The following is a 70,242-nucleotide window of genomic DNA, read 5'->3' on the forward strand; positions in this document are numbered from 1 at the left end:
AAGCAATGCCCAGCCTGGCATGCAAAGCTCCCACGTTAGCTCCAACCCACTTCCCCAGCCTCTTGTCCCACGAGCCCCCGATCCAAAGATGACACGTTCAGGCACTATTTGAAATGAGCCCATTCCTTGCAGTGGAAGGAAGTTTTCCATGGGATACTTTGCGGTTGTTCGTCTGTTCTGTAGACAACAACGAAAGCTGTATATTTACACACCCACGCAGGTACACATACACAGACATGCACAAAATAGACGTGTTATAGATATTTTAATGCATTCTATAGGTTTCTATCTAATATGTCTGAATGTACAAAGAAGGTGAAATTGCTCAAATGCTGGTCCCCACCCTTGTGACCTTCGGGATGGTGGCAGGGGTGAGGATGCTGTCGGCACCCCCGTCTCGGCTATCAGCACAGCGGCTGTAACCCCTGGTCTGCTCATCTGTCCCCGACTGGATGGAGGTTCTTGGGGCAGGGCCACAGCTTCACCTGCGTGTTGTCAGTGGTCAGTGTGAGGCCGGGCACAGAGCCAGCGCTCAGGAACGCCTGTGGGTGGAGCTTGCGTCTCCTATAAGACACTGTCCTCAGGCGGGACCTGGGGAGAACTCTGTACTGGCGGGGGGGAGGGGACAGTGTGCTCAGTGATGTGGGCGTGGCCTGCAAACCCTGCATTTGCAAAGGTGTCATCTTTAACAGTAACTTGCAGGCAAGTTTCAAAATCCTTCAGGCAGAATGCTTTTTCGGGTGTGTGTGCTTTCCTCAAGCCGCTGTGGACTCCTTGAAGACACGGAGCATCGGGGAGAAGGCCAGGATCCTGATGGGGTTTCAGGCCTGAGGCCCAATTGCCCCCAAACTCCTTCCGCCGCTAAGCCTGTCACAGTGTCCGATTCATCCCCTTGGGCGGCTGGCTCACAGCCACACGTTGGAATCACCTGCGGACATTGGTCCTGACACTGGAACCTTCCACCCAAGAGTCTGGTTAATGGGCTGCGCTGGGCCTGGGCACCCATTTTTTAAAAGTTGCCCCGATGACTCTGATGGGCGGTCGGGACTGAGAACCTCGCTGGGATACCAGGAGCCACAGAGCCTCCCGACCCCTTCCCGGGTCCCCAGGAGCATCTCTGAACCTGTTCCAGAGGGTCATGTCATGAAGGTGCTGACAGAACCTGCTGCTCCTTTCATTTTAAAATCATAAATGAACCAAATAGCTATTCAGAGATTTCCCCTTTACTACTGGACAGCTTGCAGCTCTGAGAACTCAGGAGGGAGGCCCCGTGGTGGGCATGGAGGAGGGATGGGACTTTGTCACCCAGTTCGCTGAGAACAGCTGGCCACGCTGCCTCTCCTGACAGCATTTACGTGATTTCTTATCTTAGTTTTACACTGTGTAATTCATGCCCGCAATGGGCCATTGGTTAAATCAACAAAGCATTTGGAATACGGACATTTAAATCCCAGTTTATGAAGAAAATAACAATCATTCCTCACATAAGCTTCTAAAATTTTACCAGTTACGTTCAATAAATTGAAATTCTTACAGGATGTCAGTTCAGCATCTCCAGACCATTGTCTAAAAGAGAAAAAACAGTAATCATTGCATCCAATTGCTTTTCCATTTATTGAAATTAAAACTTAACAAAAGAAACACCCTCTCCCTTATCTTATCATTTTGAAACAAAATATGAAAATTCTTTAAAAATTAAGTCCATGGTCCAATTTTGATGCCCTCAACGTGGTTAAATTTCAAGCTGCATTGTAATATTTGTTGTTTGCCCAAACCAAACACAATATAAAAATCATTTAAAAATTGGTTTGCCAAAAAACTGTGTTTTTGTATAAAAGTATGTTACATATCACAAGCCACTCATGAAGGGAGAAAAAGTAAAAATGCATCTTACAAATTATGATCATCATTAATATTACATTAGAAATACTTTTTGACATCCTTTGATATCATATTGAACTGAAATAAGATACTAAAATTAAAATGACTTTGAGCGAACATCATGTAAAAAAATTTTTTAATTTTGAAGGAGTTTTCAGATTATATATTACATGAAAGGGGTGCATGGGTCAAAAACTTTGGGGAAATGACATCTCTTCCCCAACTTGATTATTTATCAGAATTACACAAAGAAACTTCTGGGCCCCTGCCCACCCCCAGCTCCATGAATCAGAGTCTCCAAGAGATGCTGGGGCACCTCTATTCTTTGTGGGGGCACTTCTATTTTTAATAAGCACCCAGATGACTCTGGTGATGAGCCTGGTGTAGAAAACGCCCATTTGTCAGAAAGCAGGTCCCGAGGCAAAAAAAAAAAAGCCATAAGAGGAAGTGTCAGCTGGCAAAGCACATAGTTGGCAGAAGGAGGTCTGATGTGAGTGTGGTCTTGCCCTGGAAGGTCTTAGAAAACCGGCCTGAAGACACTGAAGGGATAGACCCAGGACTGGGTGACAGCTGAACCTGCACACATTCCTGCAAACCCACAGACCCGGTGACCCGACTCTGATCCGTCCCTTACCGTGGAACCTAGAGAAAGTCATTTGCCTCCGGCCCCTCATCTGTATAATGAGGATTAAAAAAAAAAAATCAACCTCCAAGGATTGTGCTAAGGGTTAAACGAAATCATTTGGGCAAAGCATTTGGCCCCAAAGCGCTAACCCTAAGTGAGAATGCAAAGAAATGGAAATGACTTGGAAGAGTGATTTTGACTCTGCCTTTGACCTACCTCAGCGAAATTCTGATGGTAGTTTTTGCAACTGCAACCTGTCTGTTGTCCTATTCTTTTAGGGATGGACAGTTTCTTCATCGATCCCAGCTATCTAGGGTCCCACACCGTTTCAGTCGGCTGGCACTTCAATCACTGAACTCTGTCTCCAAGGCTGCAAAATGGTTATTCTCTGGGCTGATCAAATGAAAGCGTCTCAGTGAAGGGGGCTAAACAATGTTGTATTAAGAGCGTAGTTCCTGCAAGGTTCTCTGGTCGAAGATGAATGTTCGAGAGAAAGGGGAGTTTATTCTCCAGCCTCCACTGAGCAAGCAGAGAAGTTGGGCTGGGGGTAGGGGGCCACTCATGCTGAGATCTTTGATTTATTCTCCCCACAAGGCATGCTTTCATTTAACATCTTTCAGAGATGAAAATGTAATCGTTAGCTCAGCTTACAAATTGGAGGTGCGGTTCTAAAGCCTGGAGAATAATTCAGTGGAAGCACACAGGCTGGTAATGAGATTAGAGGTGCAACTTTCAGACATCGCACAGAATAAAATGCATATTCAGGAAGCTGGAGGTGGGGTCCCATGCGGACCAAAACTATGTTATGCAAATACAGTGTGTCTGTATTCGTCAGGGAAGTGATGCAAAATAGAAAGAAAGCAATCTCGAGGTCTTTGTGTTCCTTAAAGAAAAGGTGTGGCTGCTGCAGAGCTGTCCCCCTGAGAGGATGCCTGGCTGTGCAGAACATGGACGGCTGGCTCTGGGGAGGCACCTGGGAAAGACCCCCACCTGGCACTGAAGATGCAAACAAATGGCACATTAGGGTGAAAAGGGGGAAAGAAGGAGACGGTTAGGTTCATCTTTATCCTCGTCGTTCTCACAGTTACTCTCAATCTATTGTGAGATCTGACTGTGTTCTCCTGTCTCTTCCTTTCTTTCAGACACAAGGCTCTTCACTGCTGAAAATTAGTAGTGCATTTCAGCAAAACTCCTACAGCAAAAGTTTACCATGTGATGATCATTCTTTTCATCTGAAGATTGAAATTGGAAGTTTGGGAAATTCCTGTTCATAAAGTGACATATCCATAGCTTCTCTCCTCGATGAGTGTTTCCCCTAGTCAACAAGCTAACTAAATCCAGGACAAGACAGGTGTGTGTGAATTCTATAAAGAGAACAGGAGGTATTTGCTATGACAAATTGAATGTGCTGCTCTAAATTTACTACACAGGTCCCACAGGGGAGCCCCGAGAGATATCAATCTGTGATTGAGCTCATTACCACAGAGAAAGGTCCCTTAGACTGGGGGAGAAAAACTGGTGCAGAAATGAATGGTCTGATGTCTGGGTGTGCAGCAAATACCCCCAGCTACTGCTTCCAGTCTGCCACAGATTTCTCCCACTTCGAAATTAAACCCTGGTGGCATTAAAAAGTGATAGATAAACGCATCAGAGGTACCTGACCAGCTTCTCGAATATCATCTTCCCTCTCTCCCGGTCCTCAAGAGCCAGGAATTCCTGATCTCTTGGGCTAACAAATCTAAATTAAAAAAAACATAAAGGAAGACTCACAGACATAGAGAACAGACTTGTGGTTGCCAAGGGGGTGGGGCTGGGGGAGGGAAGGACTGGGAGTTTGGGTTGAGCAGATGCAAACTAGTATATATATGATGGATAAACAACAAGGTCCTACTGTAGAGCACAGTGATTAACTATATTCAATATCCTGGGATAAACCATAATGGAAAAGAATATGAAAAAGAATGTACATATGTGTGTATAACTGAGTCACTTTGCTGTACAGCAGAAATTAACACAACATTGTAAATCAACTACAGTTCAAGAAAATTTTTAAATAAATAAATAAGTAAAAATAAAAAACATAAAGGAAAACCCAGACCACCTGGTTACTTCTCAAGATCCAGAGGGACTGTTTATCTCTTCTGAAGAAGCACCAAAAGTTCAGACCGATTCCTGCTCATTTTGGTGCTGTTCTCACTAGATTTATGACCCGGCAATAAAAAATCTGTTGAATCAGTGAAGGAGTGAGTGGTGAAAATAGATGGACATGTGACAAGGAGGGACTTTTACAAGGAAAGGGAGACTGTGTTGATGAATATTTTAAAAAATTAAATTAGAGGGGTGAAACAAATGACACGTGAAAAAAATAACTGCTTAATTGGGTAAAGAGTCATAAGTTTTGAACCTGGATTTATCATCAGTGAACTGAAAAGAAAAAAACAAAAAACCAAACAAACAAAAAAAGCCTTCTCTTGAGATCACCAGTAAAGTCACAGAAGCTTTTAGGAGTTTCATTTCCTTAGGAAGTGTGCTCATTCATACCACGTTGTCATAGAAACATTTTTTAAAGTGTTTTCCGGCCATTTTGTTGTTTCACTAAAGAAGCAGGGGACCACCAAGCACTGGATTCAGAGGAGACAGAAAAGTTCCCTCCTGCCCACTCCCCACAACTGAAAGAATTCTGGACCAGTTCTTTGACTTAAGAGTTCCTGGAAGTGCCTTTTGTTTGAAAACACTGACTGTTCCTCCCAGCTGGGAGCCAATTCAGAGGAAAAGTTCAGCTATTAAGGAACAAACCTTGCAGGCAGAAGGAGGTGGACGGTGCAAGCTTCCTGTATGATGGAGCATCAAATGCGTGATCATTTGGAATATGTGTAAATATTTTTACCCACCTTATTAAAATGCTTTTAATTCTAGATTTGTATATAACAGTTAAATGGTGTAAAAAATGGTCTAAATAACACACTTTAGGCCTATTTGTTTTCCTGTGAGCCTATGACTTAAACAGGGTATTCCCAGATTCCATGTCATTTTCCCCGGAGGGTCATCCTTCCTCATTTCTTATGCCTCTTGGGGTGAAATGAACAGCCAGAGCAATGGGAAAATGAGGTGATTTAGGTATGCTTGGTTTCTGCCCCAAATCCTTAGCTGTCAATTTCATTCTTTTATTCGTTGTTTTGGAAGCCACTTTGAACACTTTTTGGAATGAAGTTGTTATAAGTACTTGAACCCTTGGTATGTGTTTGTATTCCAGGAAGAATTGCATTTTTCTAACGTGGGACTTTAAATTGTTGGGATAAATTGGAAAACGGTCTCCTCGATTCCGTTTGCTCTCAGTTTGAAAGATACTGACTACATGTCAAAACCCGTTTCCCTGAAAGCGACCAAAAGCAGCAAAATTAATCACCAAGAGCTATTATCATGGAAGACTAGACAGTGCCTAATATCCAGGAGGTCACGGTTACAGGGGTGAAGTACGTGGAGATCACGCAGACCTTGGCCGCTTGCCTGGAACAGGTCCACACTGCCACCCAGGTAGACCAGTTCTCCCAGGGAGATGGCCTTTAATAAAACCATCCTGCAAGGGACAGTGCGGGCTCCACCGTGGCAGCTGCTTTGGGCGGAGTCTGTCTTTCAAACGCGGTACACTAGCAAACCCAGAAAGCAATCTCACTTACTGTCAGACCGGGATCTGCTGACATTGAACTTGGAGGGTTAGGAGTATAATCAGACTCAAAGGAGGTGCCGGCGTGCTGAACTGTAAAGAGATGATTAACAAAGGGCAAAGCTTGGCAGAGCAGTCTGCAACTGCTCACCTTCTAGACTGCAGCTCAGCCCAGAGTTGTTGGTCATCAGACTAGCACTGGTTTTCTAGAATATATGTATATATATATATGGGGAGGTGATGGTGGAGAGAAAGTCCCTCAAGCATAAACTTTCCACACAGACACTCTCTTCTCGCTTAGAGGGTCAATATAAGCAACCTAAACAATTTTAAGTAAGGAGGAAGCAAGCGTTCCACATATCCTGAGCTCATCTTCAATCACTGGCCCGAATCAGATGTTTTCGGAAAGCGGTGGTTCCTCCATCTCTTTAAAAATGTATTTACTTATCTTTTCGATCTTATGACTTCTGCTCTGGGCCAGCTGAGGCCAGGTCATTCGGAATGTTTGAGTTCAGGAGCACTTGGGAAAAGAAACTTCCATTATTTTCCTGTCTGGGTGAGTGTCAGAACAATTCATCATAACAACTAATACAAATGTACTTAACTTCTATAAAAGTCAACTCCTTGAACCACGACATGGGCATTTGTGCCCTTGCCCTGAGCCTTTTTTCTGGTTTCAGTTCACTGAATGCTTTGTGCCTGTTTAAGCCCCATTGGTGAGGTACTCACAGTCCTGAGATAACTGATAGCAGAAAGTTGACAATTAGCTGAAATACTTGGGATGCGCAAACAACCAAGTGAAGTCACTGGGGCTGCCACGTGGAAGTCAACATCCGGGCTGATCAGAGAGTCAGAGAGAAGACTAAAATCAGAGGCTCTGTGAACATGGCCTTGCCTGCACTGAGCCCATCTGGGAATGAAAATACAAATGTCCACAAAAGCTAAAGAGGAAATCAGGATGTGGGTATCAGCCTTAGAAAGGAGGGTCGGGCTTCCCTCGTGGCGCAGTGGTTGAGAGTCCGCCTGCCGATGCAGGGGACACTGGTTCGTGCCCCGGTCCAGGAGGATCCCACATGCCGCGGAGCGGCTGGCCCGTGAGCCATGGCCGCTGAGCCTGCGCGTCCGGAGCCTGTGCTCCGCAAGGGGAGAGGCTACAACAGTGAGAGGCCTGCGTACCACAAAAAAAAAAACAAAGAAAGGAGGGTCACCTGTGACTCCTGTGTATGATAACTTCAAACATGATCTTGATGGACATTTCCTCTCATTTCCTTAGACTCACACTCAGGAAGAACTAGAATTGTTGTGCCAAGAAGGCAAAGAGAAACAAGGGTCTCCCACCCCAGAAGGATGCTCTTCCAAAAGGAAGGACACAGTGGGGCAGGAGAAAGAGTTTATGCCTTGGAAAGAGGGGAAAGGAAGAGGCTGTCACCTGGGGGCTGTGGCCGGGAGCGTGGCAGTAGGGATGCTCTGGAAGGTGGGTGCGAGGTGAAGTGGGAACCCGGAGGACACACGGCAGCCGTCACGCGCCGCCCTGTGGAAGCCCCGCCACGCGGGGCTGCAGGTGGTGAGGACCGGCTCGTTCTGTCGTCACCGGCTCAGGAGCCTCGTGGACCCCGGCCTGCCCTCTGCTGTGGACGGGACGCCCACCTCTCCAAACACCTGCTGAGCCCCAGAACTGCCCCATATTTCCTTTCTTAAGTGGCCCCAATCATATAATTTCCCCCCAAAGTAGGTCCTTGCTGCTCAGCCATGCCGTTGGGGACAAATCAAGCCCCTCTATGTGGGTGAGACTGAGTGGCCAAATACATCCCCCCTTTACAAAGTTCTGCTCCTTTTAATCAAATTTATAGACACTTACTTAGTCCACATCTTTTCAGAAACATCTACTGCATAAAGTGAGGGGCAGTGGGATTCAGCCTTGGTCTTCTTTCCTAGGAATTCTCTCTCACCTCGTGCTAAGTGGCCGATGGTGTGAGTGGATATGGACGCTGCACAAAATCGACGGGAGGCTGGGGCATATAGACATGAGCGGATGTCAAAGGACGTGAACATCGACCCAAACCTCCCCCCTTGATTTCTTGAATGAGCCGGAAGTACCTCCGTCTCCTTTTCAATCACTCATAGAATGAATTGTGCCCAGGGTACCAGTCTAGACTCTGGGTTGTGAGATGCAACCAGTGCAGATACATCCAGGACAATATCTCTACCCCCAGGAGCATGAATAACTTTACAACCAACATTCACTACAGTTAAGTGATCATTATTTACTGTAACGTAATGTTTTACACTGTGTAAATGTAAAAGAAATTTTACACTGAAAACTGTAAAACTCCAGCAGCCCTTCCCAACAGGATTATTTCGTGCTGTGACTAAGACAGAGAGACTTAAACAGTCTTGGGTTTTCATTGAGTTTTTTCAGTATCACGTTAAAAAATGGTGACTTAAGTTTATGTAAACACCTCAGCTGCAGCGGGGAAGTCTGTTACTCAGGACTTAAGCATCAAATTCCATCCTCAGAAAAGGGGTATCGTGGAATGGTATTCCAGGTGGCAAGAACCCACAGAGGTGAGGTCAGCGGGTATGAGATTAGGGTTCCTTGCAAGTAACAGGGATGAGAAGGAATACATGGATGAAAAGACAAACTCAGAGAGAATTCACGTCCCAGTGAGGCTCAGTGGTCATCTGCAGCCCAACCTTACTTTATAGTCTGGAAACTGAGACACTGAGCACAGTGACTGATTACAGTACAGCCAGCTCAGCGTCTGTGGTGATAAAGCAGAAGTGACCAAGAGAGAATCTGCTTTTAAATTTCCTGTGAATTACTGCAGTAATGCTCGCTTATTGCATTAAATTTGGAAAACATGAAAAGTGCACAAAGGAAAATAAAAAGCCTGCAATCCCACTCCTAAGGGATGATCACCATGAACCCCTTTTAGATGGTTTGATGCATGGGATTTGGGTCTCCAGGAAAATATGGATTTGATGATAAGACTATGAAACCCTCCCAAATGTCTCATTGCTGGGAATCGGGGGACGGTGTCGTTTTGGTGGGAAGAACAGTGGTGGCTCAGCCATTCGTTTCCCTCCCTCAATTTATTCATTCAGCAGATATTTAGTGAGCATTTATCACGCGCCAGGCACTATGTTAGGCACTGGGTGTACCAGTATGAAGGAGACAGTCATTGTCCCTGTCCTCATGGAGATGACATTCCAGCCAGGAAAACATAATTAACACTTAGTCACAATCATGAACCGATGAGGACACCATGAGATGGTACAATGGGTTGCCTGACACCAGGCTTGCTTTGTCTGGTTGAAGCTAGAATCAGCCTTGCTACTCAGAGCGGCCTGCAGAAAATGAGCTCTGGGGCCTCCTGGGAACTTGTCAGAAATGCAGACTCTCAGGCCCCACCCACTGAATCAGGATCTGCTTTTTTACAAGCTCCCAGGGGATTCACAGGCCTATTAGGGCTTGAGAATCACTGGTCTAAAGGATGTGGGACTCCTCAGTCCAGGGGGGCATTGGGGCAGGTAAGGCCTGCCAGGCCTGCGAGCCTGACACCCACCGTCCGCATGGGAGATACTTTGGAGCCAGCAGAGGAAGCCAGTGCGGCTGGGCCACAGCCAGAGGAGGCTGTGGGATCAGCCAGGAGGCCGGGGTCTGGGGCCAGCCCTGGGTCTGGGAGCACTTCAGCCCCTTTTGGAGCCCACTTCAGCCCCTTTTGGAGCCCCAGTTTCCTCATCTGCAGGGGCAGCTCTCCTCCCCACCCCTGAGGGCTGTCATGAGCGTCAGACCAGTCCCGTGCCGAAAACATTCACAGCGCTGAGGCCTCACCACTGCTCTTCATTTGAAGAGGGACGAAGAAGAGCTATGTTGGCAGGACCTTCACTGACCCGCCTCCCTGTGGGCGGAACTCAAAGTGAATTATTCCTCAGCCATAAAAAGGAATGAACTAATGCCTTTTGTAGCGACATGGACGGACCTAGAGATTGTCCTACTGAGTGGAGTAAGTCAGACAGAGAAAGACAGATGTATGATATCGCTTATATGTGGAGTCTTAAAAAATGGTACAAATGAACTTATTTGCAAGAGAAACAGAGTCACAGATGTAGAAGACAAACTTATGGTTACGGTGCGGGGGGAGATAAACTGGGAGATTGGGATTGACATATTCACACTGCTATATATAAAATAGATAACTAATAAGGACCCATTGAAGAGCACAGGGAACTCTACCCAACACTATGTAATGACCTATATGGGAAAAGGATCTAAAAAAGAGTGGATATATGTATATGTATAACTGAGTGACTTTGCTGTAGGGCAGAAAGTAACACAACATTGTAAATCAACTATATTCCAATAAAAATTTTTTAAAAATCACGGTGCCCCTGTAACTAGGTTACCCAACTCATTGCAAGCACAGGCAGTGATGGAAAACACGCTCTAGCTCCAACTTTGCATATGGCGGTGGTAGCATGGGGGTGGTGGTTACGAATTGTGGAACCAGTGGGGTTAGGGCCCCGCTGCGGCCAGGAACACCTCCCCAGCCCCGCCTAATCTCCTGGCTTGAGCCCCCAGCTCCCTACCATGTTTTCCGATGCAGAACGAGGGGGATACGGAGGGTGACCTGGAGTGACCACCAACCCTTGCTCTTTCTTTTCTTAACTGTGAGGGTTAGGGAGCAAGGACAGAGCTTACAAAATAACCTAAGCCCAAACAAAACATCCACAGAAGAAAAGTAAACAGAAAAATGATCATCCCTTCCAAAGTAAAGGCCTTGAATTTCATGAAGTCTTTCTCTTATTCCCATTTGTTACTCTTAAGAATCAGATTAAAGTATCTGGTTTCCCAAGCGCTTGCCTACAACCCGGGCTCCTCCTCGGACACGCCTTTGTAATTCTACCCACCTTGGCAGACAGGCAGGTGACACAGAGAGCTTTGTTCCCCGGTTTCACATTGTATTATGTAGCCTCAGGCACCGAGCTACCCAGTCAGCCCGATTTACAACCTGAAACCACTGGTCTTTTCTGTGTCTGTTCCTGACGTTTATGCAACACAGGTTCTCAGAGGTGTACCAGCACACTGCCTGCCCTCTATCATTTTATTTGTCCTCACAGCATACATGGGCTTCTTATATTTTTGTGTTCAATTCCTGATACATGGAGAGGCAAATCCAGGCAAAGAGAGTTCAGGTGCACCGTGTTAGATGATACATTGGACTTGGTGGCTGGGCTGGACCAGAAGTCAGAAGTTCTAGTACTTACGTCAGAGATTCTTTCATCATCATCATCTAATATTTAAGTAACAGAAAAAGCCTGAGAAGAAAAGCTCACTAGGACCTAATCCCACTTCCCAGAGTCAAGCACTGGGCACACTCTGGCTCTTTATTTCCAAACTCTCACAGCGCCGAGATACCCCTTTAAAACGTTACACAAGTAATACGTGCATCCATTTAATTCAGAAATGTACACAAGAACACTACAGATAAAGCAAAAGTCCCTGTTGACATCTTCCCATCTTGACTTTGTTCACTACCCCATAGGCACCTTGATGGATTTGGCAGGTATCTTTCCATTTATTTGTTTTGTCATAGATATCCATATAACTGTGCTGTACCCAGAGTCATTTTCATTGACAGTTTTTTTCCACTGACATTTTGTTTTTGAGATCTATCCATACTTTTAGGACTGATTCATCTTTTGTGGCTGTATAGTATTCTATCACATGTATGCGCCACTAATTTATTCATTCCACTTTTTTAAAGTATTTTTTAATTGAAGTATAGTTGATTTACAATGTTAATTTCTGCAGTACAGAAAAGTGACTCAGTTATACACACATATGTACATTCTTTTTTATATTCTTTTCCATTATGGTTTATCCCAGGATATTGAATATAGTTCCCGTGCTACACACTAGGACCTTGTTGTTCATCCAGTCTACATTCCATTCCACTTTTGATGACCACTGAAGTCCTTTCCACTTTCTCAGCGTGGCAAACACTGCGCATTTCTCTCAGTGCCCGTGTGGAAATGTTTCTCGGGACTTACTCCTAGAAGAGGAATTGTTGGGTCACAAGGGCTGTGCGCTTTCAGTTTCAACAACAACGGCCAAACTGCCTTCCAAAGAGCCTTTTCCAACCCAGATGCCCCGAATCAGTGCGCGAGGGTACGTGTCTCTCCATAAGCCGGCAAAAATTCCTGTTCTTGTCAGACTTCCCCAAGTATAATTTTCCAAAGTTAAATATGACTCTCAAATCTTTCTACAAATATGGCAGCACATGGGCCAAAAGTTTACACACCTCATTAACTAATGAGGACATTTGTAAGATGAAAAAGCTGATTCAAAGACCATTTGGGGAAATGGGTTTACAGAGTCCTTAACCTATATTAAAATAAGATTGCTAGGCTAGATATAAACATGGTTAATGTCCTACAGGGAAATAATTATAACCTTTGAAGTTACCTTTTCTTTGGAACAAAGATTATTTGCATCCCTACCAGGCACAAATCTACAAGTTGGTACATAACCTTATAGAGACTCAGCTTTTCATTAATAGTAAACAGCAACATCAAACAACAGTACATTCTCTTAGAAAAGTAAGTAATCCTTGGGCTTTTAAACAACGCTTCAATACGAGGTTGAAAGGAGCACTATCCTTTTGGTCTTATTTCCAGATTTTGGATAATTTCTCTTAATAGATTTTTAAAAATCTGTATCAATGCAATGGATTAAAAAGTGGCAGTTCATTGTGTTTTACTCGGAATTTCTATAATGATTAGTGACTTTGGGGCAGTTTTTATTTTTACTCTCTAGTTCCAGGTCTCTTTAACAAACAAATATTGCGGACAGGAAAAAGCTTCCTTCTCTTTAGTGACCAGAGTGCCTGGCACAACTGAAGAGCAGCCTCACAAAGTTAGGTCTCCTAGGCAACAGGGAAAAGAAGACCTGATTGCTCCTAGGACAGATTTATTGGATGCATAAAAACACCTTCACTGTGGTCGGAGAGGTTCTGCTCAGCCCAATGGCAGTGGGAGAGGAGGTGTGTGCCCAGGGAGGATGCGGTGGGGGGAGACCTCAGTGGGGCTTTGTGGGGGACGGCAGAACTCAGCTCTGCCCGCTTCCTCAGCCTCTACCCTCGGGTCCCTCCTGCGGACGAGGTGGTGAGTCCATCAGTTACCAGCATTTACTGACTGTCGCCACGTTGGGGGGTCTCCAGGTTGGGGAAAACACCTTCTCTTCCCAGTTCACAAGGCAAACGGGAGGTAAAGATAAACTTGGATGAACTTTGAAGGTCTGATATGGGCAAGTCACTGGAGCAGTCTGAGTAAAACCTGGAGGTGTGTGTGTGTGTGTGTGTGTGTGTGTGTGTGTGTGTGTGTGTGTGTGTGTGTGTGTGTGTGTGTGTGTGTGTGTGTGTGTGTGTGTGTGTGTGTGTGTGTGTGTGTGTGTGTGTAGCAGTGAGACACACCTCTCGGGCTGGATCGAGTCACGTGACCGACAACCTGCCCTCGGTCCCCATCGTTTCTGCGCCCTAGCTGGGCTTTCGATACTTTCCTAGAGCGCTTACGGGCCTCGGCCTGGCTCTGCCTCCCCAGCCTGGGGCGATGTGAGGTCACCCGAGACTCTCTAGAACCAACTTCCAATACTTGAACTAACCGGATTCTTTACCTATCGCTCGAAATTACCTCCCAATTAGGAGCAGCCTAAGGAGCAGGCGGCCGTGAATCCCGGTTCTCCACGGGGGCAGCTTCCCCGGGTCCACTTCGAAATCTCTCCGGCTCACCAAGCGCCCCAGCTCACGCGGGGACGCTCTTTCCGAGGGGACCCTTTCCCACCGCCGGCCCATCCCACTTCTTAGCAGGAGGTCCACTCTCCTTTTGGGGGGACCCTGTGGCTGGCTGGCCCGGGCCTGCCGCGTCGTCTGTCCCGCCGCGTCCCCATCTGTCCCCAGCCGCGTCCGCGCCGTGGCCGGGCGGTGGCGCGACTGGAATGCGCGGGGGACGCGGGGCGGGCGGCTTCGGCCTCCGGCCCGGCCCAGGGTGGCTGGGCGGGCGGCGCGCGGACGAGAACCTGGCCGACAGCACCGGCGCCGGGTCCCCGGAGCGGGTGCGCCCCGCCCTCGCCCCCCTCCCTCGCCCCCCTCCCGGCACACGTGCAGCTTCCACCCCCGCGGCTCGGGTGGGGCGCGCAGCCCCCCGACCCGACAGTTTCCGAGGATCGAGAAACGGAAAGAGAGAAGTTTCCCCGTGGCCCGCCGAGAGCAGGCCAGCCCGCCCTCCCCGCCCAGTCTCGTCCGGTCCCGGCCTGCGGCTCGGGGCCCCGGAGGGGAGGGAGGGGGCGGGCGGGGCGGGGCGGGGGCACAGAGGCGGGGCCGGCGCCCGGGTTTCCGCCCCTCCAGGCAGCCTGGGGTCCCCGCGGCCCCAGCAGCGCGGGCTCGGGAGACGGCGCGGGGCGCTGAGGCCAGGCCCCCCTCCTCCGCTTGGCGCGTCCTCTCGCCCGGAGGCGGGGAAGGCGGACGCGACTGCGGCCTCGACGTCGGCGACCGCGCCGCCCGCGAAGGGAAGCGCCTTATAAGCCGCCGCTCGGCCGGACCCGCGGCTCGTCGCCGCGCCATCCCGGAGAGCTCGCGGAGGCCGGGCCGACCCGGACAGACCCCCGACCAGCGCCGGCTCCGGACAGATCCTGGATCTGTCCGACTCTGGACAGACCTCGGACGGACCCCGGCCCCGGACAGACACCCCGGCCCCGGACAGACACCCCGGCTCCAGACCGATCCCGGCTCCGGACGGGCTCCCCGCGGACCCAGGCCCGGGCGGGCGCGCCCCCTGCCGGCCGGGGCATGCTCGGCCCGCGGCATGGCCTCGGCGGTGTTTGAGGGCACGTCGCTCGTGAACATGTTCGTGCGCGGCTGCTGGGTGAACGGCATCCGCCGGCTCATCGTCAGCCGGCGCGGCGACGAGGAGGAGTTCTTCGAGATCCGCACCGAGTGGTCGGACCGCAGCGTGCTCTACCTGCACCGCAGCCTGGCCGACCTGGGCCGCCTGTGGCAGCGCCTCCGCGACGCCTTCCCCGAGGACCGGCCCGAGCTGGCGCTCGCGCCGCTGCGCGAAGGTGGGCGCGGGCCCGGCCTGGGGCAGGGGGGCGGGGGGGGCTCCTTTGAAGTGCAGGGAGGGGGCGCAGGGGCGGTTATTAAGCGGGGATCGCGACATCCCGGCCCCCGGCACGGGACAGGGACCCTCAGACCTCCGCCCGCCCCCGGGCGGTGAAGTGCAGTGGCGGGTGCGCAGGAGTCGGCGCACGGGGCCCGAGGCCGGCCAGACGGGCGTTCTGACCGTCCCCAAGGCGAGCCACCGGCCAGCGCCAGTGTTGGGCGGCCCCTGCGACCCCCGCCGCGGCCGCGGCTGGAGAGGCCGGGGGAACGTTTGGGAGGAGTTAAGGACAGCGTCCAGCCGGGGTCGCGTCGTGTCTGGCAGCCCCCTCCGAGGCCTCCCCCAGCAGGGCCGCGCCTCTTGTCCCCGGTGACCGACAGCCCGAGTGCGAGGTGCCACGCGGCCTCCTTCCCTCCTCGGGAGGGGCCACCAGGGTGGGTCCGCATTCGAGTTTGATGAGCCCAGAGGCCTCCTCCCGGGCCTTGTGACTTTCCTGGCTCGCAGGGACTGGGTGGCTTCCCGTTTCCTCTCCTCGGCCCACGGGCTGGCGTTTGGAGGCCGCGGAGAGGAAGCGAGAGGCCGAAAACGAGGCGGGAGGACGGGGGCCCCCCCTGCCCCCTCCCCCACACACGCGTGACCACCTGCCCCCTCCCCCACACACGCGTGACCACCTGCAGCGCTGAGACTCTGGTGACACTTCCCAGCGCCTTCCTCTAAGCAGATCCCTGGGGCACTTTTGGGGGCACTTACTGAAGCTGCCCATCTGCCTGAGGTCTTGGGATAATCCCCACTCCGCCCCATGCCCCTCTCTCCGGGACAGCTCCCACCCCAGTGTGTGAATTATATGGGTAATTAGATCATTCTCATGACACATTCTCGGGCAGACGCGTCACTTGGAAAGGCTCCCAAAGCCAGCACGTTTGCAGGCCCTGCTCCCCTGAGCCTCGCTTTGATGCTGTTCTGGAGGGAGTTTAGTATTATTTCAAGCATGGCCGCAGTTTACCTTGATCTACTGTTATGGTGTGTGTGTTGTTATTTATCAAACGGATGCCCGAATCCGGAAAGTTTACATGAAGGCACGGCTGTTTATTCAGTGACTTACATCCTTTCTGGAACAAGGCAGGCCATAAACAAACAGGAGTCCCTGAGAGCTGGTGGAGGGCCTGCCCTCCGCCCATACCCTCCCCCTGCCCTCCCCTCTGCCCTCCCCCATACCCTCCCCTACCCTCCCCCATACCCTCCCCCTGCCCTCCCCTCTGCCCTCCGCCTGCCCTCCAGGTCTCACTCTGTCAGAGGACCCAGCTCAACTGTGACTCCAGGCTCCCCACTTGGCTCCGCCCCTGTAACATAGGACCTGAGACTCACTTTTCTTGTGCGGATTGGAGTGCATGCTCAGTGTCCAGCAGTAGTAAGCCCTCCACAAATGTGGCTTTTGTTGTCACCCCCAGCGGCTTCTGGTGAGGGTCATAGAAGGTGGGGAGGAGGGCGGAGCTTCGGTCGCCTTGGGATCTGGTGAGGAAACCACCTCGCCCGGAGCAGAAGGGTTAGGGTGCGCTGTGCACATGCACGCCCTGGGCTCTGTCCCTGCGTGCAGGTTGTGCCTGGTTGGTTCTGGGTTTGTGAGGTGTCAGCGCACCGAGTGCCTCCACGGAGCGGGCCATCCGCGAGGAGACAGGAAGAGGGTGACCACCAGGGAGAAAGCAAGGCGCAGAAGGGGTATGATAGCTGCTTTCAAGTGTCTAAAGGGAGAAAAATCAGCAAGAAATGGGTATTAGGTTTGGTGGGGGACATGCGGGAGTCAGACGAGGACCAGGTTGGGTGTGAAGGCCTTTCGAACAGCCCGCGATGGACTGTGGGAACGTCTTCTTGGCTGGAGTCCTGACCAGAGGGCCTCCTGCAAGGCCAGCTCGGCACACCTGGAGGAGAGGAGGTGGAGGCCGGGGCCGGAGGAGAGGCGACATGAACCCTCTGTCTGGTTCCTGGTTCTCTGCCTGGAGGCAAGCTGGCCCCTCCCCCAGCACTACCTGAGTTTGTTGTACACCCAAGGGAAGGACTTTTCCTTCCTTAGAAGGAAGGAGAGTCCAGGGAACTTGTTTGCTAAGTAAAATACTTCGCCGTAATGCAAAAGAAGAGTTCACCTTATTTCCAGGTGGATTTACTATTTGAATAAACAGATCGTCTGGACATACAAACCGTACACACAAAAGGCATCCAGATGTGTGTGCTGTTTTAGAGATGCCAGGTTTTCTCAGTGTAATTCCCCATCAGACCCCCTCAGTTTAAATTTATTGCATATTTCTGGTCTGGGTTACATTGGCCCGCTCATCTCTTTAAAAAGGTTTGCAAGTGTAGGTTTGAGAACTCGTGTTGGCAGCAGGCTGGTAGCTCTTGTAAATGTAGGACTGAACACCTCCAGAGGGTGCGAAAGCCTTGGGTCCGACTTGCATCTTTGATTCTGCGTGCAGTGAAGGGGATGCCAAGCCCTTTGTCTTGGTCCCTGGAGTACTGCAGTGGGAGAGTGCTTCTGTGCAGAGAGTACTTTTCCTTGATTCTGCACACACACTGGTGCTGGCCTTGGCTGGCTGTCCGTGGAACGCGTATCTTTCCTGGTGACACGTGCGCAGAGATATTTAAACCCCTGCGTGGAGTGGCGGCACGGGGCTCACTAGCCCACCTCTCTGGTCTTCTGTTTGGGCGAGGCTGCCCTCAGGACTAGGCTTGCTTCTTCTAGCCTTTTCCTTGGCATCTTGGCCTCTCACCTTATGCTCTTCTGCGTCTGGATCTGATATACCCGTCCTTCCTTTCTTGTCCCCCTGCCTGGGGGAGGGAGGTAGCTGCTTTCTGTGCATATTATCTCTGGGTGACCAAGGTGTCCCCTTCTGCGCTTTCCACACTCTGACACAGGTAGGGCCGAGTCTTTGACTTAAATCCCCTTTACATAATACTTACCATGGTTCAGGGCTCCTGACCAGATATGGCAAGGTCTCTTGCCTGTTACATCTCTCGTCTGGGAAGGTTCACACTTTAAAAGACAAGCGTGCAGAATTTCCCCAGTGACTGTTTGGGGCTCTTGGATTATTTTGATCCTTTTTAAAAAATAACACCTGTTTCAGGCCTTATGAAGTTATCACTGTAGAAACAGATTCTATTTCCAAAGTAGTCAGGTGACCTTTGATTCCTGATTACTGTCAAATCCACACTTTGGTTTTATATTCACTCAGCAAGTCTCTACCAGATGCCTCCCCTGCACCAGCATCTTCTAGGTGCTGGGGATGCAGCAGTGAACGAAACAGACAAACCCTGCCCTCATGATTCTATAGTCGGGTGGGGGAAGCCCAATAATAGACCAGAGAAGTTAAAACAAATGTTAGACGGTTCTGCACCCTCAGAAGCAAAGAAAAGGGAGGAAGGAGAGGAGATATGACTTGCAGGGGCGGGGAGGGGGTCACTTTCAGATGGGCTGGTCCGGGAGGGCTCAGAGGAAGTGATCTGTGAGGAGAGACCGGGAGGAAGTGGGGAGGAAGCGATGTGGGTGCCTGGGGAAGAGCTTCCAGCCAGTGGCCAGAGCAAGTGCAAAGGCCTTGGGGCCGGCATGTGCCCTGTGGCCCTGAGTCCTGGGGGGGCCGCTGTGGTTGGAGGGGAGAGAAGGGGGTGGAAGCAATGGGAGATCGGGGTAGGCAGTGGGCAGATGATGCTCAGCGTGGGGCCCTCGTGGGAGATGGAGAGCTCGGCACGGGAGTGACCTGACGTGAAGGGCGCTCTGGCTGCTGAGCCGAGCATGGCTGGAGAAGGGCCAGGGCGAGCCGGGGAGACAGGGGAGGCGTGAGAGGTGGTCAGACACGGACCGTCTGGGAGGCAGTGCAGGGCCTGTGGAGAGACCAGATGTGGGTGTGGGGAGCCTTGGGCGATGCAGGAAGCCCGCAGGGGGAGCTGACGGAGGGCCCAGCTTTCAACACGGTATTTAGCGTTTTCTCCGTATAAGGCCCCTCCTTGGGATCCTGTGCATGGTGCCGGGGTAACGTCTGGTCACCCCTGTCACCGGGGACGTGGATCTGCCTGCGTCTTCATAGACCTTCTGTTAGGTGTGACATGGAGGGGCAGAAGCGAAGGCGTCCGGCACCGACCAGAGAGGCCTGAGCGCAGGTCCGCCAGCCGGGACACGCCGCCTCCCCACGGCTCTAGGGGACAGCGCTGTGCTCCCAGGCCCTGCTCTCACGTGGATGGGGGGAAGCTCTGCGCTTCCCGGAAACAAGCGGGGGTAGATCGCCGTCTGGTCCGGGGGTGAACTGCAGAGCCCCGAGTTTCCTTTCTTAGTGAAAGTGGCTAAAAAAGAGCAGAGGCCGCCCACAGGTCGGGGCAGCAGATCAGGGGGACCGAGGCCGCCTCTGTCCGGCCTGACGGGCCCTGCACTGGGCTGGGGTCCTGTCCTCCCCCCTCACAGCCCAGCCCCCATGCATGGCTTCCCTGGAGGGGGGGTCCTGCCCCTTCTAAGGGGGAGAGGGGCAGTTTTCACTTCTCTGGGGCATTTTGGGTGATCTTTCTGATGCACAGACCTATTTTTGAATCTCTTCCATATATAGGGCTGCCGGGCTCTGCCGTCCCCCCGGGTCTGGTGCTGGCACCATCCTCCTCCTGGGAGCCGGCTGTCTCCTCTCTTCCTAAGGTTTTACGTTTCTTTCCCAGACCCGCACCCTGCTGTCGCTCAGGCTTTGTTCCGAATTCGGACTCTCCTTCCTCCGTAAGTGACGGTGTGCTCCGTGGTCCCATGGTCTCGTCCGTCAGAGCTCAGGCCGTGCCATGGGCCCAGGTGACTCGGGCTAACTCCCAGTCAGAGAAGGAGCGGCCAGAAACTCACAGAGGTTGTTCATTCTGGAGCTTCTAGGCCTCGCTTACTTCCCACCAGATTTCCAAGGGGAAACTTGGTTCTGCATCTCAGCACTGGACCGGCTGGTAGCATCTGGCTACCCTCAGGCTGGCCCCCAGGGACGCCGACCTTTTCTCTTTTTAAAACAAGTCTGGGCCTGGTGTGCCTCCACTGTGTGGCGGTACGCGGGCCTCTCACTGCTGTGGCCTCTCCCGTTGCGGAGCACAGGCTCCGGACGCGCAGGCTCAGCGGCCATGGCTCACGGGCCCAGCCGCTCCGCAGCATGTGGGATCTTCCCGGACCGGGGCACGAACCCATGTCCCCTGCATCGGCAGGCAGACTCTCAACCACTGAGCCACCAGGGAAGCCCCACTGTGTGTTTTTATAAACACTCTTCCAAACGGCAGGAGGTGTTTCTGGTTGGGAGCTGTCAAAACTAGGGAAGACGGGCGTGCAGTGCTGCGAAAGGTGGCAGCAAAGCCTCCGAGGTACGAAGCAGGGTCGGGCCGGGGTGCCCGCTTCGTGAGGCTCGGTGCGGAGCTGCGGGGCGGGGCTGCGGAGAGGCTGGCCAGGAGTGATGGGCCCCACAGGCGACCATGGGCGCCCCAGGCCCCGGCCCCTTGGTGCAGGGCGTCCTGCAGGGGCAGCGGCCGTCAGCAGAGTAGATAGGGGACAGTGAGTGAGAACGTGGCGTTACCAGGGGTTGACGTTGTCCCACTGAAATCGTTTTTATTGGTGTTTTTGTTCACTTTCACTTCCTTGGGTGACAGTAGGCATCCACCAGCCCTTTCGGTCGTCAACACTGAAAAGATGGTCCCCATGTCCCTGAACTGGCCTGAGAAGCTTCCCCCACCCCCCCGCCAGGCCCTGGATCCAAATCCTCCCCGTGACGGGGGCAGGGAGGGGGCTGAGGCGAAGGGCTGGGCGCCTTTCTTTTCTGGTCGGGCCTGGGCTCCCTGGAACCGTGGCAGCACAGACAAGACGTGTCCTGTGTCACATAGAAGCACAGACCGTGTGCCGCGACGCTGTCCTCCAGGCAGGCCCCGCAGGGCCCCGCTCCTCCCGCCCCGACGTGGGTCCTGCTGCTGAGCACAACCGCCTTGCTCCGTTGCCGACTTACACTGCAAGTCGTGCTGCACGTTTAAGAACAGGCACCTCAGTCGTCCTCTGCTGGTGTGTGACTTACAGTCAGTAGGAAACACATCAGCATTTGGACGAGGGTGGGGGGAGGGAAGGAGCGGACGTGGGATTAAGGCTCTTACCACGGTGCCTGCGCACCACCAGGACCCCCCTGCTTCCCATGGGGGAAAATCCAGGCCCTACGAGACTGGCTGACCCGCCTGGGGACATGAGGTCACGGCGGGAGGGTCAGGGAGGGTCCGGATGTCCCGCCTGGGGACATGAGGTCACGGCTGGAGGGTCAGGGTCAGGATGTCCCGCCTGGGGACACGAGGTCACAGCGGGAGGGTCAGGGTCCGGATGTCCCGCCTGGGGACACGAGGTCACGGCTGGAGGGTCAGGGTCAGGATGTCCCGCCTGGGGACACGAGGTCACAGTGGGAGGGTCAGGGTCCAGATGTCCCGCCTGGGGACATGAGGTCACGGCGGGAGGGTCAGGGTCCGGATGTCCCTCCTGGGGACACGAGGTCAGGGTGGGAGGAGGCTGGGCTAAGCGGCCGGAAGCACCAAGCAGCAGCTCTGGGACCAGGCAGGTGAGGATGCAGTTTCGGGCTCTGTTTCCTGCATCCTCCCACGTGACTTGAGGCAGGTGGTTCAGCTCAAGCCACCGCTGCAGGCTTGATAATATGGCAGGGGTGGCATCCGCATGGCTGGCCGCTGTGAGCGCTGAAGCCGCGACAGAGCCATGCTGGACGGGTGAGCACCACGTGAGGTGGAGCTTCTGCCCTTTGCTCTGGGTAGGCAGCGTCCCCTCACCCAGAGCCCTCCCGGTGGAATGGTGCCAGCCCCCAGGTGTGGCCTCCAGCCTCCCATCCTAGGGAGGTGGGGACAGCGATGGTGCCTGAGAGCCCGGGAGGTGGGTCACCCCCGATACCTCAGTGGGGCCCCTACCAACCAGGCCTGGGGCTTTGCTGGTCCAGAAGTTGGGATTTGGTGCTTGGTGTGGGTCAGGCTTGGGGCAGTTTTCCGGGGCAGATGCTTTCTGTGTATTTTCTATGAGAAATAGAGCTGCCACGGGGGCAGAGCCTGGGTGGAGAGCCGGCCCCCCTTGGCCCCCAGGGGTGTGGAAGGCTTGCCTCAGCCCTCCCACCCCACCCCGCTCTCACCCCTGCGCTACTCCCTCCTTGGGCCTCCGGCCTGGAGAGGTTTTTCCTGGTGACACCTCCCTGCGGTCAATTTTGGCCTCGTGTCCATCATCCTGGCCAGCATGTAGGGGCAGGTCTTGTCACCCTGGTGCCCCCTTCGGGATCAAGTGCTTCCTGTTTTGAGAGCCTGGGACGGCTGGTGTTTATTCCCTAAATTCCTTCCAAGTTTTAAGACAGACTAAGGCGGAGTGAGTGACTCCTTAGCCGGGTTGAGTCTGAAGCTTAGTAAGGAATTCTGCCTGTGGTGGGAGAAGAACGAGGCGGCCGGAGGAGGAGGGACTGGGGGGGGCGGATGTGGTGAGAGGCGGGCATCTCACAGGCCTGGGAAGAAGCGGAGGACAGAAGTCTTCCCGCAGCCCCTTCCCGGGGCCTCCGGACCGCTTATCTTTTTTTTTTTTTTTTTTTTTTTTTTTCCGGTACGCGGGCCTCTCAATGTTGCGGCCTCTCCCGTTGCGGAGCACAGGCTCCGGACACGCAGGCTCAGCGGCCATGGCTCACGGGCCCAGCCGCTCCGCGGCACGTGGGATCTTCCCGGACCGGGGCACGAACCCGTGTCCCCTGCATCGGCAGGCGGACTCTCAACCACTGCGCCACCAGGGAAGCCCGGACCTCTTACCTTGTCTCTGCTCGTCTCTCTCCTCCGCCTCCTTTCCCGGCCCTGCTTCTCGTCCTTGCAAAGACAGAGAGGAGATGTTCCTGTCCATCAGTGTTGCCTTGGGCATCACTGGGCCAGGGGAGGGCGATGGGGGGAGGGGGACCGAGCCTTGTGTGCAGCAGGGTGGGCATGGGGGCAGAGGGTGGAACCCCCATGGATGGAGCCTGTGAGGTCAGAGTCGCCACGGGTTCCCGGGGAGCGAGGGCCGCATCGGGATGCTTGAGTTCAGCAGAGAATAACCACCTTGGTTGCGCTCAAGCTCATCGCTGAGTGAGCCCCTGCTGGCTTTATGTTGACTCCCTATTTAGAGGACAAGTATTTACGAAGTAATCATTGAGAATTTTCCTGGAAATTTTAAAATATTTTATTTCCAGAATTTGTATGATGCTCAGCCTTTAAAGAATATACATCTCGTGACAGTGCCGTCCTCACCTCGCCCGAGCCGCCTGCTTCTCTGGGCTCTGCGTGGATGGACTTTAGAACGATGCCTCCTTTAGCTCAGTTGGAAAGTCCACATCACAGAAGATTTCCCTGGGGTCTGCCATGGGAGTCTCCTCTTAAGGGACGGGCATCCTCTGGGTAACGGACACTCCTTCCCAGTTGACCCGAGAAGCATCTGTCTTCACTCCCAGAATCACAGCGGCAGAAGGCGCTCAGCCAGATTCAGGCCTGAGTCTGTCCCTGGAGGCTGGGACAGTCCCCAGAGATGTTCAGTCGGAAGCCTCCACCCATGGAAGTAGGACGTGGGACCAGGTGTCTGAGGTTAGGACACTGGTCTGTGTCTGCTCTCTCAGCCAGATCTTTGTGCTGATACAGTTTGGGTTCCGAGAATGAGTCAGGTGTTTGTGTTTGTAGAAAGACCTAACCCTGGAACTGACTAGAAGCTCGCTTGGAGTTCTCTATTTTCAAGGGTAAACTGGTTTAGACAGAAGGGGAACCCTGGCTGCTCAAGGCTGAATTTCAGCCCCCAGAGGGATGTGCAACTGACATACTGAAATGTACATAGTCGTGTTATCAATCTTACAGTTTCAGATGTTTTGACAGTTTGGGGCTATATCTGGATAAATTTCTCACAGGACAAATTGTGTAAGTGAAATTTTTAAAAATTGAGATTATATTAGTGATGATGCTTTATCAGAAATGAGAAAATTTCCTGGGGCTGTGAAGTCTTCTGAGTCAGTTTCCTTAGAACTTGGGTGTGGCGGGTGGACGCATCCCTTCCCGCCGGCCTCGCTGGACTGCGTCCCTCACCTTCCACGGACTGCTGGCGCCTCCTGCTGGCCGGCCCTGGAACGGCAGCCGCGTAACCAAGGGCGGGGGTTGAGTTTTTCTGTCCAACTGTGCAAATTGACAACCATTTTATCCGCTTGCATTTTTTAGAATCACGATCTCAGATAGTAAAACTGAGTCAAACAAGATCCCCACAGTTTTCGTTCAATCAGCAATATTTGGAATACAAAAGCTAAAAGTTCTAGATAATCCTAAATTATTGTACGTAAGCACATTTTTGAAAATGAAGTTTAAAATAGTTACTGTAAACAAGTGACATTTGGAAAAGCTCTGCCGGTCATCAAAAGCCAAAGCTCTTGGGTCACAAAGGAAGAATACAGAAGGTAGAACAGAAAGCCCCCCGACTGCCTGTACGTAGTTGGGGGTCTCCATACGCCATCTGTCCTGGGCAGTGACACAGGCCCCAGATGTGGGCTCTGCTCACAACCCGCGCCTGGTGCTGTGTCATTTTGAGAATCGATCTAGATCTTGGGTGTTGCCAGCAGGTGTTTCGTCTTCAACAGTTGTGAACTTGAGAAACCTGATGGGGGCGGACCTCAGTGGGTTTTGAGACATGAAATTTTTTTTTTTTTTTTGGCGGTACGCGGGCCTCTCACTGTTGTGGCCTCTCCCGTTGCGGAGCACAGGCTCCGGACACGCAGGCTCAGCGGCCATGGCTCACAGGCCCAGCCGCTCCGCGGCATGTGGGATCTTCCCGGATCGGGGCACGAACCTGCGTCCCCTGCATCGGCAAGCGGACTCTCAACCACTGCGCCACCAGGGAAGCCCGAGACATGAAATTTTAAAGGAAGATTTATTTCATTTCTGCACTATGGCCCCAAAGCACAACTTTGGGTTTGTTTGTTTGTTTGTTTGAATGTTTTCCTTCCGCATTTAGTACACCTCCCTGTTTAATGGGAAACACCTTTAAAACAACTGAAGGAGGGTGATTTCCAGGCTCAGGAGAGGAGGGAAATGTGGGTGCTGGCATTTGAAGAGGGACCAGGCCATTGGAAGCCCCGTAGCCAGTGGTGACCCCTTCCTGCCCTGATGTGGGGTGAGGGTGAGGGGCTCTGTGGGGGCCAGGTAGCCTTGGGGGCCGCCCGTAGATGGATGCCAGTTGGCCCAGCTGAATCCATAGCTTCACGAATCTCCACCTTTGATTCCCTCCCCAGGGAAGAGGTGAGCGTCCTTGTCATTCACGTGGACGGGTTTCCTTGGGGAAAAAGGAGGACGTACCGTGGGAACGCTGATCCCGATCGCCTTGGTTGTCACCCAGAAGCCGCTATGCCACGGGGAAATAAATTATGAAGAAGGGCCCCCAACCAAAAGCCAGAGCTTAAAGAACTATCCCTTGTCGCTCTGTTCTTGCAGGAGGGATTCCAGCATGTTCTTTCGCCATTGAAATGTTTTCAGCCCCTCTTGTTTTGAAGCATGTTTTCATTTCCGGAGAGCACCATTTGGCTTCTCCTCAGAAGCATAAAGGCAGGTGAAAGGCAGCGATAAGGTTGCAGCTTCCACAGATAGAACCAAACCAGAGTGGGTGGCAACTCAGTGGGTTTGTTGCCACCTTGGTCTTGGGCAGCTCTCCTCTGAGGCCTGTGACCTTGAGCCTGCTGGCCGGGATCCGGCTGGGGTCAGTGACGCCGAGAAGCAAGAGATGCCGTTGGCACCTGTAAGCTGGTGGACACACACACATGATGACTTGTCCTTGACTCTGTTCTCTTGTGCAACTTTATTCCATCAACAAACAGCCAACGACCAGTGAATCCCCTGCGGGTGTCAGTGTCAGTGTCAGGCCCTGTGCTGACGGCTGACGACAGGAAGGGACCCTGGGTACCTCCTACACTCAGTTTCACAGGTGGGCTTGGGGAGGCCACTGGGCAGGGAGCAGGTCTGCTGCAGAGCGGTGAGTGCTGCAGAGGTGGGGTGGATGGAGCTCTCCCAGAGCTCAGAGCAGACCGAGTCCCGCCTGGTGGGTGGGGGGCTTCACAGAGCAGAAGGCGTGTCCCACGTGGCCTTTAAGGGATGGTGGGATTTTCCCACTCGAGCCTGGAGGTGGGGGAAGGCCAGTGGGAGTGAGCTCCCCAGAGGCAGTGCTGTGTGGGCATGGGGGCCGTGTTCTGGTGGTTTGGACCCATTCCTCGGGGTTGGGATGAGGCTGTGGTAGCTGGTGAGGTTGGCGAGGCTCGGATCCTCAGGGTCTGTGAGCTGAGCCTAAACGCTTATGTGTTCCCAGAGGCCTGACCACGTACTTCTCGCCTTTCTCTGCTTCATTCTGGAAAGCAGGTCGCCAAGAAGATAGGGTTGCCAGGTAAAGTACAGGACACCAAGTAAGTTTGAGTTTCAGATAAACACTGAATAATTTTTTAGTGTGTCTATCCATACTATTGCATTATTCATTGTTTATCTGAAACACACCTTGAACTAGGTGTCCTGCTTTTTGCTCGCTAATTCTAGCAACCCTCAAAGAAGATCAGCATAGAGCAGAATGTGTTTATTTGATTGAATGGTACCCTTGGTGGTTATAAACCCAACCATGGGCTAAACATGCTTTACATCCTAGGAGATGGGTATAAATATGCCGTATGCATTGACCAGACAAGAGGCTGATCCTATACATCGTCCTTACGGAATACACAAACACAACTACTGTGTCATACACTCGAGTGACTTAACACCAGTGTGCTAGATGTAATCAACGTTGGAACATGACGGTAGTTTTGCTTGTCTTGGAATAAAGCAGCTTTTTGTGGGGATGATTTACATAATGGTCCTGTCTCTAAAAACAACTTTTCAGAGGATTTTTCAGTGTCCCTCTTTTCCTCTGTAGACTTGTCCATAGCAAGCAAGAGGTCACAGAGGGGTGTGTGTGCGTGTCTGCGTGTGTGCTTGTGCGTGTGTGTAATTCTAAACAAGAAACTCAGGGCTGAGACTCTGGCATCCTGGTGTTTTCTTTCTCCCTTCTCGCTGCCCCCAGCCTGCAGGGTGGTGGGTAGGTCAGGCAGCCTAGGTGAGAGGGGAGGAGGTGGCCCGGGCCCCTCTCTCCGGCGATGGCTGGGGAGTCGTGCTGAGGTTGCCAGGCCGGGCTGTGTGGACTGAGGCTTGGGGTCTTTGGCTGGCTGCCTGGGCCCGTGTGGCTTGAGGTGGGGTGGGCAGGACCAGACAGCCCACCGAGAAGCAGCCCCCCGGGTGGCCAGGTGAAGGTGCACCCAGCCTGTGCTCCAGGAAGTCCAGGGACTGATTCCTGGCCTTGACTGGACGTTCCTGACCCCAGCTAATGCGAGGGACCCCCTGCTCAGCCCAGGCCTTCAGAAGTGCCCTCGCCGTATGTCTGGGGCACCCCTGGTTTCCATGGACCACGTGTTCTGGGGCCTCCTAATTTCAATCACGTAATTTAGGAGGTTAATTTTAACACTATGTGGACTTGGTGAGCTGCCTGCAAAATGAACAAGCCTTTTGCCTGTAAAACAAAACCAGAACTTCTGAAAACTGGGATTCAGTGACTGCAAATAGTTCTGGGATTTCAGCCTCTGTGGTTTGGTCGTAGCTCACTGGGACCAACATCCTGGGGCACGTGAAATGTCCTTGGGAATCTGACTTGCTCCATCCCTGGGAAGCTGATGTGTAGAAGCTGTGCCGGGAAGGTCTGCGCTCTGCGCTGCTCAGAGGAAGATGGAAACGCACCCCGAGTCTCCGTGCCACTAGCTCTCATGCTTTAGAGACAGAATACTGCGCTTTTTAGTAGCCAGTCGAGACTTCCGGTAACCGGAACGAGGGTAGAAGCCGATTCCTGGAAAGTGCTGTGAGTCATGCCCACGCTGGTTTTCTCTGGGTAAAGATGTGATTTTTTTCCCTTCCAAAGCCAGTATCTAAATGACTTGTCTAAACATAGGCTCCGTTTCCACGGGGCCTGTGGTCATCTCAGCTGTGTCATTGGGGTCTGGTGGGTCCAGCCTCCCCCAGCTACGGCCACCGCGCTGGCAGGGGCTGAGCTCTGGCCTTGTCCAGGGTGCGGCTGGAGAGTCCCGCTCGGAGACGCCTCTGATGGTGTCTCTGTGGCTTTCAGACGGACAGCGTCCACTGCAGCACACACGTGAATCACTCGTTGCGTCGCTGAAACTTAAAACGAGGTTGAGAGCCAGGCTTTCAGGGCAGGGCTGCACCCACGTGAGGCCGAGTAAACTTCCCAGATGTCTTTCGTGGAGGGTGATGCCAGGGAGGCGTCCCCATTGCGGTGTGCCTGTTGTTCTATATTTAATTCGGGAGCACACTTCTTGGTGTGTTTTTCTAATGGAGGCATTTCTGTCTCAATCCCAGGGCTGGTCGCCATAAAGGATGCCCATGACATCGAGACCAGGCTTAACGAAGTGGAGAAGCTGCTCAAGGCCGTCATCAGCATGCCACGCAAGGTGGGTGCGCAAGGTGGGCGTGCAAGGTGGGTGCGGGCGGACGGGCGGGGCCGGGGCGTGCTTCCTGGAAGTGTCAGGTGGGGTTAGGTGTAAGCCCAGGGAAGGAAGGCTCCTTGGGCTCTGGGGGCTCCGGTGCCTTCTCCCTGGGGAGGAAGCGGAAGTGACGGGCTCGCGGTTCACTGGAAAGTGAGGGGAGATGGACGTGCGTGAACTCTGGTGCGGACCAGGCGCGAACTGTTCCCACTGTCCCCATCCTGTCCGTCCCTGGGCCTCGAGCCACCTGAGCACCTGACAGGTGAGTGGGGAGGCGGCCCCGTCCACGCTCAGTCCCGCAGTCTGAGCAGTGCGGGGCCACCAGTGTCAGACGGTCTGCCTTGCGGGAGGAAAATGTATAGGAATGAACGTGTTTCTTCCCAGTATTCCAGGTCAGAAGTTGTGCTCACCTTCTTTGAAAGATCTCCCCTGGATCAGGTGTTAAAAAATGACAACGTCCATAAAATTCAACCCAGCTTTCAAAGTCCGGTGAAAATATCAGGTGAGAGCCACAGGGCCACCAGAAACCTTCCCAGCCCACTGTCCACGTGCTGGACACACCTCCCCCCCTTGGGATCCAGAAAGACAGCCCAACAGAAGGGTGGAAGCAGCAGGGGAGGGACCGTTTCCCGATTTTTATGAAAGTGTCTGTTTCTACCTACTGACCTGCAGTTTACACCCTTCCTACCTCCAAAGCGAGTTATCTGGCATATAAATTGGAACGTACTTAAATAGTCTATGAAGAAAGCATCAGTGAAGCTTTTTTTTCTTTTGCGGTACGCGGGCCTCTCACTGTTGTGGCCTCTCCCGTTGCGGAGCACAGGCTCCGGACGCGCAGGCTCAGCGGCCATGGCTCACGGGCCCAGCCGCTCCACGGTGTGTGGGATCTTCCCGGACCGGGGCACAAACTTGCATCCCCTGCATCAGCAGGCAGACTCTCAACCACTGCACCACCAGGGAAGCCCTCAGTGAGGCATTTTGAAGTGAATTACTAGAATGCGTCATCCAGCCTGCAAAAATAAGAATTCACCTAGTGCAACACTGACTTGGTTCTTGGCTTTAGGGCGGGGGGACAGAAAGGGACACACGGTGTAGGTCTCCTTAGCGTGGATGCTGGGTTGAGCCTTCTGGCAAATGTCAGCAGCGCTAAGAGGGGATGGTCAGCTGTCCTGCGGGTCAGAGGGGAGCGAGGGAAGCCTGGGTCCAGCCCGGTGGCCGCTTCCTCAGATCTGGGCCGCACGTGTTGCTACAACACTAGACTCTGTTTTTGCAGTGCTGTTGGCAAAGCCTGTGAGGGGCATTTTGTAGGAAAAGGGGTCTGTCCTGGGAGTCTCAGGTACCGGGCTTCCCCAGGCAACTTGTCTGGCCTGAGTGAGGTTGTGTGGGCGTTTGCCGGGTACAGAGGGGATACAGCTCGGCCAGCGGTGACATCCCACAGGGCACCTTGATGTGAGGGGAGGCGGGGGGGGCGGGGCCCCTGTGTCCAGCACTTGAGTTCTGAGTGGAAGGAAGGAAAGAGGAGGGAGAGGAGGAGGGGGACTCAGAGGGAGGTGACGGGAAGCATCAGCAGGTGAGGGGACCTGAGCCCAGAGCCATGACCTGAAAAGGAACTGGGTCCCAGTGATGGGAATACGGAGGGGGCACATGGGGGTGACGGCTGACGTCACTGGTGTAAAAGTGTCCTTACTAAGTGATGCACCACGGCAAGGATGAGATTCCTTAATTGTGTGCTAGGGTGAGGCGGGCAGGGCTGGCAGATTCTGGGAACCCAGGACGGAAAAGTTACTTCTTGCTCTGACCGTGTGTGAGCAGGACAGGGTCCAGCCTGGGTCTGCGTGTCTGCCACTCTTGTCATCTTCCCAGGAGAGCTTCGTGTGTGTCCTTAGGAAGATGAGCAGGGGGCTGGGGGCCTCTTCTTAGCTAACACCTAGCGTCCAGAACCTTCTCTACAGGAGAGTGAAAATGGCGGTCAGCCCTCCTGACCGGATGTCCGGGGACCCCAGTGTCCAAGGCTCAGAGAGGCTTCAGAGCGTGTCGGGCTCCCTGTGCTGTCACCTGGAGCGTGGGCACCTCTGTCCTTTAGTCTTGCGCGGAGGAGCCCCAGCACTGGCATCTCCATTTTGCTTTATTTCTTTCTGTTTTGAGCCAATAGGAGAACCGAGAGCTGCAGAATCCTTTCTGAGCCCGGGGTCGGTGGCAGGCGCAGGTTGACCCCAAAGGCCCCAGGGCGTAAGAGGGACAGGCCGGCGCCGCATGCAGGTGCTTCTGATGGCGACAACCTGGCGTCCCCAGCCCCTGTCTTAGTGCCTTGTCTTTATTGCTGATTCGGATAAACGCACGACCCATGTTTACCCCAAAGCGCTGAAAGGAAGGAAACAGGATTGAAGAGGGGTAGCGCTGGGGTCCCACGTTGAGGTTTTAACTACATTCTTGTGTTGTTTCGAGGACTGAGGACAGAGGTTTGGGGTCCCTCCTGCCCACGAGCTCAGGAGGCCTGGCACGCAGGTCTGGGAAGGCAGGGCCTTGGCCTCCCCATGTAGGCCGGGAGCCCGGGTCCTGGGGGCATCGCAGTGGGGAGTCACTGCAGCCACCGCGGCTCAGGCACGGAACACTTTGTGACACGGGGCTGCCTGACAGTGGGCTTGGGAAACAGCTATTGCAAGTCAGCTGCAGAGAGCCTGAAGCCTCGTGCCAAGACCACGGCCTGAAGGCAGCCCTGCGCGGGAAGCTGGCGGGGTCGCCCCTTCCGGAGCTGAGACTCTCCCATGCCTGGGGGTCCCTCTTCCTCGTCCACTCTCGTCGCTGGCCCTCCCTCTGCCCGAGAGCGTGACTGGGCGGGGGAGCTCCCACGCATGGCATGTGAGACGTGCTTTCGTTGTCCGCTGAGCGAGGAAGTAAGTGTGCTGAGACAAGGGTGTGGCAAATTCAGAAAAAATTCTAACGAAAACTGTTCCTTACAGTAGCCCTGCCGGCCCCAGAGGGCCTGGTCCCACATGGGCAGCCCTGCTCCTCAGTCTGGGCCCGCATTTGAGCTGCATATGGACTTGGGAGTCCCCGGGCGCTGGGCCTCAGGACCCGGAGAGCCAGGCGCCCCGAGGGCCGAGTCCCCAGCAGCCCAGCCTCTCCCCGGGGTGTGTCCTCAGCACCGACATCGGCCGCCCGGACCTGACTCCCTGGCTCATTCGTTTAGGGATTTCCTGTCATCCCGGGCGTGTCAGCTGTGGTCACTCTGGCTGTCCACGTCACCGTCGACCGCTCTGCTCCAGGCCCTGGGCCTCCTCCTGGCTGGGCCATGTCTCCTCCCTCTCCACAAGCCCTGCCCGTCCACGTCCACTCCTGTCCAGCTAAATTCCACTCGTGCATGGAAACGGCCGTGCCCGCTGTCACCCCCTCCCCCAGACTTCTCAGCACCCTCTCAAGCCTCTGATGTTGCATCCTGGGAGGTGGTGCCCTGGCGGACAGCCCTGACGTTGGCCCACTCTCAGACCTCCTGCAGTGACCTCTAGATTGACCGGCTAGGGATCAGGAGCTCCACTAGATGGCGCCAGGCGCCCGTGGTGTGAGAACCTGCCGCCCCCGGGGCCAGGATTCCGCAGTGCTCTGGCCTCTTAGGTGATGCTTTGGACCAATGCAACCTTAAACATTCTTCATCCCGTGTTAATCTAAAAGTTTATTACCGAGTCTAGGAAAACTTAAATTTAGTTTTCTACACCATGGCTGTGTTTGTGCAGCTTAAAAGAAAGCATAAACCTCAGCCTTGGTCTGGCTGCTTGGATTCATTGATATTGGCCTCAAAAATCATAGTACTCAGGTTTGGGAAGGCTGGAAATATAATTTCATTTTCTAGTAACCAGGCATCTGTACAGTCTCAACCTTAATTTTCACCACACGGGGATTGTCCTGGTCTCCAATTAATGAAACGACAATGTCTCCGTTGCTAGAGACATTGAAAGTAGAATAGGAAAGGGGATCGGAGAGCATGTGAACGCTTTCAGGGCTGAGACTGTCCGCAGAAAAAAAAGAATAGAGGAATTAATGAACTGAGTTATGGTGGCATATGGGGCATGTGAAAACAGGGCTGCAAGTAAAAAAATAGCAAATCACCACCAGCCGGACACTGGTCATTGTTGTAGGAATGTTCACTGGTAGATGCTGAGATTAGTGGGTGAAAGTTTGAGGAGAAGCAGGATTTGCACTTGCATCTCCACCAGGATAGTTCTTAACTACAAAGAGAGAGATGATATCCTCATTTTGGAGAAAACCTCCTGACCCGAGAAATCCAGACGACATCCCAGGAATAAGTAAGGCCCGTGGGCATCACCCTCCTGATCTGATGCCCAAGGGAAGGCAGCGTCCCTGCAGGTTCCTGCCAGACCGTCCACCTCTGTCCAAGCACGGAAACGCCAGGCAAATTGAGGCACAGTCAATGAAAGACTCACCAATCTGCGTCCCAAGTGTTGCAGCCAGGAGAGATGAGGCAAGACCCAGGCCCTCGAGGCCGTTCAGGGGTCATAGGAGGCTGAACCACGGCATCTTCCTGCCCCGAGGGATCCCGGCCAGGCCCAGAACAGACAGGGACATGGCTGAAACTCAAGTGCAGGAGGTTTTAGTTTAGAGTATTGTTCAGATGTTCGTTTCCTGGATTTGCTTGTCGTCCCATGATTATGTGTAAAATGTTAACCAAAGGATGAGCTGCTGAGCAATCTGTGAAAGCTCTATACTGTTTTTGCAACTTTTCCGTAATTCTAAAATTAGCTCCAAAAAAGTTTTAAGAAATAAGAAATGGCAAAGCAGGACTCTTCTTCATGTGAAAAAAATTCTGTATGCAAAAAAATGGCTTGTAAAGGAACTATTTCATGGAACTGGCCATGTATGTGATTAAAGTCATTAAATGGACCAGTGATTTTGGCTGTAGGTACTAAGCTGACTTCTAAGAAATTCCCATTTTCAGTATATTTGAAGGTAGGCTTCAGATGCTGAAGTTTTTCAGTAAGCGTAATGTTTCCTTTGGTCCTTTTTATTTGGGTGACCCAACAGGTATGAGGACATTTGGAACGATAGCAATAACTCCCATTTATGAGCCTTAGCATTGGTTAGATTCTTTATAAAAACCATCTCGTTTAATCCACACCTGTGCCCCTTAGGATAGCTGGATACTGTTATTCCCCTTTTACAGACTAAAACGCTAAGCAAGGAGTAACCTGCTTCCCACGCTTAAGTGGCAGAAGTGGAGTTTCCCGGAGGGCCCAGCTGGCCTTGCAGACAATTGGCTTCTCTGCACAGACAATTAAGGAAGGATTTGTAACAAATTTGTTTTGGGGGCTGGTTCCATTTTCTAGATTCCACTTTCTAGAGCTCCAAATCTCACATTTAAGAAAGATTAGGAAGTTCCTATACAAGGTGACTCCTGGCCACATTCACAAATGTTTTGCAGCACTGATGTTTGTTTTCACTTGTAGGGTCCTCCCCTCCAAACTCCCTTGGGAGGAGGTGGGAGAGATGATCTGGGGGCTGTCAGCTGGCTGTCCTGAGGTCCCTGAGGTTTTATGTGCTTCCTGGGACAGGTTTCAGTCAGTTAATAAAAGCAGTAAAGCAAGTGGTTCTGTGCTGTTGTGCGTTTTAAATTGTGACGCAGGGGCGTCTTAATCTCTCTTGTTGGGGTGTCGTCCTCTGCAGCGTCTGTCTCCTCACTCAGGCTTTGGTCAACATCTTCGTGCTCTTTTTGCGCCTGGTGGTGTAGTTGACCCCAGAGGTTCCAAGCACTGACTTTTTGCTGGTTTTCAGCTCCTTCTCATGACTTACGGGCTGTCCGAGGCGGGTGGGCTCTGGGTGGGCTCAGCCGGGGCGAGGAGGTCGGGAAAGAGCCACGTGCTAATGCCACGTGGAGTGTGACCGACCTCGAAAGGCCAGTGAAACGACTGCTGTCACTACTCCAGAAAGTCAGTTGGAAAGTTTAGCGATTACTTGGCAAATCCGATGGACGGATGGTCATTTTATCCTGGGGGCAGAGGTAAGGAGGAAATCTACTTTTTTTCCTTCTTTCTTTTTGGTGTAGTTTCCCTAAGTGTCTTCATATGGAGAGACATTCAAAGAACTGAGAAGCAAATACCCAGAAAGATGAAAAGTAAATAGGAAGTTACAATTTCACTTATTAAAGGAAAGCACATCTGTACATGGGGATAAAATCATCTAAACTATGGAAAGATGTAAGAAATAAAACAATCCCGCAAACAACAATAGCATCAGATGCCCGATAAGACGGGGCAGCACTGGACATCCCTGTGGCCTGTGCCTGGGCCAGAGGAAGGGCTCTTCTGAGCTGTTGCCGTGCGTCAGGCGCTGAGTGGGAAGATGATGATCATTGGATTTGAGAACCCGGCAGGAGTTTAGAGTCTGTTTGAAGCACGTTTTTAAGGTGAGGTAAGTGAAGGCCCTGATTTGATGGGACAAACAAGGCCCTGAGCGCAGAGCTCGATGACCAGGGGCTGAGGCTGGGGATGAGCCAGCACGCGGGGAGCTGGAGCCCTGGTGACCCCCCGGGTCTATCCTTGGAGAGTCTGTGATCCACTGAGGGAAGGGAAGGACGCACGGTTCCCGGGAAATGTCAACAAGAGCTTCCCCAGGTCGGAGAAGGGAGTCAAGTGCACTTATGTTTAAATGGACCAGATGACGTGATGCAGCCTGGGAGCTAATAGGCTCTTAGAGTTGGAAGGGTCCTTGGAGAGCCTCCAGGACAATTTTGAAATTTCCAGTTAGGACACTGCGTCCAGTGTCTCGGGGTTCCTTGCTGGGCTGCGCCGTGGAGTCCCAGCTCCCGGGCCGGTGCTGTTGCAGCTGCCCACGCCTCTGCAAACACACACACACAACCCCGCCACCGCCGATGCTCGGGCTTCCCCATCCCCGCTCCCCTTCTAGAGCTGGGTGAGCACCAGACTTTGCACTTGGAATCTAACTGCACAGCCATTGTAGACACACAAAGACGATCTGTTTGTTGCCCTTTTAAAATTACCGCAAGGGCTTCCCTTGTGGCGCAGTGGTTGAGAGTCCACCTGCCGATGCAGGGGACACGGGTTCGTGCCCCGGTCCGGGAAGATCCCACATGCCGCGGAGCGGCTGGGCCCGTGAGCCATGGCCGCTGAGCCTGCGCGTCCGGAGCCTGTGCTCCGCGACGGGAGAGGCCCCAACAGTGAGAGGCCCGCGTACTGCAAAAAAAATAATAATAAAAATAAATAAAAAATAAAATTACCCCAAATTGTGCTTGTTGGTGAGAAGCCAGTTTATATATAGGATTATATAAAGTAAAAGGTGAAGTCACCCATTTGGTTGAAAACGCACAGGGATTGCGCTGGATCCTCACGGCGACCCTGGGCCGTGTTATCCTCACCTGAGACACAGGTGAGAGCTTAGGGAGATCGGGGGACCTGGGCAGAGCCCACGTTGTGTGCAGTCGTCTTGGCCTGAAACCCAGCCTTGTTCTGCTCCAGCTTCAAACCCACAGGGCGGGCACGTGGCGAGAGCGCTCGGACTGCCAGAGCGCCTTTCTGCGGCGGGAGAGAGGTCCCTCTTGACTGGTGTCGGGTCAGCAGGTGTGGCCCCTGAGTCTGGGCGGTGGAGCGTTCTCTAAAGTGTGGGGAAGGAGGGAGCACAGTAGGAGGAGGGGGATGTGGGGAGATCAGTGTGAGCCCCGACTTCAAAACTTCAAAATCGGATCCCCTTCTGAATATTTCCCTCACTGCTTTCACTTTCAGAAATCATGAGGTCCAATGGATTTTGCTTAGCAAATACCGAAACAATCGTTATTGACCACAGTATACCCAACGGAAAAGACCAGCACGCAGCTGTGGACCCCTCGGAGCACCTGTAAGTGCACTGATTCGAGTGTCATTTTATTTTATTTTTTTTTGCGGTACGCGGGCCTCTCACTGTTGTGGCCTCTCCCGTTGCGGAGCACAGGCTCCGGACGCGCAGGCTCAGCGGTCATGACTCACAGGCCCAGCCACTCCACGGCATGTGGGATCTTCGCGGACCGGGGCACGAACCCGTGTCCCCTGCGTCAGCAGGCGGACTCTCAACCACTGCGCCACCAGGGAAGCCCTTGAGTGTCATTTTACACACGAGGTCCCGAGCCGTCAGCCCGGGCCAGGTTCCCCACCCACTCGGGGCTCTAGGAAGGGGACAGAGTGTGACCATGCGGCTGGCAGTGGGGAGGGGGGACATTCAGGAGGAGTTGCCTGGCTTCACGTCTGGGCTGTGCTGGGCCCTGGAGGGTCTGGGGCCGCAAGCCTCCTCGTGGGGCCCTGGTCTCCTGGGGGGGGGGGCGTCAGCTGCATGTTGGCCTCTCGTCGCCTCCCAGGTGGCTTCTGTGTGGCTCACGGGCCTGCCCTGTGGGGAGGGCTTAGAGAAGGCGGGCAGCTAAAGACCCCCTGCCCTCCGTCCCTCCTTCCTCGGGTGATAGAACTTGGACCGCGATGGGGGCTCTAGGAAAGCCACCTCGGGTGCCGCCAGCCGTCTCGGGATTATCGGGCAGGACCTGGCTCTGGTGACTTGTCAAGGCCACGCCCGGGGCTCTCCCTGCTCAGGAGCTCAGGGAGTTCGTTCCCGTCTCCTGGCTCCTGTTCTCTCCGGGTGGGACCGCTGTGCTCGCGCAGGGTCTCCTGAAGGCTCAGGTGACAAGCGTGGATGCCTGACTGGGACCCCCAGGCAGCTCTGGAAGCTCAGGGTCTCCCGCGGGCACTTGACCGGCACAAGCCCGGAACCAGGGGGCCTCTCAGAGTCCGGGGGTCCCTCCGCACTCCGTCAGCCCCACGTGAAAGCGGACCGGGACCGACCCAACTGCTGCCATGCCTCGCGCTCAGCCGGGACCATGCATATAGTACGCACCGTGTGTGCACAGACAGCTCCCAGCCCGAGGGTCCCCCGAGCCAACTTGGAGCTGGCATCGTGGGTCCGAGGCTGACGTGGATTACACGGTGATGGAAGGAGGGCCTGCTTCATGGGAGGAGCTTCTGGCCGGGCTTGTCCTAGTGGAGTGGTTGGTGGGCCACCAGGGGCTGCAGGGTCCTGGCTCTGGCTCTGCAAGGGTCCCAGGGACCCTTTCTGTGTCTGAGAGGCCCCAAGAGGCCCTCTGCCCCTGGCATGAGGCCAGCTCTGAGAAGGAAGTTCAGCCATGGATCGTTTTGGAGGAGAAGCATGGAGAGAAAGCAAGGTCTGTAATGTAACTTTTCCAGCCAGCCCGGGGCTCTGCGTGGACAGGGCGACCCATCCTCAACCTGCAGCGCCGGGCTGGTGGGAGAGAAAGATCGCGGGGAAACCTCTGCGATCCCAGGATAGCTTAACAAGGAGATGTCGGCCTCTGAGCGGTCCGGGAGCATCTCCAGGGAACTTGGGCTTGCCGGGCATTTCTCCAGGTGCCTGACCTCGGGCAGCCCCGCAGTGATGGTCTGCTGCCGTCTGTCTCAGGAGGGCCTATCTGAATGCTCCAGGGGCCAGGAGGTCACAGAGAGAAGCCTCTCCCCTCAGTGGTCCTCGACAGCGACTGTGTGGCCCCAAGGCTGTGGATCAATGCTGCCGGGCCTGCTGTTAGGACCTGTTGGTCCCCACACTGTCCCTGGGGGAGAGTAACTACAGTACTCAGACCAGAGACCCCCCTGCACTCAGGGACCAAGCGTGTGTGCCTGGTGGGGACGTGTGTGAGAGCGGGATGGCTGGGCCTCTGCCTCGTGACCACCCCGGTTGGCTGGAGGGGTTGCCAGGCTCCGGGAGATTCTGCCCAGGCCTGGGGCGAGCCCTGACCCTGTCTGCATTGGTTAGAAGCAGGGGGTTTTCCAGGCCTGCTGAGGACCACGGGGGCTGATGAGGACCCCGGACTCTACTGAGCATCCCAGATCCACTTCCTTCCCCAGTTCTCAGGGGATCTGAGGGCAGGAGGGGTCGCAGGGGCAGGAAGCTGCTGGGCAGGGCTGTGTCGTGGCCGCCACCGGGCCCGTCCCTCGCCTGCCCGGAGCCTTTCCCTGCACCTAAGGGCCCCCTCTTGGCCTCACTGCCTGCACGGACGCAGGGCTCCACGCATCTCCACACACGCCCGTCAGCAGGGACTTCGAGGGAAACCCACCTCCCTGCCTTTCCTGTCTGATTTCGAAGCTGCCATCGCCGCCGCCTCCGCTTCTCCCTTGCAGCTCAGAGGCAGCAAGCCTCCCTGGGACCCCGTCCACCCCACATGCCCCGGATGCTGGGGAGGCTGGTGGGTCACCTCTCCGCCCTCCCCCTCCCCCATCCCGGCTGGCTCCCCAGCCAGTGTAGCCAAGCCGGCGGCTTTGTGGTTTGGACGCCTCGTGCCCTGCCCGTCGCTGCCCGGCTTTCCGCTGTAGTTGAACTCCTGTGAGGTCTCAGTCACCGGGAGTCAGAGCAGGGACAGTGTGGACAGTGTGCTCGGTGGCCCCAGGCCCTCTCCGCTGCCCTGGGCAGGGCCTGCATCCGCCCGCCTCTGCCACTCCCCTTTGTTTGGACTGGTTCTTAGCTGGGGAACAACAGAAAAGGTACAGGCAGCATCTGTTTCCCCTCCTGGGGAGAAGGTCCTCCGTGCACTGTTTCCTCTGTGAAGCATCTTTTAAAATTTGTCGTCCTTTTTTTCCAGCTTAAGCAAGTGTGCTTAAGCCGAGACTGGGTTAGGCAGGGCGTGGAAATGGTTTCCATTCCTGGGGAATCCACGTTGAGAGGGTATTCAGGTCACCTCACATTTGGAGCACAAATCCTTCCTTGAGCCCTTCCCGTGCCCCATGTAATGCCCCACATTGAATGCAGGGCCCAAATGCAGGGCCCCTCCCTCCGCTAACCTCCTCTGCCCTCACCCAGCTCCTCCCTGGACTCCTCCTGCCTCCCTGGTCGTGTGTGCAAGTGGCCCAGGAAGCAGTCAGGCTTGGAGCTGGGACCACACGGCCTTCTTCACCCGTCTTTGCCATGGTCCACCGGCCCAGCACACGGCAGGTTCCTGTGCCTGGTCCACTCTGTGTCCCCAGCACCTGACCCAGAATAATCCCCAGATGGAGAGAGAAATACTCACTGAGTGAGTGGATGGATGATGGATGGATGGACGGATGGATGGACGGACAGATGGATGGGTGGATGGATGGATGGATGGATGGCTGGCAGGCTGGCTGGCTGGCTGGACGGATGGATGGGTGGATGGATGGATGGACTGATGCATAAGTGGATGGATGGTTGGATGGATGGATGGATGGCTGGCAGGCTGGCTGGCTGGACGGACGGATGGATGGATGGATGGATGGATGGATGCCTCAATATTGGTCAGTGAGAGTAAATCACAGTCTCTAAGGCAGTGAAAACCAAAGCTGTGATGGCTCTGGAGTCGGGCCCACGTGACTGATCAATTTGCAATCACGGTTCCTTCCACACTCTCTCCACACGCAGCCTGGTGGTGGATGGGCCGGTGTCATGGAGAGCCCTTCCGTGCTGTTTGATCCAAAGACCCTCCTGCCAGTGACCGTCTGCCCTTTGTCCACTTCAGCGGGGCTGGGGGCCAGCGAGCCAGCCCTGGCCTCACCTCTGCTTTCCCGTTTCAGGTTTGAGAACGGCGGTGAGTTTGCCTCCGAGCTGGAGGATGGGGATGACCCAGCAGCTTATGTCACCAACCTGTCCTATTACCACCTGGTGCCTTTCGAGACGGACATTCTGGACTGAGTCTCCACGGGGCCCCTCCTCCCCCAGCCGGTGACCGTGGCTCCGCTGAAGTCCATCATGCCAGAGACCAGGCCTACCCAGCCGCCCGCGCCCATGGAGACCCTCAGTCTCCGACAGCCAGGAGTCGGGTTACGGGGGTCCGGTGCCCCTGCTGCTTCTAGGGGTCTTCCTGGCCCGTGTATGCATCCCCGGGACACGCCCCCTCCACGCCTGGAGGGGCCACAAGTGCCTACAGGACTTCCCGGGCCGGGTCTAGACACCGGCTCCTCCCCCCACGTTTCCTCCCTCCACAAGCGCGCACAGAACGTTCTGCGTGGCATCTCGGTGAGTCACCAAGTCCTGGACAGCACAGGCGGGTGTGTTCTGTCATCCGGATTTCCCTGGAAACCAGGACGTGCAGCTTCCATTCCTGTTTTTTATCTTCTATCCAGAAACTGGGGGCTTCATGCCAGCCAAGGGAGTATTTGCAGAAGGTTGGTCGTGAACGGGGTTTTGGCTGCGGGCACAGGGGGACCACTGACTGGTGCCCATGTGATGAACTCTGAGTGGTGACGATTCTCCCGAGAGGAAGGAGTCCCCACCTGGGGACACCCCATCCCACGAGGGGTGACAGCGCAGTGACCCCTGGGTGGCCGAGGGTCCCCCTTCCTGCTGGTCGCCAAGATCTAAGTGACACACTTGCCATATCAGCCTGAGCGGACGGGGATCAGGGGGTCACCGAGCGCCCCCGACGCGTCTCCCTCGGCCTTCGGGGTGGGGGGGTCTGTGCTCTTCGTGTCCGTCGCTTCACAGAGAATACTAACGACCAGAATCTCTCGTGTAAATAATAGTAAATTATTGAGAATCCTAATTCTTTTACACAGTCTGTTTTTTAATCTATTTTAATTAAATAAAACACATTACTCTACTTGTATTGGTTTAAGGTGTGGCTCTTGTTACGCCTGCCTCGCACGCTGCGCCTCCGGGCTGCCCCCAGCGCTCCCGTCTCATTGTCCTTTAGGAAATGTGCTGTTCTCCCCCTGGGGAATGATCTGTCCAAACTGGAAAGTAAACAGAGTGTTCTCTTGAGTTAGGGCTTCCCCTTTCTCCATGTTCCGTGCTGGCAGCCACGGGAAGCCTCCTGGAACCCAGCTGCGCAGCAGATGGGCTTCCCGTGGCTTTTGCATCTCCCTCTGCTTCCAGCTGTGCTTGGTTGGGTGCAGCCTGCTTCCAAACAGGCTGTCAGGCAGCCAGTGGGGTCGACCAGTTGCCTTCTTCTCTTGGGGGTAAAATTCAGGTCTGTAGAGGACGGGGCCTCTTACCTGGCAGGGTCCAAGTTCCAGTCATTGATTCCTGGGTTTTCCTCGTTATCCACATTCTGCAGGGGACTTCTCCCCAGCTCTGGGGCCACAGTGACGGCAGCCCCCTGAGTTCATCTGCTCACGGGGGCTGTGTTACCCCCTCACGGCCCAGCTTGGCTCCCCAAGACCCGCCCCCCCCAGCTTTCATGCAAGAAGCTTCACTGTTTCCAGTCAATGCACAATGAGATCTCAGATGTTTGGATATTTGTTTTCCTATAAAACACATCAGAGTGTTCTCTGGGTTCTTTTTTTTTTTTTTCCTGGAAAAGCATGATCTTCTAGACCCATTTGTTATGTCCCCGCATTTGAAAGATGTTGCCAAGTTGTCTTCCAGAGAAGTCATACCCACCACCAGTGGCTGTGCCCTGGCTTCTATTGATAGAAATTGAGGTCGTGTCAACCATTTCACAAAACAAGAAGCAAAGGATGTGTCTGAACACACACAAATCTCCTCATGAATAAGAAGGAATTTGTAGAATAAGGTGACTATTGATTTGTGGGAATTTTTGTAGATGTGAAAGATACGTAGCTCTTTTCATGAAGGAAATTGGCCTTTATGTCACTTAGCTTCTGCAGCCTAATACAAGCTCCAGACTTAGTGACTGAACAGTTCTGGGGTCGGCAGTGTGGATTGGGCTTAACCAGGTGGTTCTGCTATTGGGGCTCAGGCCTGGTGATGCTGGCCGGGCTCACTGAGGGAGAGCTGGTGTAGGAGGGCCTGGCGGGCTGGACCGTCATCTCTGCATCCCCTGCCCTCTATCCTCCAGTTGGGTAGCTCGGGTTTTTCACACTGCGACTCGCCATTCCAGGGCAGACAGAGGCCGCGCCCCAAAGTGCAGGTCTTTTCAAGTCTGTTTCCATCCCATTTGTTACCTTCCCAGAGGCTTAAGCCCGCAGTCGGTGTGGGAAGTCAGGGGGTACAGGGGGGTACCGACAAGTTGGGGCCATGTCGCAATCAACTCACTTCACCCCATAAAGGCCTGATCTTAAGTCTCTGCTTTAAGAATCTGGGCTTATCCCTCTAGTCCCTCTTGGTGGTAAAGCCAGGTGCAGTGTAGGATGGGGGTAGGTGAGTTATGGTCTCCAGGCCCCTGGTTGGGTTTGGAGCAGCTGGTCACACAGTTTCAGGTCTAGAATTCAAGCTTCTTTCCACTAAAGTTCATTTTTTCTGAAGAGAAGTAGCTCTGGCTAGAGTGATGGGGCCCTTGAGACCCAGGGACAGGGCTGCTGCTGAATGCAGGACACACCTCCTTTTGGTGGTTTTGAAAATATATTTTTATTTTCTGAACAGTCTGCTTTCCTTCTCTTTAAGGGAGCTTAATGACCAGGTATCCCTCTGGTGTTCCACCCCACCCAGCAGGAAGGGTTTGATTTTTGCCTATTTCAGCTGCAAATGTGTTTAATGGAAACAGACGACATCAAAACAGGGGTTTTGAGAAACTGTAACAGCCGGATGAGGGGATGAAAAAGCCCTCCAGTGACTTGAAATGTTGACTCATTGACAGCACTCTGGTTGACCCTTATCCTCCACCCACTGTATTTTTTTTTTTTTTTTTTTCATTTCGTGAGTGGAGTTGACTTGATTGAGTCAGCCCGGGAGCCTGCTGTTCTGGGGAGAGGAGCCTGCAATAAAATCCATGACATTAGGGCTTCCCTGGTGGCACAGTGGTTGAGAGTCCGCCTGCCGATGCAGGGACACGGGTTCGTGCCCTGGTCCGGGAAGATGCCACATGCTGCGGAGCGGCTGGGCCTGTGAGCCGTGGCCGCTGAGCCTGCGCGTCCGGAGCCTGTGCTCCGCAGCGGGAGAGGCCACAACGGTGAGAGGCCTGTGTACCGCAAAAAAAAAAAAAAATCCACGACATTAGTCTTCTGAGCACTTAGGCAGAGCTGCCGTGACTTCCCAGCCCTAAGGCAGGAGTGTTGCTGGGATGGGACTGGTGTCACCAGTCCCCAAGCCTGGAGACCAGGCACGGGAAGAAGGAGGGGGAGAAGGAAGAGAAGTGACACTCGCCGAGCACCCCCGACGCCCCAGGTACTATGAGGGGCGACGCATGTACAGGCGTGTGTGCGGGGCCGTCTCGGTTCTGAGCAGACGTCAGCCAGCAGGTGGAAACACACAAACAGAGTGTGACGGTCCTCTTGGACTCTGCGGACAGGAGGCCTGACTGCTTCAGTCTCTGGGGAGCTTCACAATGCAGTCAGCTTCCAGGACAGTCTAAGTCCACTCCGATTTGGGGGGCAGGTTGCCATCCAGTCTGGTCCCAGCTCAGACTTGAGTTAGAGCTGCTTTCTTCAGAGCTGGACTCCCCGGGCCTGGGCTCAGCCTCCAGACACGAGCTGAGCAGTTTGTGGGGACCAGGAGTTCCTCCAGGGCCCCTGGAATCTGGTCGGATGAGCTCAGAGACCTGGCATGGCGTGGTCACCCCTGTCATCCCAGCCCCACAAAGACGCCGCACAGGGCCTCTGTCTCCCCAGTGGCTGGACAGGTTAGTACCATCCCCCCGGCACCCCCGGGCTGGGCAGTATTCACTCTCTCCAGGAACCTGGCTCCACTGGATGGTCGGGTGCAGGGTGGTCATGGGGGATGCTTGTACCAGTCCCTCCCCGGAAAGAAAATAAGCAAAAAATGAGGACGTGTAATTGACGGTTCGTGTTTGACACAAAGGGAGACAGTCGGGCCAGGGCCCTGGTGTCCTCAGGGGTCTCGCTCCCCGGGGTCCCCGTGCTCCCCGGGGTCCCTGGGGATGGGTCTTCCGGCTTCCTGGGTCACCAGCAGCAAGGAGGACGTTCGGATTCGGAGGATCCCAGTTCTTCGGTGGGGGGCAGCCGGATTTGGGGGAGTCCTCCCCACAGCAGGTGGGTTGCCATCTGGGTGCCCACGTTGCTTATGGCTTTGCCCCTGCCACGTTTGCTCGCAGGGGAGCCTGGGTTGAGTCTGGGCTTGCTGCAGCTCCCAGGCTCCTGGCAGGCAGGCCTTTCCCCATCCTGCCCGTTCTGCGTGGAGCCTTCCTCCGGCAGGGCCCCGCTCCCACCGTCCACCTACAGCTGGAGCCCCGGCCGCTCCCGGCCCCAGGCGCACGGCCCGTCCTCCACCATCACCGTGAAGGGCTTCCGGTTACCAGCGGACTCATTACCTCTGGGTTCTGTTTACAGACCTGTGTCTCCCCAGCCCCCAAACACTCGGCTCAGAGCCCACATAATCCATCGTGTGTGGCTGGCTCTGCACAGGGAGATAAAAACCAGTTCGGGGGTGAATTGGACAGAACATTCCAGAAAGTTCTCTTTTCACAAATCTTTTCCAAAAATCTAAGGAGCCTGATTAGACGTCACCATTTAGTTTAGTATCTCCTCGGTGATCAGTTTGAAAAATTGACTCTGACCAGGGCCAGGATTATGCTGGTCTTGGGAGGTCTGCAAGCGGCCTGATGCTGGGGGATCACCTGTCCTTTCTGGGGCCTGGCTGTTTCCTCCTCATACACAAAGTAGCCAAGCCTGCTCATGGTTTCTTACTGTCACCCTCTGTCCTGATTATCCACCTAGAGTAGGTTCAAGTGCTATTACTGTTGTTAATCACTGTTCATAATAGTTATTACACATTACGAGTGAAATGGTTCAGGCTGTAATTCTCCTCTTACAGCTGTGTATTAGTGATGAGGGTCAAAGCTGCTGTGATAAATCACTAGGCAGCGCAGACCGTAGTAGCTGTACTGTCTTTGGAGCCAGATGGACGGAGGTTCAGATCTCGGCTACACCACTGAATGGGTAGCTCTCAGCCAGTCACATGACCTCTCTGCCCCTCAGTTTACTCAGCTGGAAACAGGAGGAGAGATCAGAAGTCCTTCACAGTCTGTTATGAGGATTAAATGAAAGAAGGGATGGGAAACACTTGGCAATGTCTGGAAAATAGTACGGTCAATAGGTGATAGATTCTGGTACAGGACATCCATTTTTGGAGCAAGTTATAGTAGAATTTGGTCTAGAACAACTGATTTGTTTCCTTAAAGACAAAGCAGGCTGTTCGTGTTCATATTCACAGGTACAAGTTTCTGTTCTGAATGAGGACAAAGCGGGTTGGAACGATTTGCAGCTGGTGTGTCCGAGGCTGGTTTCAGAGGGAAGCTTAACCAACAGGCACAGGGCATCGCCGGGCTCTGTGCTGGTGGCCATGAGCTGGACGGATCGCTGGCCTGACCAGTGGGCATTTCTTACGTTTTCATGGATAATTCAGATGAAGGTGCCCAGTACGTGTGTGAGGAATACACTCGAGGAACAGGACAGGGAGAAATAAGGTGAGAAAAGGGTGGAGGGCATTTTGCCTTGATTTAATCAACTTTGTTCATCACTATTCAAACCCACAGAAGCACGGCCTTCGGGGTGGTGCAGGGCTGCAAACTCACACGCAGGTAAACGTTGGTTGCGCCGTCTCTCCATCTGGCGGTGCACCTGCTGTGTGACCCCCCCAGGCCCCCCCAAACATTCTCACGGGCAGAGTCAGTCTCCCATCAAACCTTCCCAGCTTTCCTTTGCCTCATGAAACCTGCCACCAGACTGCTTGCTTACCCCGAAGCCTCATGACAGTATAAGGAGACATCCCTTCCCTGAGAACTGGAAATGTTACCAGGCATCAAAACCTCAACCCCAGGGAAGGGGCTCTAATGGTCGAATTCCAGAGCTCGGCTGTGGGCGGGAGAAGGACGGGGCTTGGTGTCAGGATAGCACCCGGAAGCTGCCCTGAGTTGGAGTGTTGAGTGCAGACCCTGACTGCTCTCAGCAAAGCTGTGATGGGTGCCAGGCTCTACCTCAGGGCCCAGGAGATGGGGGCACGGGGGCTAGGAGAGCCCTCACTCTGCTTCCTCCCCAGCTCACAGCTCTGGGAAGTTCCAGGACACTAAGATTTGGTTTTATGTAAAGCCATCAGTATAAGCCGTGGTCACGACCTCAGAAGTCCTCCGTCTTCCCCTCCTTTCCTTCTGCTGCAGTTTTTTTTTGTTTTTTTTTGTTTTGTTTTTGGCTGTGTTGGGTCTTCATTTCTGTGCGAGGGCTTTCTCTAGTTGTGGCAAGCGGGGGCCACTCTTCATCGTGGTGTGCGGGCCTCTCACTGTCGTGGCCTCTCCCGTTGCGGAGCACAGGCTCCAGACACGCAGGCTCAGTAGTTGTGGCTCACGGGCCCAGTTGCTCTGCGGCATGTGGGATCTTCCCAGACCAGGGATCGAACCCGTGTCCCCTGCATTAGCAGGCAGATTCTCAACCACTGCGCCACCAGGGAAGCCCCCTTCTGCTGCAGTTTGAAGGAAAGTGTTTGGGCTTTGGAGGCTGACAGATGTGGGTTGAAATCCTCAGAGCTGCATGCATGGGGTCAGCCACCCAGTACCATGCCCGGGGGTCTGGAGGGAGGGGGTGCAGGGAACAGCAGCCCAGGAGAGGGAACAGCACTGCAAAGCCCTTGAGCAGAAGGATCTTGTTCTTGAGCGACCGGGTACTTCAGTTGACCAGCTTCTCCCCCAAATTGTCCAAGAGCAATGAGGGAAAGGAGACAGTGAGACCCCACCATGCTGGCACAGGGCAGGTTCGCCCCTTTCCAAGGCCATGGATGCCCATCTTATGAAAGCCCTAGAAAATCTTGCTCCCCTCACAAAAAGGGAATGTTTTGGAACTTAGAAGGTTTTGCAGCAACAGGGATCCAGGAAGCCAGAAGCCCCGCACAGCAGGAGGGGCCACCCACCCCAGGACTGGCCTGTGACAGAAGGGGGAAGTGCTGTCCTGCAGCCGGGGGCAGGCAGCAGGGGCAGGGACAGCCTCACCTGGTCCCTGCAGGGCCGGCTCCCTGGGGGGGGTTCCTGCTCAGTCCCTGCTTTGTCACACCGGGTGAGAAAGTCGAAGGACTATAGGATTTCTTCGCCATAGGTCCCAGCTGAGCCTGAATTATTCATACGTGCTGGATCAATTATTCAGGACGACGGATTGGCGTGTGCGTTGCAGGCTTGCTAGTAAACAAGAGGCCTGAGCAGCATCGGGCAGGAGAGACAGGCCCCGCCGGCCCCTTGCTGATGGCATCTGTGTCTTGCCCTGACTTCAGGGCTCCTGCTGGAGTGATCAGTGACCCCACAGGCACTCCCCAGACAGGTCCGGGGCTGGCAGTGTGGCTGGACCCTGTCCCTAGGCCTGGCTCCTGCCACCAGGCTGTATCTGATCTCAGGTTGGCCGTGGCTCTGCCAAGACTTCTTATGTGTCTGTATTCTCCACCATTCGTTGTGGAATGTCTTCGTGAGCCGTCGTGAAACAGATCTTTGGCACGAATCCTTGTCCCAGCGTGGAGGATGTGAGGCTGAAAAGCCACACAGCTCAGGCCCCAGGTGAATGTGGACCCCTCGGCCGGCGAGGTGGCGGGGACTTTCTGAGCCATCCCACTGGGATGGCCGGAGCCTCCCGGCCCGGCCCCTGTGCCTGTCCGGGCTGCCCCCCTGCCCCCCACATATTCTCTCTTGATCTCACATCCTCCTCTGGCTTCACGTGCCCAGAGCAGCCTCCTCTCTCCGTCTCCAAACCCACTCTTCCCAGCGATCTCCATCCGGACACTCGGGAACTGTTCTTGACACTCCCCACCCCTTGTACCCCCCCATTCGGGCCACTGTGAAACCCCACCTCCAAATCACCTGTCACCTCCATCCCCACTGCCACCTCCCAGCTGCCAGCCCCAGTCCACCAGATCTCAGGGTTTGAGCTCAGCCCCAGCCAGGCCTCTGCGTCCACAAACTGGCTCATACTGGGTGGACACCCCCTCCAATCACGGCAGGAGTCCATCACGAGGCCAAGGGCAGGGGCTGGGAGTGGGCACCTGGGTCCATTCTGGCCTTGAAAGCCCCTCAGTAGAGCAGATTTTCTTTGCTGGGTATCTGTGGATTATTGTACCTGCATCAAGTCAGGTCTTTAACCCAGTGCTTCCAGACTCACTTCTCTTGATCTGAACGACTGGCTGCCTGGGGCTTTGGCCCTCCGGGGGTACAGGGGAGCGGCAAAGAGGAAGTTACTTGGGGGTCAGTTTCCAGAACTATGTGGGTGAAAGGAGAAACCCCCCTCTGAAGGGTGGATTAACCCCAGGCTGCAGGGCTTGCCCCTGTTGTCAAGTCACCCCCAACACGGGTGTGTTAGTGCCTGGGGTCTCCAGAGATGGGGACTTCAGGGACAGCTGGAGGGGAGTGTGTCCAAGTAGGTGATTTCTGTCCCTGCTCATTCTTCCAACACACACGGACTGACACGGACACTCACACAGACGCTCAGCACCTGGACGTCTGTGTGTGTGTGTGTGTGTGTGTGTGTGTGTGTGTGTGTGTTTTGTTGTTGTGGTTTTGTTTTAATTCAGAAAAATGACCTGGCTCTGGAGGGAGCTCTCACAGCAGCTGGAGGCCCGGGACGGGAAGAGCTTATCTGACTCCACCCGGGGTTTGCGTCTGGCAGACCTTGGAGTCCTCACTGCCCTCATGCTGTGATCCCTGGCAGGACAGTCCCTGAAGACAGGACAGCAGGCACTGGGCTCCATCCCTTCCCGGGAGAGCCCGGTGCTCAGGTGGGGACAGCCTCCCCCAGGAGCGCGGGCCATCCCAGCCAGCTTGGGCTGTGGAATGTTCCAGCCCTCTAACCGCGTGGTTGGTCTTTTTGGTGACCAGACCCCAACCTGAAGCTCTCTAGGGACCCTCCAGGGCCACCTCATTAGCATAACAGAACCCCTCCCCTCACGAAAGGAAATTCCAAAGGGTTTTAAAACTCAGTGGGAACCTGGGACAGACTGAGTGTAGTTTTCATTCTATCACTGTTTGTGTAGCGCTTTCTATGACTGAAATTGATTATTTATGCAATTCAGTGCTTACTGTTTGTTCGTCCCATTAGAGTGTAAGCTCTGTGCAGGCAGGGATCTGGTTGTTCCTGTTCGGATCGGTAACCTTAGCCTGAGGTCAATGCCTGGCCCCCAGATCTGCTCGCTAGACGGTTACAAAGCACGTGAGCAGTGGGGAATGAGACACTATGGGACCAGACTGCAGGCCTCCTGTGGTCCGTGGCCCAAATACTTCCAGGCTTTCTCACACTTCATTTCAGTAACTGCTGGGAAAACAGTGCCAGGAAGGTTTGTAAAGTCACCCAGGGTCCTGCTCCATGGAAGCCCCTTTGCCGCAGGGTCCTATGAAGTCTTGGTTGGGGGGAGGGCTGGGAGGAACGGGTGACTCAAGGCGTCATTGCAGTGAGGGGCGTGACTTAGCTCTAAGTCGGGGAAAAGGGCCAAAAATACAAAAGGTGGAAAGATATGTCTCTCTCATGTTTCACAGCCTGAGAAGTGGTAATTAAAAAAAAAAAAAAAAAAAGAAGGAAAATTAGAAGTAGAGAAGGAGGAAGACAGAAAGTGCTGGGGCCCCACATGGGGAGTCGCAGGACGCGCCTGGCACCTGCTGAGCAGCACTGGCCATTAGGAGGGGGAGGAGAGACTGCGGGGAGTGATCCAGGTCCTCCAAGGGGGACTGACGGAGGCTCAGGTCACGGGCTTCCAGCATGTCCTGCTGACAGCCAAGCCGAACCTGGAGATGCACTGAAAATATATAAATATATAAGCAACATAGCGATGTCTATTGATGAAAATAGCAAACAGAGCAGTGGAGCCTGATGACGTCATGGTGTGGAGATGGGCTTCTGGTGTACTGCACCCTCTTTCCAGAGCAGAATTGAGGGCCTTTTCATATTCACACAAAGGCCTCCAGCCTTCACTTGATCTGCTCAGCTAAGGTTGGCCCTCTCTTCAGCTCCATCATACTTTTATTACAAACGAAAACAGAAGCTTTTAGTACAATAATCGAACATGAACATTCTTATGTGGTCGAAAATAAAAATATAGTATTCAAGTTTTTTAAGCCCATAAACTTAGAGGCACATTTTTAAAATTAATTTTTATTAGCATATAGTTGATTTACAATGTCGTGTTACTTTTCTGCTGTGCAGCAAAGTGACTCAGCTATACATATACATATATCCAGACTTTTTAAGATTCTTTTCCCATATAGGTCATTACAGAGTGCTGGTTAGAGTTCCCTGTGCTCTACAGTGGGTCCTTATTAGTTATCTATTTTGTATATAGTAGTGTGTATGTGTCAATCCCAGTCTCCCAGTTTATCCCTCCCAACCCCCAGCTTTCCCCCCTGGTAACCATAAGTTTGTTTTCCAAGTCTGTGACTCTATTTCTGTTTTGCAAATAGGTTCATTTGTACCCTTTTTTTCTAGATTCCACATATAAGCGACATCATATGATACTTGTCTTTCTCTGTCTAACTTACTTCCCTCAGTCTGATCATCTCTAGGTCCATCCGTGTTGCTGCAAATGGCATGAGTTCATTCTTTTGTATGGCTGAGTAATAAGAGGCACACTGTAAAGAGAATAAACATAAAGCTATAAAAAGAAGGTCCCACCACCCCAAAGAGGCCACGTGGGGGTGGAAAAGAGCAATAAAGGAGGAAGGAAAGGAAGAGAAGCACGTTCCTTCCAGGAAAGCCAGAGCAAGTGACTCGGAAGATCTCTCCAGGGCAGGGTGAGGCGGGAGAACAAAGGCCTTGAGAAAGTATGATTGGTCATTGCTAACATCTAGATGACCACGTAGGCTTTTCAAGGTAACTGTTTGTATTTTAGTGTTCAAATCTTTTAAAATCTTGCTCTAAATTGAATACTCTGTAATTTCTTTCTGGAAGCCATTACTCTGCATTTGGGCGGCTAGCAACATCTTAACCATACACAGAAGTGGCTGCCAGCCTTGCTCATGTATTATGCTAAGACCAAACTAAATGTATCCCAACCTAGCTTCCCTCAGAGACTGCCACCAATGCCGCAGCATCCTGCCCGCCCCGCAGGAGCGGGTGGGGGAGCAGTTAGGATGGAAGGAGGCAGGGCCTTAACTGACCAGCAGCTACAACACGTCTTTGGACAAGTTAAACACACAGATTTCTTTTCTTTTCTTTCTTTTTGTTTTTTGATATGCTCGACATACCTTAAGCAGTTTATTTTTTACTGTAAGTTTTGTCTTAGGTTGAGTTTATAATTTTATCATCTTAATATCTAATAAAGGCATTATAAGTTTGAAAAAAGCTAAACAATAAAATACTGTACTTGGCAAATTTCACAGGAACATGTGAGTTTCTGAACACCCTGCTGGAGCCCTTCCCAGGGCCTTGGAAGGGGCCAGCGTGAGTCGGGGGCTTGAGGCTTTAGCATCACGGTAACCCCCTCAGGCCACAGACAGGGTTCAGGCAGAGAGAAAACCCTTCTTGAAAATGCCTGTGATCTGGGCCAAGTCTTTGCTTTCACACTCATGGTGAGTGCGACCCAGAGGAAGGGTCATGTCCAGTCTTTCCAGTCTCCACCAAGAAACCTAAGTGGGGGAGGAAGGTGACCACACACCAAGAATGTCTCCTGTCCCCAAACAACCTCCCCCTCGTTGCTTCCTTGATAAATTCCCTCAGTCACTCCTGAAGTCATGCCCGCGTTATACAAATATTTGCTGAGCATTTGCTGCACGCCTGGCATCTTGGCAGAAGTGCTCCAATTGGTGGCTCATTCTGTGGCTTAAGGCTGAAAGCTTTGTTTGCTGTTCTCTGTTCTGATGATACTGCCCGTATGGGATGCATCACCTCATGGACAGAAGGTTGGTATCCTGGACACCACTCAACCCTCCAGTGCAGGCGGCCCAGGGCTGTGGTCTCGAGACATGGATACGGGTCCCAGCTCTGGACTAATGAGGTGCATCCCTTGGGCACTCAGCCTCCCTGAGCTTTATTTCTTTATCTGTAAAGCCCAGCACTTGGTGCTGAAGAATTTATTAAAACTCAGATGGATGTAACCTTGGGGAGAGAAAACACATTAGCAAGCTGCAAGCAGCCCCAGGAGGTGGAGGCTTTGGGGATGGAATGTCCCTTTATTTTCTGCCGAAAATGTCCAGGGAGTGAAGATGCTTAGGCTGTAAAGCATACACGGGCCATCTGTGCTCTGGAAGGTCCTGATCCTGGAGGTGGCCCTGTTGTCCCATCTGTGTTCTGTGGTCCTGCCCCTCTGGCCATGGCCGACTAACCTGCAGTATCTCTGGCACAGGCAGAGCCCATCCTGTGGTCTCTCCCAGGAATCTGAAACTGTTCAGGGACTCAGACAGGGAGGATCATTGGATCAGGGCTGTGCTTGGAGCCATTTTCCTGATCTCCCACGCTGGGGGTTTGGGCAGCTGGTTCTCTCTCTTCCCAAGGCTCGAGTTTCCGGTTCTTGGATTCCACGAGCTGCACCAATGTTCTTTCCAAACATCCTTCTTGTGCATCAGTTAGTTGGAAAAGGTTTTTGTTGGAACCAAAAAAATTTACTGAATACAAATGCATAATGCACAGGGCTGCTTGATTAAACAAGATAATATATGTGAAAGCTCTTCACAAGCCAAAGGTTATAGTATACACTTGGTTATTCAGTGTGTCTTTGCTTCTGAAGGACCTGGGATTTGCTGGAATCAGAGCACCCATCCTCACTCATTTGTTGGATCTTGACTCAGACCTATGACCTTGGACAAGATAACTCCCCAGTCTTAGTTCCTCCATCTGCAAAATAGGGTAGCAAACCCGAGCTCATAGGGCTGTTATGAGCATAGAGTAAGATTCATGTAAAGTGTGTAGCCAGCCCCTCGCATATAATCAGTGCTTGATAAATATTAAATATTATAATTTGGCGAGCACTAATGAGCAAACCCTGCAGGCTTACCATAAAAAGCCACTCTGAATGCTTGAATCTGAATATTTCTCAATTGTAGATTTTGGACCCCACCTGCCAAACTGTGCGTTCATCCCATTCACCCACCTGGGGCCAATTTTCTGCATCATTTTTGCTATGAAAATAAAGGGAATTTGTTCTTACTGTCCTTGAACCACGTTCCAAGGGAGAACTTAAGTCCTGGCCAAATGTCTCCTCCTTTGCAGGAGTTTCTAAATACTGCTTAACTAGCCTTGCCAGCAATAATTCAATATCCCAGTAATACCTCAATCTTTGGGACTGACATATACACATTTCTAGGTATAAAAAAGATAACTAATGAGAACCTACTGTATAGCACAGGGAACTCTACTCAGTGCTCTGTGGTGACCTAAATGGGAAGGAAATCTAAAAAAGCGGGGATATATGTATATGTGTGACTGATTCACTTTGCCATATAGCAGAAACTAACACAAGACTGTAAAGCAACTATACTCCAGTAAAAATTAATTTAAAAAAATCTCAATCTTTTTGTGCTTTTCAAGTGAGTATCTGTATCCATTTTGACATAATAGCTAAAAAATGAATATTATGCCCCTGATTATATTGTTTCCCCTCATTATTATTTTCATCCTTATTGTATGATTACTCAACTTATTCTGTAAGATTAGTGCCCAGACTCTGGGTGTGAAGGTCTTAGAGGCTGAGATCACAGGTAATTGAAGGCTCCTTGGAGGTACCAGCCACCTGAAATGTCTGTGTCTAGGAAAACATTCCTCACTTTCATAGATGGTAACATTCCAGGGTCGCTGCTGAAGGAGAGGGCTGTCCCATCAACTACAGAAGATATTAGTCATGGCTTGAGGCTTGTGTCGAATCCCCAAAGTGCTACACGGGTGCCGGGTGCCGTCGCTTTGTTTGTTTGGGTGATATGGCAAGACAGAACCTTCTCCCGGCCTCGTGCCCCTGGGCCTCATTGAATTCCATCAGGTCCTGGATCCTGTTTTTCAAAAGAAGATGCAAATCAGTTATACATACACAATAAAAATTAATTTTAAAAAAAAGGAAGATGCAAACCCACATAGCTTTAGATGGACCTAAATCCTAGGATAAGATTCTCAAATTTATCTGACACCTTTACATTAGAATCTTTTATTTTCAAGCAAATCTGCCTCCTGAACCAACTGTCGATGGTTATGGGCTGATTTAACAGGACCAGAAACAGTGCGTAGAACTTTAATGGTGCGAGTCTTCAACACACACGTCTTAGTCACTTGGTAAATTGTCCACTATTCAGGCTTTGTTCTCCGATATTGGGACTGTGGCCACTTCCGGTCATCAAGTGACATTTACTCTCACTTAAAAAAAGTGTCGTTAGCGTTCTGTGTTAGGTAACTCTTAAGTAGGCCTTTAAAAGTCACCACCAAGAAGCTTAGATTTTGTTGCACTAGAAATTCAATTCACTTCAATTCAAGACTACTTGTATTTTTTTTTTTTTTTGTGGTACGTGGGCCTCTCACTGCCGTGGCCTCTCCCGTTGCGGAGCACAGGCTCCAGATGTGCAGGCTTAGTGGCCATGGCTCACGGGCCCAGCCGCTCTGCGGCATGTGGGATCTTCCCGGACCGGGGCATGAACCTGTGTCCCCTGCATCGGCAGGCGGACTCTCAACCACTGCGCCACCAGGGAAGCCCCAAGATTATTTGTATTTTTTTTTTTTTTTTTTTTTTTTTTGCGGTATGTGGGCCTCTCACTGTTGTGGCCTCTCCCGTTGCGGAGCACAGGCTCCGGACGCACAGGCCCAGCGGCCATGGCTCACGGGCCCAGCCGCTCCGCGGCACGCGGGATCCCCCCGGACCGGGGCACAAACCCGTGTCCCCTGCATCGGCAGGCGGACCCCCAACCACTGCGCCACCAGGGAAGCCCCGATTATTTGTATTTTTGAGATGAGTTATAGCCAGTTCAGAATTCCAGCTGTCTTGATGTATAGAGATAGCATTAAATAGAGAAAAATACTTAAACAAATGTTCAACAATTTGTACATTTGTAACATTAAGTAATTAAAAAGAAATGTCATATGAAGTGACCAGGGGCTCCCTAACTAACATTAAAGTTATCATCTAATAGCTGCACTCTTTCTATTTTGCACTAACTTTTGCACTAACTTGCTCTGTTTCTGCTGAAACCATCGTGCAGGTGGACTGTTCCATCCGGTCACGGACTTGTCACCTGTCCTGGCGGAAGGCCCGGCAGCCCTCTGACAGGATCGGACTCCCAGCCGTGCTCATCACCACTCTGTTTACCTTTTAACCTAGTTAAAGGTTTATTAACTTTGTGAGACTAAAGACTTTTCTTTCAGTGACAATCAGCCTGCAGCCCAGGGATGAACATGCTGTGTCTGAATAGCTGCCACTCTCTTGAGACCCCTCAGAACACACACCTGTCCCCTCTCCCCCTGCACACAAGGAGGCTGGGCTGCCAGTAGGCATCTCTGCATCCTTCCAAGTTTCTGCTCTGAGCAAATCATCTTAGGACAATTTATTAGAAGATTAGGACTCACTGAGGGGATGCCCATTCAAGACCAGCTTTTAGCCAACAGGGAGGAATAGTTGGTGAATGATTGCTAAAAGGAAACTCTGATAAGCTGACCATCGTGGCACAAATTCTGAGCTAACAAGGACCTCCTCAGTCATCATGGAGGTAGGCACCCTGGCCCTAACAGATTGACTTCTGGATCTCATTCAATGGCATTTCAAGAAAAAACTCAACTGCCTGCAAATTAAACAAAATTAGTTATGAGGAAGACAGAGTGATCCCTCTGGTCCAAATCAAATAATTGTAATGAGGAAGCAAAAATTGTTAAAGGGTCTTGATATCTGAGATTAAATGAAGTGCAACGTGGGGTCCTGGACTGGATCCTGGGACAGAAAAAGAACGTTAGTGGGAAAACTGGTGCAGTTTAGTAGTAATATACCAATGTTAATTTCTTCGTTTTAATAAATGTGCCATGGTTATACAAGATGCTAGCGTCAGGGGAAACCGGGTGGAGGGGTACATTGAAATTCGATGTACTACGGTTGCAACTTTTCTGTAAATCTAAAATTATTCCAGGTTTATTAGAGAAAATGAACAAAGCAGATGGAGGAAGGGCATATTCCAAGGATGGATGTGAGAGAGAGCCACGATCCGTGAGGTCCATGGGGAGGGTCAGGAGGTCTGGTCCTAGAACGTGCCACCCCCCAGCAAGCTGGGAAGGAGGCATCTGCATTGTGTTTAGAACAAGAACGGAAATGGGAGCAGTGGATGGTGAGGAAGGATGCAGCTGCCACAGTTACGGACCCTGGGCTTGATGTGCCTCGAAGGGAGAGTGCTGACACAATCAGATCAGTGGTCTGTGAAAGCTCAGAGAGAGAACTGGAGGCCACAGCAGCCAACCTGGGCCCACCCGAGAACAAGGAAGACCAGACAAACCTCCGACCCACATGAATAACGTTAGGAAACTGACAGATGAGGGGAGTGATGTGGGTATATACATTTGGATTTCTAGAAGACAGAGCTTCTCATTACATCTTTGTGGACACTGGAGTTTGGAGAGATGGATGATAATATGATTAGTGAACTTAGTACTCCAAGACTGCAAATGTACAGGTGATGCCTGTCTAAAGAGAGTTGGTCCCTAGTGCTCAGTTTACCGTTCTTTAAATCAATGACTTAGATGAAGTTAATATAGATTATGTTTGACTTCTTGTAATGGAAACCCGACAGCAGTGGCTTAGCCAAATAGGGATTTATTTCTGACAATTAACAAGAAGACCGAAGACAGCGGTCCAGGCTGGTCAGTGCTTCATGCTGTCCTAACTGTCCCAGGCTCTTTCTGTCTCTCTTCTGTGTCATCCTTTGCATGTGTCTTTCACCCTTATGGTTCACCTCTAGCCTCACGTCAACTCCAGGCAGGAATTAGACTGAGTAAATGGCAAGGAATAAAGAGAAATGCTTATATCCAGAAAGCAAGAATATCCCAGAAATCCCCAGCAGGATTCCAACTGGCCAGAATTCTGCATGCTGGCTGCAAGGGATGCTGAGCAATGAAGAGAGTTGGTTGAGCATAGATCCACACTGACCAGAATCAGTGCCCGCCCGAAAAGGTGAGAATGGATTTTGGGTTGGTCGTTAGCACTGCTTGCCAAGGAGGGCTACTTACCTGAACCGAGTGGAGCTTTGGACTGCTGACGTTCCTCACCTCAACTTGGTTCTCTAAGGACTCTTCATCGCAGTGATGCATGTTCCCTCACGCCAGTCTCTCACGTTAAAATCTTGGTGTCAATCGGGACACCAATTGCTTTCTCTTTGACTTCACATCAAGTCCACACCACCTGGCTCAGAGATGTGTGCTGTGACCCCGTGTAGACGCCAGGTGTAGCTATCCCCACCTCCTGCTGGCAGTGAGAATAAGACGAACTGGGAACAGACACGCTAGGACTCAGCAGCCCATCTGATTCTCCAGTCTCCTGATTTCTACTCTCGCACCTATTGCTCACATTTTACTTTGTTACCAACAGTTCACTGCATGTAAAGAGAAGTACAATTGACTGTCTATTGATGTTCTATTCTGTGACCTTGATAATCTCACTTATTTGTGTAGATTCTTTAGGATTTTTCTAAGTCAACAGTTATATCATCTGCAAATTGAAACAGTTTTATTTCTTCCTTTATTCCTTTGGATGCCTTTTATCTCTTTTTCTTGTCTTATTTCACTGGCTAGCAAGTCCAGCACGATGCTGAATATGAGGGATGAGAGTGGACATTCCTGCCTTGCTCTTGTTCTTAGGGAAAAGCATCCAGTCTCATCGCTAAGGATGACATTAGCTATAGTGCTTTTTGTGGATGCCCTTTATCAATGTGAGGAAATTACCTTTAATTCCTAGTTTGCTAAGAGATTTTACTGTGAGTGATGGTTGAGTTTTATCAGATGCTTTCTCTGCATTTATTGACATGGTCATGTCCTTAGGTCTATTGATCCAGTGAATGATGCAGTTTACTTTTTGAATGTTTAACCAACTCCACTTAAATGCTAAACCTCTTCTCCATCTGAAAGCAGGGGCAACCATTACTTATATCTAAGGTTTCTTTTTTTTTTTTTTTTAAAGAGCATTTAAGGGCTTCCCTGGTGGCACAGTGGTTAAGAATCCGCCTGCCAATGCAAAGGACACGTGTTGATCCCTGGTCCGGGAAGATCTCACATGCTGTGGAGCAGCTAAGCCCATGCGCCACAACTACTGAGCCCGCGCACCCTAGAGCCCATGCTCTGCAACAAGAGAAGACACTGCAATGAGAAGCCCGCGCACCACAACGAAGTGTAGCCCCTGCTCGCCACAACTGGAGAAAGCCCGCACTCAATGCAAGACCCAATGCAGCCAAAAAAAAAGAGCATTTAGGATGATATAACGTATGTAAAGCACACAGCACAGCATCTGACATACAGTCAGCCCTCAATAAATTGTAGTAGATGCCGTCATTTAATTACTAGCTCTGGTGGGTGCCCATGCCCTACCTCCCACCCCCGCCGGAGGACTGGATAGTGAGGTTGTGCCTGTTGGGTGGATCTGGGGCTTTCCTGAGTACTTCGCCATAGCCTGGGTCTCCTGCCGCTGTGCCCGGTTCCACAAGACTGGCCTTTCTGGCATGCAGACTTGCCTGAATCACCCTTGACTGATTCTCCTGCACTGGGACTTGGAATGTCTGGCTGCCCTTTCGGAGCTGCCTCTGTGTCGGGACCCGGACGTCTGCATCCCAGCACCTGCTCTTGCTGCCTCTGCTGGTCCCATGAATCAGTTAAGACGCCACCAGCTGAAAATAATAGAAAAACCAACGCAGAGTTAGTTCCTTAGCCCACGGGACCAGAAACCTGCAGGTAAGGGCAGGCGCGGACGTCGGGGTTCATGACGTCACCGAGAACGGCGTTCCTCTGCGTCTCTCTCTGGTGCTCAGCGTCAGCCCTGTGCTGAAAAGCCGGTGCTGATGGCAGCTGGCTCTCTCAGTGGGGAGCATCGCTCCTGCAATCGCAGAACGAGTCGTCCCTGCGGGGGCCACCTCCTCCCTTCTGACCAGTGTCTGTCGCAGTCGGAACACCAATTGCGAACTGGCTTAGGTCTGGTTTCCTGAACCCAGAACAGAGAAAGGAGATGAGTCAACCACAATGAGCCGGTTTGTTCAAAGCCCCAGCCCTCCTTGAAGCTGGAGTCGAGTCGATTCCCCAGACTGCACCGCCTCTGTCCCGTGAGGGCAAAGGAGGGCGGATGCGAAACAGTCACCACACAGCCCCCTCCCTCTCTCACCGCAGGACCCAGCGTATCCTGTGTTCTGGGTCCTGCATTCACGTCCCAGGAGCCCCTGAGGTGCCTGTAGATTTAGCCGAAAAGCTGTGTGGATGGACATTTTTATATCACCCCCAGAAGAAGGACCAAACCCTTCCGAGCCAAGTCAAACTCACCCCCTTTTGCCGGAGGCTGGAGGATGCGCCAGGAGAGCGCTGGGGCTGGCAGGACCTACGAACCTGTTCTCCTCTTCCGCAGAGATGCTGTGACAAACAGTGGAAATGAAGCCCCAGGTCCAATATTAGGTTTATGTCTGTTCTTAGATAACTTCTTGAGAAAGCAACTGTGGTGAGTATATTGGTTGCTTCCCAGCTGCCACTCCCCCATCTAGTTTGCTGATAGAACCCCGATTTTCAGGGGGAGGGGTTGGCAAAGTGCCCTGCCCTAGGGACCAATCCTGATTTTTCTACGTCAGTTGTGGCGCTTGCTCCAGGGTTGGGGGCACGAGTGGACGTGTGCTGGGCAGGGAAGGAGCTGTGGGCAGCAAGTCTGTCTCTGAGATGGAAAAGGAGGGGGAAGATCCCTTGCTTAGAGCTCCTACACGGATGCTGTGATCAAGGCCGGAACAGCCCCTGCACCCTGAGGTGGTCAAGGCAGAAGGATTGACCCTGGATCTTCAGTGTTATCGCGGGGTCAGTGAACGAAGCCTGGGGCCGGCCGCTTTGGGACTTGTTAATAAGCAATAAATGTCCTCATGCTTTAGGCCACCAATAGATGAGTTTGTCTTGGTGGCAACTGGATGCATTCTAACTGAATCAGTGGCTAAAGCCCTTCTGGAGGCTAGGTCCAGGCAGGAGACTATCTGAAAAAGAATTAAGCATATTTGTGATCTCAGGTCTGCATCAAGGTACTGAGTCCAGAGAAAAGGGAAGTTTGCCTAAGACTCTTCAGAGGGGATTCAGGTTTGGTGAAAAAGGTGTGAGAGGTGAGGTGGGATGTCTTTGGGAGTCGGGGGGTCTTAAGAAGAGTGTGACTCGGTAGAAATGCTGGCACTCGCCATTGAAAAGGATTGAAAAGGATTGAAAAGGGCTCAAGGTGGGACGGCTCTTGTGAACTTCCAAGGACTCCATGTTCAAAGCCCCCAAATCGTTACCTGGGAAACTTACAAATCTGTGCGTCTCAGAGCAGTCCCCTCACAGTACGGGGCAGAGGGGGAGATGTCGTGGGGGGGGGCACAGTGTGATCAATGCCGAGGAAATGGATGAAGATCTGGAGACTCAGGGTAACAAATTAAAATAATTACTGGAAATCTAAGTTGGCAGCAAGAACTATCAAGAATTGTACAGCCTCCAAGTGAGGAATAATGTGTAAATGAGAATTTGTATCAAATGTGCATTTTGGGTGTGTGTGGGTGAGTGAAAGCTGGGAATACCAGCTGGGCTGTATCGCTGTGACTTGAACTTGGTTTGGGTATTTATTGATGTGAGGTCTTCACCTGGAACGGGAGAAGGGCCCGGGGGCTGGTGGAGACACCCCCAGACTAGAGGCCACAGCTTACTCTTGCTGTATCTCCCCACTCGCCCCCAGCCTCGTATGTTTATGTGTCTCTCTCTGTGAAATGCTACCAGCCCTTCACAACCATGGGCTTTGAAAACTTCATCTTTAGCGCAGTGTGCTTAGCACCTAATGGACCCTTAGTAAATGCTGACAATGAATGAGACACACAGTCAATGTCATAACCATTGCAAGAACAGATAGAAGAAGGGAGGGATGATGTCTAAATACTTAATGACCTCGGTCCCTTGGTTAAAATGTGAGTATAATACCTCTGCACACATCTCACAAGTTGGTTTTTGCATTATTGGATTGTGGTCATGGGTCCAACCAAGGAGACATGTTTTGACCTCTGTCTGGGATGCTTCTCCAGGAAGAGCTGCCTGGATCCATCTTCGACATTCAGGTTTCCAACAGAGGGCATAACCATTCTGAATTCTGTTCACTCAATCATCATAGCGGCTAAGGGTTAAATAGCATATTCTTAATACATAAATTTATTTAAAACCCCAAACATCACATCTGTTGTAGACCTCTGCAAGATCTGCATATATTATTGGAGATTCGCGTATGTTTTTAGATCTCTAATAGCAGCAGGTGCCCTCTCAGTCTCCTGTCCTACGAACTAATCGGACGCACACATCCACGCAGCCTGCGCTGAGGCGGGGGAGTGAGGCTCCAGGAGGATGGCAGGGCTCTTTCTTTATCTAAAGCAAAATTCTCCACTCCCTCCCTCCTTCCCTCCAAACCTGGACTCAATACCCAGAAAGGGAATGACAGCTATAGGCACACAGGGGTGCCTCCGTGCATGTGTGTTGATGGACAAAAATAAAGACCATAAAAGACAGGGACTGAAACGTCTCACCCACCTGACCTTATACAAGATGAGGTTTCTCCAACAAGCACTGAATTGATTTTCTCTGCCAAGGGATAAGCTCAATATGCCTCATGCTTTGCAACTGTTTCTTGGCAAGTCTTAAGGGACTGGCCGCAGCAGCAGATAATTTGGTTTATGCTGATAGAGAAGAAACTTGAGGACGCACTTCTGTGCAGCCTCCCCTGGGTTCCAGCCAGGTGCCAGGCACGTGAGGATACCTGGGGGTCCATAGAGCAGACCCCACAGCTGGTGTGCGAGGGGATAAAGCTGTCCTCAATGTGCCCATGCTGAAAAATGAAAGAAATGTCACTTCTCACCTTCCGCCAGACCAATCATTTGTTGTGAATTAAGAAGAAGGAGGGATGGACCCCCTGCCCGCCAAGCAGTCCCTCCCCATCCCCTGCCCCCAGCCCAGACATTTATTCCTAACAACCAACGTTAGTAAAGGGCTGTGAATTTCTAATGTGCTTTACAGACACATTCCTTAATTCTCACATGAGCTCTGTTGATTGGCTCTGGTTACCCCCATATAACAGGTGAGAAAATGGGTGGTCTCCCAGCTGGGAGCCACGTCCTGGAGGTCCTGAGCCAGCTAGATGCCCCGTCTCCAGCACTGCAGCCTCGGTAGTTTCTTGGCAAAGAACTGTTTTCTGTTGGGTGTAAATAGGAAGAGGCTCTAAGAGTACAGATTTACAAGTCACGGCAATAAAAATACTGGATCTCATATCTGATTTCCCTTAAGCAACTGCTCAACATTTTAAATATAACTCCAAAAACAGAAGGAATAGATGTTACAATATTTAGGTTTTAGTCACACTTATTGCTTTGTACAATATTTAGGTTTTAGTCACACTCATTCCTTTGGATCTATAAGCTTCCTTTGAGATGCAGTATTAAGGACTCTTGTATTCAAGTGATTATCTGACTTGAAAGCATCCAGCTCCATTTTTTTTTTTTTTTTTTTTTGCGGTACTTGGGCCTCTCACCGCTGTGGCCTCTCCCGTTGCGGAGCACAGGCTCCGGACGCGCAGGCTCAGCGGCCACGGCTCACGGGCCCAGCCGCTCCGCGGCATGTGGGATCCTCCCGGACTGGGGCACGAACCCGTGTCCCCTGCATCGGCAGGCGGACTCTCAACCACTGCGCCACCAGGGAAGCTCATCTTTCGATATATATATATATATATTTTTTTGCGGTACTTGGGCCTCTCACCGCTGTGGCCTCTCCCGTTGCGGAGCACAGGCTCCGGACGCGCAGGCCCAGCAGCCACGGCTCACGGGCCCAGCCGCTCCGCGGCATGTGGGATCTTCCCGGACCGGGGCACGGACCCGGGTCCCCTGCATTGGCAGGTGGACTCTCAACCACTGCACCACCAGGGAAGCCCCCAGCTCCATTTTTGGAGCCTCATCCCGGGCCAAGGTTCCTCCCACACGTCACCGACATGACCATTTATATGTGGTTTTAAATTCCTATCTTCACCTAGGTTCACACTCCCAAGAGTGCATGTTTTACTAATGGGACATCAATAAACACCTAATGGAGAACACAGCAGGCAATGGGATTTTGAGATGTAGAACGTGTGCTTGGCCAACCCATTTAATTAACTGCTTAGTGGAAACAGAAAACTCCAGACACTGTGTTGGCCTGGGGTACTAGGAAAGAGGAGATAAAACCCCTGCCTGTGGGAAGGATGCCCTTGGCAATCCTGGGAATCCTACCTGCAGATCCCCAAGCTCTGCGGGGCTGCGTGGGCCCAGCCACACCTCTGGGGGGGATGTCCTGAGACCCTGGGTTTCGCATGGAGCAGCGAGCGTCATAGGCCTTGCTCCATGAGTGACTGGCCAGGTGTCAGCCCAGCTACGGGAGTGAGCCTCTGCTTTGTCACACTGTTAACATTATGTGTCAGAAGGATGTGGTGCAGAGCTGTCAAAAGAAAAGATCGGGCCAGGTGAGGGTCACGAGGCACGTGGCTCACATTAGGCCTTGGTTATGGCTCCGTGCGGCCCTAACTTACAAGTGGCTAGAACAGCCTTCCCTAAGAAGGACGGAGGCCACAGGCCCTGATGGAGCAAGTACGTAGTGAAGGGGCGCATGGGGACTCGGGACGGGCCTGGGGACACGCTCGAGTGAAACCTGCTGACACAAAGGTCCCCGTTGTCTCTACCCGCGCCAGGACTTAGTCCAGGAGGCTTCTCCTCCTTCCCTCCGTGGCTCGTGGGGTGATGAGGCAAGTCTGGTCGCGGGCTTTAGCCTCAGGTTTGTGATGCTCCCCATCCCCATCTCAAAAGAGGGCTGCTAAAGCTGCCCACTGGGACACAGGGGAAATAATCCTCAGTGGCAGGCTTGGGGCAAAACTGAGAACCAGTGATATTAATGATGACACACAATGAACAGCCATAATATTGGTTACCTTATATTTGCCAAAAAATCTTCACAGTCAGTGTCTCATTTGATCCTCTCGGCTGGACTGTGAGGTGGGGAGGTATCACCGCGATTTTACTGGTGGGAAGACGAAGCTTAGGGAGGCTCTTGGACGTGAGTTTACAGGCTGTGTCGGGGGCTGAGCTGAGGATGAGCCCGCGCTCCCCCGCCCTCCCCTCCGTCAAGCGACTCCTTGCTTCCAACCTCGGATATGCTGACCTCTCCTAAGACCCTAACCAATAATTAACACCTCACAAAAGCCACACTGGAAGCTGGAAAATTCCATGGGGTTGAAAAAGAGCCACTGTATCTCCTTTCCCCCAAGGGAAAGTGAATAATTGACCATCTGCCCGGCCCTGGGGCCGCACTTTGTATCATGGAACGTGTGGCTGCCAAGGGTCCCTCTCAGCTGTCACAGGTTCTAACACAGTGGAAAAGGAGAGGTTTTCTTCTGGGACTGTCTCCAGCACCTAGCATGCTACCTGGCTGCGCTGGACGGAGTGACCATCATGCCATGACCAGGCCCGCTGCCCTGGACGCACGTGACAGGAACGGGGAGGGTTCCTCGCCCAGGGCAGCCTGTCTGGGGCCGTGGCCTTGTGAGAGCCCAGCAGAGACCACACAGACCAAGCAGACCCTGGTTGTCTGGTCCCTGGACCTGAGCAATTGGGGCAGAGGGGTCGTGGCCTGAGTGCGAGAGCCCCTTATAGGAGGTGGTTGGTCTGTTTTGGCTCGTTTGTATATGAAAGGCTCCCCAGCAGGTGAGCTGTTTACTATCTCTAGGCGTTGGCTGACCCTGGGAGGGGCAGTCCATCCCAGACATCAAAGCATCAAATACAGAGTAAAGAGACATGATTAATGAGAAAATTGTTGCTCTGTCTGCCCAGCACTTTCTTCTCTTGAGGAAGTTCTTCCCTTCTCTGTCATGATGCATCTTCTCATGCAATCGTCTCCATGGTTTCAGCAACTGGTCAGGTGGCCAAGCAACTGGCTTGGCCACCTGACCTTAGGGGGCCAAGGTTCATTTCCAGGATTTTCTAGTAGAGCTAGGGACCCACTCTGCATGTGGAGATAACAGAGTCCAGATATAGAGGGAAGCAGAGAGGAGTGGGGAGAGGGGAGGCTGGGGCACCTGACTCCTGAATCCAGCCGTCCCTGAAGCCAACTCCACCTCTGTTTTCCCTTACAAGAGCCAGTAACTTACTCTTTCTCCTAAATTAGTTTGAATCGGATTTTCTTCATTTGCATTTTATCTTTATGGAAGAGAAAAGATAAATGTTTTAATTTATTCTCAGAAAGTTCCGTGCTTCCTTTCAAGGGGTGCTTAAACCCCTAAGCAGCTCCTCTCGTATAAGGTGGCATTTCAGTGATCTAATAATAGTGATGATCTAATAATAATAGATTACATTTCTTTTGAGGCGCCCAGACAAAAATTGAGAGTGAACTTTCAAGGCAATTGAAAAAAAAAGCACGCAGATTCAGTTGCATTTAATCATCCCTATTTTAAGAGTTTTGAGTTTGAACTTAGTGGTGGAGGCACATCAAGCACTGATACACACATGACAAGACGTTTGTGTGACAGGGCATGGTTTGCTGAGGTCCTTGGCCATCAAAGCAGGTTTCAAGAAAGTGACATTGCCAGCAATTAGGCAAATCATTCTCCAGCAAATGCCACTCCCTACGGAGCCCTCGGAGAAAGGGCTAGTGATGGGAGATGGTCTGTACTGTCTGCTGATGAGGCTTGGAAATGAGGGCGGGACTGTAGGTGGAAGGACTCCTGTTCCAGAGGAAGACAGGCCGGCTCGGCTCAGAAGTTTCCAGCTCCAAGTCTAAGACCATGGGCTGGCCCTCCCCAGCACTGCCAAGCCCCTCCACGATCCATGCTTCTCACCCGCTCAGTTGTATCTGGCTTCTAATCTCGTTCACTTAACTTTTGATGCCTGCATCACATGCAACTTGGCACGTTCAAGATTTTTTTAAAAAATAGACACATTGTAGGCACTCTTGGCATATGTGCCTCTTTCACAAGGGAAATTAAGCTCCAAATAACAGGCAGAAGACTGCCTGGCCTCCAGGCCCCTTTGCAAAGAAGAGAACCTGCCACGTTTCCTTGTGATTCTAACCTGGAGGGCACCATGGGCGGGCAGGTGGGGACGTGGGTACAGCCACTCAGTGTAAACTGCGGTCACACTCACTTGTGTGGTCTTACGTCTGTGTTCACTAATGACAATTGGCTTTAAAAGCACAAAGTTGGGCTTCCCTGGTGGCGCAGTGGTTGAACGTCCGCCTGCCGATGCAGGGGACGTGGGTTCATGCCCTGGTTCGGGAGGATCCCACGTGCCGTGGAGTGGCTGGGCCCGTGAGCCATGGCCGCTGAGCCTGCGCGTCCGGAGCCTGTGCTCCGCAATGGGAGAGGCCACAACAGTGAGAGACCCGTGTACCGCAAAAAAAAAAAAAAAAAAAAAAAAAAAGAACAGCACAAAGTTGCAAATCCTTCTCCAAATATTTCTGGGTTGAAAAAGTGGTGGTGTTGCCACACCGAGCCTTGCCCTTTTCCCTCTTTTGAATGCCTGAGCTCTTCCTGTAACGCTTTTTCTAACACCTGCCCATACCTGTCCTCCGAATACAGCTGTGGTATTGTTTCTATTGCCCTTTTCAACTTGCTTCCCAGAACCCTTCTGGGGAAAGGACAAACATTTACATAATTGCCAAGCAAATAAGGATATCCTTTGATTTTCAAGTGCGTGTGTCCAATGTGTGAACAAAACTCTGCCACTCAGCAGCAGTAGCCCTTAACCATTCATTCTTTCCCATTTTCAGCCACTTGTCCAGCATTTATCAAGTGCCAGTTACCTGTGAATAGGACGTTGTCTTTTCCCTCCTGACATTCTTGTCTTGTCCTCCTGAAACTCATGTTCTAATTATGGAGATGGGCTGTGAACAAAGAGTGAGGTGTCAGTTTGGTGAGCTGGGTCATGTCACCCCTGCTTATCTGAGGCTGTGAAAACGTCCTCCCCAGGAGGAGGAAACCTCAGGGAGGCCCCCTAGTTCTGGGCAGTTCACGGAGTCTCTCAACCAACTTCTAGGGTGATGGGCACTGTTGGGTCTCTGTTCCCTCGCGAGGAAACTGGGCTGATTTGGACTAAGTGACCCGTGCAAGATTGCACGGGTGGGGGAATCAGACCCCCATGTCTATGCTCACCTCATGACAGCATCTCCTCCTTCTGGGAAAAACAACAAACAACAACAACGAAACCCTCCCTTGGTTCGACAACTGTGACCCCATCCTCCCCTGTGTTTTCCTCACCGGTTCCTCCCCCCGCCTGGAGGCTGCTTGACACCCCTCAGGGACTTGCCCTTGGCATTCATCTCAGTCTCCATGTTCTACTGGGTGAGTGAAGGTAATGCACACACTCAAAGGGCACATGGTGGAAAGATAGGCTAATTCCTATTTAATTTTTCTAAATTTGCCCAATGTATAAACAAGGGCATCGTTGTGTTCTACAGAATTTCCCGGCAGAATAAAATCTAATCCACGCTATAGGCTCCATTGGAAATGCCTGTGTTCCAAGGAAAAGGACATCAACTTTTGCGACTAAAGGAATGAATGGATGTTATGTCAGGGCAGAAGGGTCCTTGGCCAGGTCAGGGCGGGTGACACAGCCAGCTGAGGCCGTGACCGTCACAGGCACAAGTCCAAGGTACCAGAGAGCTGCCTGCATCTCCTGCAAAGGATCGCTGTGCTACAGCCCATGTTCTGTTTCGGTTTAGCTACGTAAGTATTTGGTCTCCCTTCCTTAAGGGAAGGGAGCATGTTTTGTCTGGTTTTGTAACATATTTCTATGAACTCTGCAGCAGCCCGAATCGTGTTGAATATTTAAAATAATTTGTCTAATAACCCAGTCGCCTCTTTTGCAAAATATCCAGCAGTTCCTCATTTGCTGCCCCCATCCCCAGGCACTTTGCTGGGTTTCTCCAATAGCAGGGTGCCCAGGAGCCTGCCGGGCAGCCCTGGGGGTGGGAGGTGGCCTGTCACACCGGATGGTAGGAAACACCATAGTTACCTGAGAACCAACACCAGGCGGCCTGGATTGGGTGCGCCCAGGGTGCCTTCCGGCCCCTCTCCCTGACATCTCCCCTGAGAGTAAGACCCCTACTGGCCCTGGGGACCCCTCACCTTGCAGCACTTCTCTCCAGCCTCCACTGAAGGCACACGATGATGCGCTCGCCGAGAGAGGGAGATTCTCCCATGAGAAACCGCCCTTCTCCCCCGCTGGACTGGAGGCTGCCATTGCTGAAAGCCTTCTAGCCACTGCGGGAAAGCCTCACTGAGCTAAAGTGAAGGGGGTCCCAGAGAGCTTTGCTCGGGGCCTGTGGGCGTGTCTGCCCTCCTGCCCAGGGGGGAGTAGGGCTGCCTGTAAGGGCTGGAGGGCTCTTGGGCTGCGGCCGCTCAGAGGCGGTCCCCGGGTGGAAAGAACCAGGGCGGCGGGGGGCGGGGGGGGCGGTCCCAGCCCAGCTGCCAGGTGCCGGTAGACCTTGTAACAGACCAGAGGGACAGAGGGCGAGAACCAACCTCCCAGGGTGCCTGGGGCCACCGCGTCGCCCCATTTCTGTCCGTTGTTTTGGAAGATTGCAGGGGGGAGGTGACGGGGAGATCGGCTTCTGCTGCAGGGCTGCAGGGGAAATTCAGGATGCCCGGTGCAACCGGAACTTTAGATAACAGCAAAAACCTTTTCAATATGAGTGTGTCCCCCGTGCTGCCTGTGTTCGTATCTGCTAGGCCTGGCTACCCTACTTGGTCACCCTGAGCTTCCTGCGCCTTTCATCGGGGTGACCCCTCCCCTTCGCACAGCTTCCAGTGGTCACACCCACCCTTCCGCAGAGTTTGGGGGCCTGGGCAGCTGGTGTTCCTACTGCTCCTTAAACAAACTAGAGAGCCGCCCCGCCCTGGCTGGTTTCCCTGGGGGTGATTTCAGCGCTGCTTCGCCAGCACCGAGTTGTGAAATTCTTGCCAGCACCGAGTTGTGAAATTCTTGCCGGCTCCACGGGGAGAGTTGTTTAAATCAGTGTTTCTTGAATTTTAATGGCGTGTGAGTCACCTGGGGACCTTGGTAAAATGCAGATTCCGAGTCAGCAGGTCTCGGGTGGGGCCTGAGGATCTGCATCTCTGACAGGCTCCCAGGAGACATCCAGAGGCTGCTTAAAAGCAGAGACACGGTCAGACCTGATTTTAGGGAATGGCCTGGGCTCAGTTTTACCTGGTGGTCCTGGGAGACCTAAGTCATGCTTTTCATACTGTGGACTGTGACCCATCAGTAACTCATAAAATCGGGTTCGTAGGTTGTGAGCAGCTTTAAATGAAAACTGGGAAGTGGGCAAAATAAAAGAGGAGCTATCAGGACACATTGC

The 70,242-nt window shown here is 52.6% G+C and overlaps 1 protein-coding gene and 1 long non-coding RNA gene across 3 annotated transcripts; one reads left to right on the forward strand and one right to left on the reverse strand.

Moving 5' to 3' along the window:
* Positions 1 to 316: 316 nt before the first annotated feature.
* LOC308623259 lies at positions 317 to 14,006 on the reverse strand. Its single transcript, XR_014016795.1, has 3 exons — positions 13,863 to 14,006; positions 8,029 to 8,179; positions 317 to 1,566 (listed from the first exon to the last, which is right to left on the reverse strand). It is a non-coding gene; the product is annotated as an uncharacterized lncRNA (long non-coding RNA).
* A 528-nt stretch (positions 14,007 to 14,534) lies between these two features.
* PXDC1 (PX domain containing 1) lies at positions 14,535 to 41,486 on the forward strand. 2 transcript variants are annotated; one of them, XM_081245397.1, is made up of 6 exons: positions 14,535 to 15,288; positions 28,758 to 28,849; positions 29,267 to 29,384; positions 36,367 to 36,468; positions 36,631 to 36,742; positions 40,462 to 41,486. In XM_081245397.1, exons 1-6 carry the CDS (start codon positions 15,033 to 15,035, stop codon positions 40,577 to 40,579), a joined length of 798 nt encoding a protein of 265 aa, XP_081101523.1. In that variant the 5' UTR covers positions 14,535 to 15,032; the 3' UTR covers positions 40,580 to 41,486. The 2 variants fall into 2 exon arrangements, with proteins under 2 accessions (XP_081101523.1, XP_081101524.1); XM_081245398.1 differs by lacking the exon at positions 36,367 to 36,468 and having other exon boundaries at positions 14,553 to 15,288.
* Positions 41,487 to 70,242: the final 28,756 nt, after the last annotated feature.

This window comes from Mesoplodon bidens (assembly GCF_964165515.1).
Source record: "Mesoplodon bidens genome assembly, chromosome: 10".
In the NCBI taxonomy this organism is placed as follows: Eukaryota; Metazoa; Chordata; class Mammalia; order Artiodactyla; family Ziphiidae; genus Mesoplodon; species Mesoplodon bidens.

What these genes read in the sequence shown, in the direction of transcription:
- PXDC1 (XM_081245397.1), top strand. Translation starts at nt 15,033, where the DNA reads ATGGCCTCGGCGGTGTTTGAGGGCACGTCGCTCGTGAACATGTTCGTG. An exon ending in GCTCGCGCCGCTGCGCGAAG is followed by an intron (nt 15,289 to 28,757) that starts GTGGGCGCGGGC and finishes TCTCAATCCCAG; the next exon opens with GGCTGGTCGCCATAAAGGAT. An exon ending in AAGTCCGGTGAAAATATCAG is followed by an intron (nt 29,385 to 36,366) that starts GTGAGAGCCACA and finishes GTTCTGCTCCAG; the next exon opens with CTTCAAACCCACAGGGCGGG.